This window comes from Gorilla gorilla, chromosome 4 (genome assembly GCF_029281585.2).
Source record: "Gorilla gorilla gorilla isolate KB3781 chromosome 4, NHGRI_mGorGor1-v2.1_pri, whole genome shotgun sequence".
Classification (NCBI taxonomy): Eukaryota; Metazoa; Chordata; class Mammalia; order Primates; family Hominidae; genus Gorilla; species Gorilla gorilla.
In genome coordinates this window covers 44241180-44308312 of record NC_073228.2, presented here as the reverse complement: position 1 = coordinate 44308312, position 67133 = coordinate 44241180, and the positions used below count along the sequence as shown (strand labels likewise).

The following is a 67133-nucleotide window of genomic DNA, read 5'->3' as shown; positions in this document are numbered from 1 at the left end:
TTGAGGTCAGGAGTTTGAGACCACCCTGGCCAACATGGTGAAACCCCATCTCTGTCAAAAATATTTTAAAAAATAGCTGGGTGTGGTGGCGCATGCCTGTAATCCCAGCTACTCGGGAGGCTGAGACAGGAGAATCGCTTGAACCCAGGAGGCGGAAATTGCAGTGAGCCAAGATCATGCCACTGCATTCCAGCCTGGGCAATAGAGCGAGAGTCTATCTCAAAAAAAAAAAGAGAGAGAGACAGAGTCTTGCTAAGATGCCAAGGCTGGCCTCTAACTCCTGGGCTCAAGCAATTGGCCCTCTTCAGCCTCCTGGAGTAGCTGGGACTACAGATGTGTGCCACCATGCCCAGTGTCTATATTAATGAGATGTAAGGTCAGAGAAAGATCTGCGCATAAACAAGAGATACCTTTCCTTCTCTGTAGGTCCATCTTACACCACCAATTTGCATCTGTCACTGAAAACAGATGAGCTATGGCATTAGAAAGTGGTTCCAGAGTGCTCGTAACTCTTCAAAAGCCAATTTCATCAGCATCAGCCTTACCAGCAAGTAGCTGATAGTGAAGATAAACCAGAATTTCCTCTTTCTAATTCCTATATATTGTGACATTTTCTTGGTAAAGGTGTGTGTGAGTGTGTGTGTGTCTTGTATAAAGCAGGGAGGTTGATTTTGCCACACACCACAGTCTGATGTGAATTCGACCCATGAGGAGCTCCTCTCTGGTTGTGTATGATTTGTGGGCGTCACCCTCCATCATTTCAGTACTGAGACATATTTTCATTTGTTTTTATTTTTAGTTTTGATCACTTTAGGAATACAAGGGTTTAGACATCCCTGTATTATGCTAGCAGCTTTCCTAGAATTCCTACCTTTCGGCCAGTGGATCACTAATCAGAGCAGACTACAGATGTCCCTTAAACTGTGCTAGGTTTATAAAGACCCTTATAAGGCATAGCTCACACCCCATCAGGAAAGTCATGACTGGTAGAGGAACCATGTGACCTAATTGTCTGGAAGAGGGTAGAAGAAATGAGACAGAGGCTTCTCTCATCTTTGCTGTTGCAGAAGACCAGGCCCAGAACAGAGAAGTGGAGCATCAACACCCTGTCCCAGATGTCCAACAACACCGTTCTATTCCCATATCCCATGGAGGCTCCATGGGACTGAGAATCTGTTTTGGAGAATAAACGCTGAGTCAAGACCTCTTTGAAGACAGTCAGCTCCAGGAGAGGCAATATAGTCCTGGCCATAATTGAAACTTTTACTGAAACTTTCTCTAGGAAGTTCCAAGTTCAAAGGCAAAGATTTTAGATGGGGTCCTAGGAAGTACAACAGTTAGGAATCCAAAGCACTGTAGACCCCAGGTCAGCGCTTTCCGCTGTCCATGGTGCTGGAGGCTGCAAGAGTCTTGGAGCAGAGGAGACTGATAGGGAGCTAATTATGACATATGGCCTAGTGGTCAATAATTTGAGAAGGTTCCCCATTAGGATCATGTGAAATCACTCCATGAGGAGGTCTCCCATCTTGACCTCAGCTAGACTGCTGCACTAGCCTTTCGAATCTCCCACTGGGATGTAGGGTCCTGCGAATCATATTTTAGAGTAAGCTTGAAAAAACAAAAAACAAACAAACAAACAAAAAAGTGAGATTGATAGGCAGTGACCTAATTGTACATTGGGGAAAAAGTGAAAGTTACAACAAACTTCAAAGAACAGGAATTATATACATTTTACTTTCTGACCATAATGCAATTATGTTAAAATTTAATATTTGAAAATGAAAACAGATCTAAATAATTCACAGGGCCATGCATGGTGGCTCACGCCTGTAATCCCAACACTTTGGGAGGCCAAGGTGGGAGGATGGCTTGAGGCCAGGAGCTCAAGAACAGCCTGGGCAACAAAGTGGGACCCTGTCTCTACAAAAAAATTTAAAAATTGGCTGGGTGTGGTGTCATAATGCTGTAGTCCCAGCTACTGGGGAGGCTGAGGTGGGAGGATCCCTTGAGCCTAGGAGTTTGAGATTGCAGTGAACTGTGATCATGTCATTGCACTCCAGTCTAGGTGACAGAGCGAGACACTAAATAATAATAATAATAATAATAATAATAATAATTCATAGGTCAAAGAAGAAAGCACAGTGAAAATTTTAAAGTACTTAGAACTTAATTAAATGATACAATGGTATAAAAGTTACTCATCCTTTTAACAGATTAACAGAGAAAAACCATATGATCAACTCAATAGATGCAGAAAGAAATTTTTAAGTTCAATGTTAATTTGTGATTTAAAAAACGAGCCTTAGAAGATTAAGAATAAAAGAGAACTTTCTTAACTTGAGAAAATATGTCTACAAAAATCCTATAATAAACGCCATCCTACATGGGGAAATGTAAGCATTCCCTTTAGAATCCAAGGTTGATGAAGTTGTGGAAGGAGCTAGTGAAGCTAATTTGACATTTTGGCAGGAACCAGAAACCTAATCTCTATTTTAAAGCATATAATCCTGAATTTATCAATTTTGGAATGGAACAGTATGTTAAAACACCCTCAGAAATTTGTGCTATCTTTATGAAATATGTTACAGAAAAATGAAGGTATTAGCAAAGGGATCTTGCTTTGTTTTTGTTAAAATGTTTCTTTTTTGTTTTTTGTTTTTGTTTTTGTTTTAAGACGGAGTTTCACTCTTGTTGCCCAGGCTGAAGTGCAATGGTGGGATTTCAGCTAACCGCAACCTTACCTCCCAAGTTCAGGCGATTCTCCTGCCTCAGCCTCCAGAGTAGCTGGGATTACAGGTGCTCATCACCATGCCAAGCTAATTTTTTGTATTTTTAGTAGAGATGGGGTTTCATCATTGTTGGCCAGGCTGGTCTCGAACTCCTGACCTCAGGTGATCCACCCACCTTGGCTTCCCAAAGTGGTGGGATTACAGGTGTGCGCTATTACTCCTGGCTAATTTTTGTATTTTTAGTAGAGACTGGGTTTCGCCATGTTGGGCAGGCTGGTCTCAAACTTCTGGCCTCATGTGATCTGCCTGCCTCGGCTTCCCAAAGTGCTGGGATTACAGGTGTGAGCCACCGCACCCAGCCCCAAAATTAAGTGTATTTCTATAGACCAGCAATGAATTATCAGAAATTGAAAATTCTGGCTGGTCACAGTGGCTCACACCTGTAATCCTAGAAATTTGGTAGGCCGAGGCAGCCCGATTGCTTGAGTCCAGGGGTTTGAGACCAGTCTGGACAACATGGCGAAACCCTGTCTACAAAAAATACAAAAAACTAGCTGGGCACGGCACACACCTGTGGGAGGCTGAGGTGTGAGGATAACCTGAGTGAGGGAAGTCAAGGCTGCCATAAGGCTGCAGTGAGCCAAGAGCACACCACTGTACTTCAGCCTAAATGACAAGAGTGAGACCCTATGAAAGAAAGAAAGAAGAAAGGAAGGGATAGAGAGAGGGAGGGAGGGAGGGAGGGAGGAAGGAAGGAAGGAAGAAGGAAGGAAGGAAGGAAGGAAGGAAAGAAGGAAGGAAGGAAGTTGAAAAATTTTAAAACACCATCTTTGTGCAGTGGCTCATGCCTGTAATCCCAGCACTTTGGGAGGCCAAGGCAGGCAGATCACCTGAAGCCCGGAGTTCAAGACCAGCCTGGCCAACATGGTGAAACCCCATCTCTACTAAAAATACAAAAATTAGCCAGATGTGGTAGCAGGTGCCTGTAGTCCCAGCTACTCTGGAGGCTGAGGCAGGAGAATTGCTTGAACCTGGGAGACGGAGGTTGCGGTAAGCCAAGGTCGCGCCACTGCACTCCAGCCTGGGCGAAAGAGCAAGAGTCTGTCTCAAAATAAATAAATAAATACATAAATAATAAAACAATAAAAACACCATCCCATCTTCAATGGCATTAAAAATATGAAATACTTGGGGAAATGGAACAAAAGATGTGCTTGATCTACACACCACTGAAACCTATAAAACTTCCTGAAAAAAATTAAAGACCTAAATAAACACAGAAATATGCCATGCATATGGATCAGAAGACTCAATATTGTTACCGCACTAATTCTCTTCAAATTGAACTATAAATTCAACGTGATCCTAGCCAAAATCCCAGCAGGCATATTTTTTTGGTAGAAAAAATCACATGCCAATTCTAAAATTTATATAGAAATTCAAAGTACTCGAAACTAGCCAAAACAATTTTGAAAAAGAAACATGAAGTTGGAGGAATTACACTACTTGATTAGACATTATACATAAAATTGCAATAATCAAGACTGTGTGATAGTGTCATAATATAAACAAATAAATCAGTGGAACAGATTGGAGAATCCAGACATAGATCAACTCCCCACAGGCATAAAGGCAATTCTGAGGGGGTAAAGGATAGTTTTTCAATCAAAAATGCTAGAAAGTGTGGGTATCTGCGTGCAAGAAACAAAAGAAAGAAAAGAAAAACCACATTCAAAAATTTCCTCAAATGGATCGTAGACATACATGTAAAACTACAAACCTGGAAGAAAATCTTTGTGGTCTTAGGCTAGCCAAAGATTTATTAGACACAACACCAAAATCTTGATTTGTAAAATTTAAAAATGAATAAATTGGGCTTCATCAAAATGGACAGAAGACTTGAACAAATACTTCGCCAAAAAAGACATACTATTCAGATGGCAGTTAGCACATGAAAAGATGCTCGACAATATTTGTCTATTCTATCTTATTAAATCTCATTTTACTCATTATCTTCTGTATCCTAACTCCTTCTATAAACGGAGATGCTACTTACTGTCTTTGTACTACGACGGGTGAGTTTTATTTTCTTATTTTTGTATTTGAAAACTTTTCTACAACGAACATGCATTAATTTTATCAGTAGCAAAAAGATTTTTTGTTAAACAAAAAAAAATGTAAAGAGAAATTGACGACCTGTATCACAACCTCCATCACTCATCCAGCGGGATAGGGGTCCTGCATTACTTGTACTTTCAACCACGTCCCCCACTCCAAAATTCTGCGCCTCCCTCAAGCCAGTTTCTCCTCTGCTTCCTCCTCGCAGCAGCCGGCGCGTCCTTGTTCCGTCCAGGCATCTTCAACGCGTCCCTCCCTCTGGACGCTGCCGAGGAAATACTGAAGTGGTAGAGGATGTGGGGAGGCCGTCCAAGAGTGGAGGTGTCCCGGGCCTGCTCTCCCCAGGAGGAGGAGTGCAGGCTGGGGTCCATCTCCCCGGTCCAGCAGTGCTGGGGAGGGGACCCCGCACGTGTGCCCGGAGCGCGGACACGGTGATGCGGCTGCCCCTCGCCCCGGCCCCAGGCTCGCTGCGCTCTCCCTCCCCGGTCGCCTCTGCGTTTCTCCCGCCAGCAGGAGACCGAGTCTGAGCGCAGCCGCCGACCCTGCGCCTTCCCTGTGCACTCAAAGACCGCCAGATCTGGGGGAGCCCGGGGACCCACGCCGCTCTGGGCACAGGCGACCGAGGCCAAGGCGCTCCGGGTCTCTCCAGTTCTCTCCAGTTCCGGCGTCTTCTGGTCCTCGGGCTCCGCTCCGCGGCCACTGGGCCCGCTGCACGCGAGCGCCCCGAGCTCTGCTCCCGCTGCTCCTGCGAAGCTGGTGTCCACGCCCGCCGGCCTGCAGGCACCTCGGGGCCCACGTGTCCCCCGGCCACATCCCACCTTGGGGCCACCTGTGTCCATCCCAGAGCGTGCGCGCAAGGTGAGGCCTGGGGGCAGGTGCCTATTTTTGCCCCCTCAACCTGCATCTTTGCTATCCTGGGACTTACTGCTCTTCAGAACTTTCTGGCCCCTGGTAGAAGGAGATGTCTCTCCTGTGTCTGAGATGGGTGGGGCAGGAACTCCCCACAGCCCCGGGCTTCTTAAGCGGAGAAGGGGTGGGAAAGTCAGGAGTTGGACTTTCTGGATTGGTCCTGTAATTTTCTTGTCTTTTCTCTCCCATTTCCATTCCATTTGTTTCATTTGCTTTCTGAGAGATTTAATTTTATCTTCCAACTCCTATTGAAATTTTAATTTCTGCTATCCTGTTTTCAATTTCCAAGAGAATATTTTTATTCTCTGAAGATTCTTTTTTAAAAATAACATTCTATCTTGTTTCTTGAATGCCATATTTGACCTAATCTCTTTGATCTAATCTCAGCGTTAGTGAGATTTTCTTTTCCCTGGATGTCTCTGTTTCCTCCAAGTTGCTCTTTTCACTGTGTTTATTTTGGGTCCCATTTTTCACATTATAAGGTTTCTTTAGATGTTTCAGGTTTTCAGTCAATTTTACCTTCTCTGAAGAAATCTCTTCTGAAGTCTTCTAGCCTGCTCCCATTTGAAATGTCACAAGCCACATTGGTGATCTGCTGTCATTCTGGGAATGCCTTGTCTGCCCCTGTTTGAGAACAAGGCACTAAACACAAGGCTGGCTGAGTTCATGGCTGGGCTTACCCACAATGGGGTCACTGTAGTGATCTGACTGGAACTTTTAGGGGGAACCCTTCAGAGTTTTTTCCTCATGAGCTGGTCTGATTCTGTAAGAAAGACTCTTAAGCCCCTCCCCTATGGGGTTTAATAATGTGGGCAGGGTCTGGGTGCTGAGTGGAAGAAGAGGTTTGGGAAGGGTGGTCTCGAATTTTAACTTGTAAAGATTCCCTGTCCCCCTGTTTCCTGAATGGTAGCCCCAACCCTCGGCTGCATCTGGCATCTCGCAGCCTAGAGACTGTTTATTTTAACCTCTCCGCAATAAACCTTCATCTTTTGGGAACTGGAAGGGGAAGTTGTCCAGCTGTGTTGAGTGTGGAAGAGAATCTGAGAATGTACCTGTTTCTTAAATAGGCTTTTAAACAATCTTTTTTTTTTCTTTTAACCCTACCTTCTTCTCCACTTCCAGAAGTACCTGGTACCTCACATACCAGGGTCTTTAGGGAGTTATGTGCAAAGCAGAGTTCTGACTGTGCCTTCTCCATTGCTCGTGTCAGAGTCAGTTATTTTAGGTTTGTTATCACTCACTGTTTGTTTCCAGCTTCCACAACAGCCTCCTATTTCAATCACTGTGTTTGCCGTTGTCTTTTTTTTTTTTTTTTTTTTTTGACAGAGTCTCTCTCTGTCACCCAGGCTAGAGTGCAGTGGTGTGATCTCGGCTCACTGCAACCTCTGCCTCCTGGATTCAAGCAGTTCTCCTGTCTCAGCCTCCCAAGTAGCTGGGCCTACGGGTGACACCACCACGCCTGGCTAATTTTTGTATTTTTAGTAGAGATGGGGTTTCACCATGTTTGCCAGGCTGCTCTTGAACTCCTGACCTCAAGTGATCCACCTGCCTCAGCCTCCCAAAGTGCTGGGATTACAGGTGCGAGCCACCACACCTGGCCTCCTTTTCCTTTTAAGGTCTACAAAGATCTTGTTAAAAGGACCGTTTGAATGGGATAACCAGACAGAACCTTGGCTCTACCCAAAGAAATGAAGAGTGGTAAAAATGGCTGATATTAAAGATAAAATTTATATCTTTTACATTTTGTATTTATCTAAAGGATAATTTACTATAAAAATTAACTCCAAATGGATCATTGACTTAAATGTAAAACTATAGAACTTCTAGAAAAAAACGTATAACATATTTTTTACTTTCAGTTAGGCAAAAAACTTTTGAATACCACACCAAAGGCATGAGCCCTAAGAGAAACTATTGATAAAATTGGACTCCATCAAAATTAAAAATTTCTGCCCTTCAAATGACATTAAGAGAATAAAAAGACAAAACACAAGCTGGGAGGAAGTATTTGCAAAACATGTATCTGATAAAGAACTTGGACCCAGAATATATAAAGAATGCTTAAAACTCAGTAATAAGAAACAAACAATCCAATAATAAATGGACAAAAGATTTGAACAGGTGGTTCAGCAAAGATACATTAATGATAAGCACATGAAAAGATGCGAAGATCATTACTCTTTAGAGAAATGCATATGAAAACCACAATGAGATACTACTATACATCTATTAGAATGAGTAAAAACAAACACACAAACACTCTAAAGCCCTGACAATAACAAGTAATGATGAAGATGTGGAGCAATTGGAGCTCTCATATGTTCTTAGTGGGAATGCAAAATGGTACAGCCACTTTAGGAAACTGCTTGGCAGTCTCTAATAAAATTAAACATACACTTAACAACTTTTATAGAGTCAAATATACACCTAACATAAGACCCAGCAATTTCACTCCTTGATATTTATCCAAGTAAAAGAAAACAGGTTCACTCAAAAATTGGTACATGGGACCTGGCTTGGTGGCTCACACCTGTAATCCCAGCACTTTAGGAGGCTGAGGCAGGCGGATCACTTGAGCTCAGGAGCTCGAGACCAGCCTGGGCAACGTGGCAAAACCCCGACTCTACAAAAAATACAAAAATTAACTAGTCATGGTGGCTCACGCCTGTGGTCCCAGCTACTTGGGAGGCTGAGGTGGGAGGATTGCTTGGGCCTGCGAGGTAGAGATTGCAGTAAGCTGAGATTTGCAGCACTGCACTCCAGCTTGGATGACAGAGGGAGAAAAAAAAATTGGCACATGGATGTCTATAGTGGCTTTTTTCATAATTGCCAAGAACTGGAAATAATCCAAATGTCCCTCAACTGGTGAAGGGATACACAAACTATGATACAACCATACAATGGAAAACTATTCCACAATAAAAAGAAATGAACCATTGATACACACGACGATATAGATCTCAAATGCAGTATGATAACTGACCAAAGCCACACTCAAAAGGCTATATATTGTGTTATTCAATTTATGTAACATTCTGGAATAGTGAAAACTTTAGAGACATAAAACAGATCAGTGGGTGTCAGCAACTGGAGGTGGGGAAGGGAGCTGACAACAAAAGGGCACAAGAGAATTTGGGGGTGATTGTGGATTATAACTGTGTGCATTTGTCAAAAATAATAGAATTGTCCTCTAAAAAGGAAGAATTTTGCTGTATGATCATTGTACTCTAAATAATGCTAAAGTTAATCCATTTGATCTTATTTAGTTGTGTTTGGCCAGGAGACAAAAGTACATGCATGTGTTCCATCTGTAGTTTTTATATGAACACCATTCTGTATGCATATTTAATGTAGCTTTAGAATTTCCATTGTGTTGTTTATTTATTCGCTTATTCCCATATGGGATATTAAGGTTTTTGCTATTAAAATCAATGCTAGGCCGGGTGTGGTGACTCATGCCTGTAATCCCACCACTTTGGGAGGCCGAGGCAGGCAGCTCACCTGAGGTCAAGAGTTCAAGACCAGCCTGGCCAAGATAGTGAAACCCCATCTCTACTAAAAATACAAAAATTAGCCGGGTGTGGTGGTGGGTGCCTGTAGTCCCAGCTACTTGGGAGGCTGAGGCAGAGAGAACCGCTTGAACCTGGGAGGAGGAGGTTGCAGTGAGCCGAGATTGCGCCATTGCACTCCAGCCTGGCGACAGAGCGAGACTCCATCTCAAAACAACAGCAACAACAACAACAAACAATGCTACAATAAATACCTCCTTCTCATTTGTGCATTTATTATATGAAATACAGTTCTAAAATTCGGATTCTGTGTCGAAGGGCCCCCATTCTCTCCATGAGCAGGTGAAAGCAGTGAGTGTGGCTTTAATCCCAAGGGACCGGCAGGAGTGAGTGGAGCTGCCCTGCTGCAGCAGAGCCCCCCATGCTTACCCACCCCTCCATCCGGGAGGAAATCGAGTCTCTTTCCTATTACCTGCCAACCTTACCTCAGGCTCAAAAGTTTTACTAATGGCTGACAGTCAGTACTTTGCTGCAATTAAACTGATGTTCATAAAGTTTTAATCATGCCTGAAAGAGCTTATGTGGTTTATAAAAATTTGCATCAGTATGACCACAGCAAGGAAAAAATTGAATGCACTAAATGGGAGGAAGCCATCAAAAGACAGCATTTATCATTGTCTTTGGTGGCAGGAATATGAGTGATTATTTTCTCCTCTCCGCATTTCTGCATTTTTCTATATATTAAGAGGGTTGGGGCCAGGTGCAGTGGTTCATGCCTGTAATCCCAGCACTTTGAGAGGTTCAGGCAGGTGGATCGCTTGAGCCTGGGAGTTTGAGACCAGCCTGGGCAACATGGCAAAACCTTGTCTCTACAAAAAATACAAAAATTAGCTGAGTGTGGTGGTGCATGCCTATAGTCCCAGCTACTTGGGAGGCTGAAGTGGGAGGATCTCTTGAGCCCAGGAGGTTGAGGCTGCAGTGAGCAGAGATTGTGCCACTGCACTCCAGCCTGGGCAACAGAAAGGTTGATGGGTAGCTTTATAATGGAGGCTTCAAGATGTTACCAACTGAAGCCACAGGTCACTCTTGGTATCACTAAGAATGGGACAACCTGACATTCAGTGCCTTCTGGTGGCATGATGTGAAGTCCTTTGTACTATCTCTGAAAGAAATGTTCTTATCCAAAAGAAAAGTTAAACTTGAATCGAATCAAGCCTTTAGATCTAACTTCCAGATCTCAGGAAATACAGAAGATAAAGGAAAAGTTGAATGCCATCACAAAGGCATAAACAGGCCAATCTAGACTATGGGACATTCCATAGGACAACCGGCCTGGTTTCTTCAACAAGACAATAGTTTGAAGGAGGATGAGGAGAGGATAGATAGTCTGGGTTCAAAGATATTTAAGAGACATCATCAAATACAATCTGCAGACCTTAACCAGATCTAGATTCAAACCAACTGACTCTAAAAAGATATGCTTGGAACGCTTGGGAAAATTTGAAAATGGTTTAGATGTTAGAGAAAGCCAAAGAATGTTATTTTCTTAAGGCATGATACTGGCACTGTGGTTCTGAAGAAAATGTCCACATATTAGAGATGAATAGTGAAATATGTAGGGCTGAAAAGATGTGAGGTCTGGAGTTTAAAACAACAAAACAGAATGAACAGATTAGGCAAGTGGGGCAAATGTTTGACGATTGCTCATTCTAGGAGATGGAAATATGAGGATTTATTATATGTTCCCTCTATAATGTTATTTTATAATGTTTTCATAAAAATTTAAAAGAAATACAGTAGGTGGTTATGTTGTAAAGATTACAGATAGCAAATGGGTGTCTTGGGATGAAATTTCCAGGGATACCACCATACATGATGTAAAAATTGCTTATTCTCAAATAGCTGAGATAGAAGAGCTTAAACAGCCCTAGCAGTGAAAATAAAAGGGATATGAAAGGAAAAATTTGGATCAAATAGTTTCATAAAATGAGAGTGACAAAGTTGTATTTCTAGATTAGTCTATAATGTCCTATATTATTTTACAAAATGTCACTTTCAATATGAACGTGTTACTAAAATTAACAATATAGGCCTGTCGCAGTGGCTTACGCCTGTAATCCCAGCACTTTGGGAGGCTGAGGCGGGCAGATCACCTGAGGTCGGGAGTTCGAGACCAGCCTGACCAACATGGAGAGACCGCATCTCTACTAAAAATACAAAATTAGCCGGGTGTGGTGGGACATGCCTGTAATCCCAGCTACTCGGGAGGCTGAGGCAGGAGAATTGCTTGAACCCGGGAGGCAGAGGTTGCAGTGAGCCAAGATCGCACCATTGCACTCCAGCCTGGGCAACAAGAGCAAAACTCTATCTCAAAAACAAAAACAAAAACAAAAACAAAAAACAAAAAGGGAAAACCAATCTAAATATTTTCAACAGTAACAAACCAAGGATGTGAGGATTAGAGAGCGATAGTTTTCATTTCTTTGGGTGGCCCAATTTTTCCAGTACCAGATAAACACATTTCTAGGTTTAATTCTTTTTGAGATTCCCTTGAGGTATATTCTATATATTTATTATCTTTTATTTTGCATTTTTGATGCATATAAAATAAGATTTGTGGCATATATTTGGGATATAAATTATAATATTAAAATAAATTCCTGTGAATCAAACACCCTAAGACCAAAACGGTACCAATAATTCTGCATCTATCTGTGTACTCCTTCCCTCTCCAAATCCCTTGGTCTCCCCTAGGTCTCCCCAAGAGTTTACTACTATCCTGTATTGTGAGTTTGTTATTTCTTTTTTCTTTCTTTCTTTTTTTTTTTTTGAGATGGAGTCTCGCTGTGTCGCCCAGGCTGCAGTGCAGTGGCACGATCTCAGCTCACTGCAAGCTCCGCCTCCAGGGTTCACACCATTCTCCTGCCTCAGCCTCCCGACTAGCTGGGACTACAGGTGCCTGGCTAATTTTTTGTATTTTTAGTAGAGATGGGGTTTCACTGTGTTAGCCAGGATGGTCTTGATCTCCTGACCTGGTGATCTGCCCACCTTGGCCTTCCAGAGTGCTGGGATTACAGGTGTGAGCCCCTGCGTCCGGCCTGAGTTTGTTATTTCTTTGTTAAGAAACTCTTAATCTGGCCAGGTGCAGTGGCTCACACCTGTAATCTCAGCACTCTGGGAGGCTGAAGCAGGCTGATCACTTGAAGTCAAGAGTTTCAGACCAGCCTGGCCAACAATGGTGAAACTCTGTCTCTACTAAAAATACAAAAATTAGCTGGGCATGGTGGTGGGCACCTGTAATCCCAGCTACTCAAGAGACCGAGGCACCAGAATCGCTTGAACCCAGGAAGCGGAAGTTGCAGTGAGCCGAGACTGCAGTGAGCCGAGATAGTGCCACTGCCCTCCAGTCTGGATGACAGAATGAGACCCTGTCTCAAAAAAAAAAAAAAATCTTAATCCAATATTCATATATCCTTCAACAAAGTATTATTTAGTTGTGCTTCTTTTTGAGTTTTGTAACTCTTTTCAAGTTTCCCTGGTGATATGGTTTGGCTGTGTCCCCACCCAAATCTCATCTTGAATTCCCACGCATTGTGGGAGGGACCAGGTGGGAGGTAATTGAATCATGGAGGCAAGTCTTCCCCGTGTTGTTCTCATGATAGTGAATAAGTCTCACAGATCTGATGGTTTTAAAACGGGGAGTTTCCCAGCACAAGCTCTCTTCTCTTTCCACTGCCATGTAAGAAGTGTCTTTTGCCTTCCACCATGATTGTGAGGCCTCCCTAGCCACGTGGAACTGTACATTAAACCTCTTTTTTTTTTTGTAAATTGCCCAGTCTCAGGTATGTCTTTATCAGCCGCATGAAAGTGGGCTAACACACATGGTCTACTGGGTTCCTGGTCTACTGGGTTCAAGACAGGCTGTCTTTGAGTTAATTGAATTGGAAGGAGAAGAATCTGGACCCTAAGTTCTCCTTGAGACCAGAAGTCAAGAGGCCATGGGAGCCAATTTCATAATCAGCCTTAAATGGGTCCAACCAATCAGCACCCTGGACAGATCACGGTCATTTCAAGTATTCTGTCACCTTCCCTTTCCCTGAGGTCAAAATCCTTCCTGGCCTCAGGATTCTGCAACACTGTTCCAGGCCCTTACCTGTTGGTTCTGCTGGTTCTGGATTTTTCCCAAGGTGAGAGTCAAGGAATTTGTACTAGGTCCGGGCTTGGGTGATTAGGCCTTCCTTCTCCACCCAATCCTGGACAAAGATCCCAGTTTTCATTGTTACCCCTTCACCACAAATGGCAGAGAGAAAATAGTGGGAAAAAAGTATTTCCAACAACATCCTCAGAAGAGTTATAGCCCAACCTGGCCTCTTTCAATTAAAAAAAAATCAATCAGGGGAATAAACAGAAACATTATCAAGGCCTGGATCTCTCCCTTGGAGTATTTCTCTGGATATCTCAAAGTCTCAGGAAGATTTCTGGGCTGCAGAAATTTTTTTTGAGCTCAAGCAGGAGGAATTTTATGACACTGGATTATGGATTATTCCCCTAAATTAACTCAGTCAGCGTTATCACCCAGGAATTACCCTTCCTGTTATAGGAAGCTGAGCCAGCTCCTAATTGGTTTAGGTGGCTGTCCTCACCAAATCTGACCTAAATCATTACCACAACCTTTGCCCTGCTCCTCCTTTTTTCAAGCTTTCCTGCCTTCCCCATCACCGTAGGCATGGGTGCCACCTCCAGCATATGGTGATAATTGTAAATGATAAGCTGGAAGTGACTTTCATACATAGTCACAGTAAGATAAACACCGAATGTTGTTGTTTTGTGTTTTTATTTTTTGTTTGTTTGTTTGTTTCTTGAGACACAGTCTCGCTCTGTCACCCAGGCTGGAGTGCAATGGTGTGTTCTCAGCTCATTGCAACCTCCATCTCTGGGCTTCAAGCAATTCTCCTGCCTCGGCCTCCTAAGTAGCTGGGATTACAGGTGCCTGCCACCACGCCCAGCTAATTTTTTGTATTTTTAGCAGAGACAGGGTTTCATCATGTTGGCCAGGCAGGCTTCAAACTCATGACCTCAGGTGATCCACCCACCTCGGCCTCCCAAAGTGCTGGGATTACAGGCGTGAGCCATTGCACCTGGCCCTGAGTTTTGTTTTAACCAAAAATTATCATATAATTATATGGAGAAGATAAATGGGGAGGAAGCGAGCATACGGCTAGTGTAAGAGTGCTAAATCCTCATCTACCTTAATAGATCAATTATTAATAATATTGCTTAAAACTGATAAATCAAGACATTAATATCAGGAGGAGTATGGTATTCCTATATAGGGAGGAAACACCAGAAAAAATAGCTAAAAGAGTTTGGGGTGAATGACAAAGGGGCTGAGAAAGAATGAAGCAAAGAACCATTGTTTTTTATAATAAGCAATTTATACACTTAATATTTTTTAAAAATTATTTTTAGTTAATCGATAGTAGTCTTCATAGGCCGGGCTCAGTGGCTCACACCTATAACCCCAGCACTTTGGGAGGCCGAGGCGGGCAGATCACGAGGTCAGGAGTTCGAGACTAGCCTGGCCCCGTCTCTACTAAAAATACAAAAATTAGCTGGGCTTGCTGGCGGCGCCTGTAATCCCAGCTACTTGGGAGGCTGAGGCAGAATCACTTGAACCCAGGAGGTGGAGGTTGCGGTGACCCGAGATTGTGCCACTGGACTCCAGCCTGAGTGACAGAGTGAGACTCTGTCTCAAAAAAAAAAAAACAAAAAAACAAAAAAACAACTACATTGAGAGTGGTCTTGCTATGTTGCCCAGGCTGGTCTCAAACTCCTGGCTTCAATCAATCCTGACACCTTGGCCTCCCAGAGTGTTAGGATTACAGGTATTAACCACTGTGCCCGGCCATATTTTATAAGTTTTAAAACACACACATATGTATGATAAATGTAAAAGTAAATTTAAAAATAGAAAACCCTTAAAAGAGTTTTGTCCTAGTTTTCTTTGACAGGAAGAGGATTTTACACTGTGCAAATGTTACTATGATTTAGATTATAAAACAAATCAATTCATTTCAGGTTAAGCGTGAGATTTTAAAAATCCCTGTTAATATCAAGAATGAAAAGGGATAATCACAAAAGATCCTACAGGCATTAAAAGAAGTTCAACTTAACAACAAATTTGACTATTTGAATTTGAATGGACACACTCTTCCAAATAAAAACCAAAAACTTACCAAAGCTGGCAGAAGAAAAGGTAAAAGCCTTGAATAGTTCAATATCTGTTAAACAAATTGTCTCTGTTATTCAAAGTGTTTCCTCAAATAAAGGCCCAGATTGATTTATCAGTGAATATTTTCTTTCTTTCTTTCCTTTTTTTATTGAGACAAGGTCTCACTATGTTGCCTAGGCTGGTCTCGAACTCCTGGTTTCAAGCCATCCTCCCGCCTCAGCCTCCAGACGTGCTGGGATTACAGGTGTGAATATTTTCACATTTAAGAATGAAATATCAGCAATATAATCAAAGTCTTCAAGAAAATAGAAAAAGAAGAGGGAACTCCTCTGAACTCTTTTGTGAGGCCAGGAAAACGTTTACAGAAAAATCTAATATTATAAGAAAGAAAAATTAGTGTCCAATTTCTTTCATAAGCATAGATGCAGAGTCCACGTAAATTATTAGAAAATTGATTCCAGTGATACATAAAAGCGATAATACCTCATGACTAGGTGGGTTTATTCAAGAAATGCAAAGATATTTGAAAATAAAATACGCTTGTGGGGACTTCGCCACTCCAGGCACAGGCAACCGAGGCTGCGGCATGGCATGTCCCTCCCGCTTGGGCATCTCTGGTCCTCAGGCTCCGCCCCACGGCCACTGGGCCTGCTGCACCTGAGCCAGTCTGGTTGGGTGGCCGGGCTCTGTCCCATCTGCTCCTGGGAGGCTGACTTTCACACCCGCCTGCCTGCAGGCACCTCGGGACACATGTGTCCCCCAGCCACATCCCATCCTGGGGCCACCCTATGTCGGTCCCAGGTGTGGTACTTGGGGGCAGGCGCCCATTTCTGCCCCCTCAACCTGCATTTTTGCCAGCCTGGGACTTCCTGCCCTTCCAGAACTTTCTGCTTCCTTGTAGCTGGAGATGTCTCTCCTGTGTGTGAGCTTCCCACAGCCTCAGCCTCCTTAACTGAGGAGGGGGATCAGTCACCTGACAGACACAGGATGCTCAGTTGTCTCAGGAATTGATGGTGAGAGCGACCACAGAGATAAGGGGTGCTGTCCCCTCCCCTTTGACCAATGCCAGAGCCCCCAGCCTTTCTGGGGAGACACTTTGCATCCTCCTATTTTTGGCAAAGTCTCAGGAGAGTTAAGGCACCAATTGGTGTCTGCAGGTTCACACGCTAAACTCTGCTTCTGTCTCTCTCAGGGGGAATTGCTGCTGCCTTGGGAAGGCCCCCAGGTGTGGGAGTGGCAGAGCTGGTGGTGACCCTGGCCCAGGTCATCTGAAGCCACCCTTGTCCTGTGCTCCACAGCTAAAACAACCCTCAGTCCTCTCTGTCCTAGGACAAACAAGACACCGGTGAAGGGGTAAGGCCAGCAGCATCATCCCCAAGCTACAAAGGAGGAGACTGAGGCTCAGGAGGTGAAAGGAATAAATGACAGAGCCAGGGCCAAAACTTAGGATTCCTAGCTCTTGGTCCAGGGCTCTTCCCCGCCCAGGCTGCATGGGAGGTGGTGGGAGGTGAATGTGCCAACCTGTGAGGGCTGCGGCCCACTAGGCCCAGCTTGGAGGAGAGTCTCTCTTGGGCCTGTAACATCTTGCTAAATGGAGGAGAAGGGAGGGAAGGCCAATGTGACCTGCCTTCCGCATCTCCCACCTTCGCCCTCCCTCCTCAGGGGTCCTAGGTGAGATGGCTTCCCACAGAAGCCAAGGCTTCTCTGCTAAACTGGCACTGGCTCAATAGCTCCCTTTCTTCTTGTCCTCATTCTCATCCCTCCCAGGAGGGCACCGTGGACACTCCCTCCTTCAAACCATGTGCGCGCGTGCACACACACACACACACACATACACACACACACACACACACACACTTCACCCAACGTTAGCCTACAGAACTAAATGCAGGGGTTCCCATCCCAGTGTGTGACGGGCTCTGGGGTGACAGAAGCAGGAGAGGTTTTAGTGGAAACTTAGGGAAAAGACCATCTTATGAGGGCTCTGGAGGAGGGGTGTCCTGGCCAGCTGTCCTTGGGAGGGATGACACCTGGACATGAAGAGGCACCAGCAAAGGGGGCCTGACCTCCTTCCCCCAGACCATCTGGGCAGCTTTTGGGAGTGGCTAGGGACACCTGGGTCTCCCAGAACAGGGGTTTCCTGACTTGTGCATTCTCTTTGAAGATGAAGATGGGCAGGCAGGGATGGCCGGCAGTCCATAGGAATGCGGCTGTAATAGTGTCTGCTGCTGCTGTTGATCACTGCTGGGCTGGGTCCAGCCAGGACCACATCCTTGGAGGCCTGATACTCCACGCAGATGGTGGTGCAGCCACCTGTCAGGTGGGGCTTGGGATGAGACTAAATTGGTTCTTTCAAGAGCCCGGGGTGCCCTCTTGAGGATACCTGGAGAATCTCACCACCTTCATCCTAGACAGACTGTGGCTGACTCTCAGGCTTTTCTCTCTTCTTCCTGCTCCTGCCCCGGCCCTTCCAATCTCTTCTTCACCCACACCCCTCCCAGAGCCCAGCCCACCCACCTACCCTCCTCCAGACAGATGCTTCATTTTGAGGGGCCTCTCATATTAGGGGTCAGCAAGGCCCAACATCCCCAGGGGCCTGGCATCCTGGGCATAGTGCCCACGGTTTGGACTTGCTCATCAAAGCCACCCCTCCACATACCTTAGGGCCTGGAGGCATCTTTCAGCAACCTGAAGACTTTGCACCACGTGATGACATGTGTTAATGAGACGTGGGCCCTGCAAGGTGGCTCACGCCTGTAATCCCAGCACTTTAGGAGGCCAACGCTGGAAAGTTACTTGATCCCGGGAGTTTGAGACCAGACTTGGCAACATAGTGAGACCCTATCTCTACTAAAAATTAAATAAACAAACAAAAAAAACTAGCCATATGTGGTAATGTGCGCCTGTAGTCCTAGCTAACTGGGAGGCTGAGGCGGAAAGATTGCTGAAGCCCAGGTATTCAAGGTTGCAGTGAGCTATGATCGTGCCACTGCACTCCAGCCTGGGTTAGACCCTGTCTCTAAAAGAAAAGAGAGAGAGAGACATGAGTAGTGCTCTAGAATCCCCAACCGTGGAGCCATGCTCTCCCAGCCCCTGGAACCACCTGCCTGAGTCCCATGCAGACCTGACTCTGGCCTGTCGGGATCTTGATAACTCTCAGTGCTCCCCTCTGATGGTAATGCCTCTTAAGGTACAGATGAGGAGAAGATGAGGGTATGTGTGGCAAGAATCAGGAAGACCAGTCCCTGGTCCACCACATAAGGCCAGGTGATCTGGTTAAGTGTCTGTACCAGAAATAGGTCATTGGATGAGCGAGACCTGGCCCAGGCCAGCCTGTGAATGTCTCTCTCAAGTCCTACACTGCCCTCCCTGACCACCTTAAGGGGAACAGAGATGGGTCCCAGGGGGAGAGTGCTAAGCCTCTCCTCCTTTTCTACCCCTGCTAGTACTAGAGGGTCTCTAAAAGGGGAAATCACTTATAAAATGTGTCCTTTGCAGTAAGGAGACACCATTAAACTAATGACCCAATGGCAAGGTCCCTTGAGCATTCCCTAAAGGGATTGGACATGGCCGGGCAATGTAATCCAGGATCTTTAAGGTGCCTGTGTCAGAACTGGGACTAGACCAGGGCAGCGTAGAATAGGAGAGCTGTGCACCATTCCAGGGGCAGACTGGAGCCGGTGGAATTGAGATCGGACGTAAGATCTCTGCATTCTCAGCAGGCGTTGGTCAGGGGCTGGGGGTTACCCCACCACTGTCCCCACTACCTTCATTCTCCCCGAAACACGGAGGGTGGGACTCCCCTGCACACATCCCCCTGGGCTGCACGCCATCCAGGTGAAGCTGGGAGGCACAGTTCTGGCCCAGCAGCCTCCTCCTGCCCTGAACACCCCTCCACTTTGACCTCATGGAGGGAATGTGAATGCCTGGGCCTCTCACCTGGTTCAGCACTCTTTCCCCTCTCTGTTTATTACACACACACACACACACACACACACACACACACACACACACTTTATTCAGAAGATGCAAGGAATTGGGGGTTTTATTTATATTTGACTTTTTTTTTTTTTTTTTGCTCCTTCCAACCTAGGTGTCCCTATCAGCTATTCAATAATGATTAATAAAATTTTTTAAAGTTGCTTAAATCCCTCTGGGTGGAGCAGTTTGGGGGTGGAGGGTCCAAAGAGGCAAAATGAGGACTGAGACACCTCCTGCCTACCTTCCTCTCCCTCTGCCAGCATTGCTTGGCCCGACCATTTCCCTTGCTGTCCAAGCTCCATCCTCCTTTGCTTATCCAGGGAAGCGGGTCCCTGGTTCTCCAAACTACTGCACTCCAAGCCTAGTCAGGGGCCATTAAGCCCCCAAATTCTCCCCTTTGTCCCAAGCCCACCATGTCCTCCAACCAAGGCAGGAGATCTGGGTCTGTGCTTGGCTCCCCACGACCTAGTGGTAATGAGTACTCCTGTGGGACATCTGGACTAGGCTGACAGGCTTGAGAAGGGGGCCCACCATTCCCTTCTCAGATCAGTGACTTGAGCACCCCACCCTGGGATTCTTGGCAGCCAGGAGCTGGCACCGCTCCCTGAACCCCTGGCTGGTGTGGGCCCCTCACACTCTGTCCGTGGAGCACAGACTGGGGCCAGAACCCCAGGCTCCCCTCAGCCTGGCCTGAGCTCCCATCAGCGGTGACCCACAAAGCCCTGGCCAGATGGGGGACGTTTCTAAGAGACCACAGTCCTTCAGATGGGACTGCCCCCTCATCTGCTGGGCCCCAGAAGAAGCAAAAACAACCTTACCCCCTGCTTCTAGCTGTTGAGGTGGTACCTGGGCTGTGCCTGGGAAAGGACTTGGGGGAGGATGCTGGTCTAGAGGGCACAGCCACAGAGGCAGAGGAGTTTTGAGGTTTTTTTTTTTTTTGTCTCCTCTGAAAAAATAACTTGGGAATTTGGTCTCTTTTAAACTCTGGTTCTCTTTTTTTTTTTTTTTTTTTCTAGATGGAGTTTCACTGTGTTGCCCAGGCTGGAATGCACTGGCACGATCTCGACTCACTGCGACCTCTGCCTCCTGGGTTCAAGCAATTCTCCTATCTCAGCCTCCCGAGTAGCTAGGATTACAGGTGTGCACCACCACACCTGGGTAATTTTTGTATTTTTAGTAGAGATGGGGTTTCACCATCTTGGCCAGGCTGTTCTTGAACTCCTGACCTCGTGATCCACCCGCCTCTGCCTCCCAAAGTGCTGGGATTACAGGTGTGAACCACCGTGCCCAGCCTAAACTCCGGTTCTTAAAATACGTGGCAGTTTGTTACGGGCTGGTCGGTCAGGTGCTGTGGTGCTCTGAGGGGAAAGGGCCCGGAGCAGGGCAGCACATGCTATTTAAAAATATCCTGAATGTGTGAGGGCCTTGGCTTTTTTTGGAATGGGTTGAGGTTATTTCTGGCATGTGGTGACAGGACAAGTGTGTTCATTTTAACTTTGACATTCTCTGTAAATAAACTGGAAATGTGGACCACTGCTCCTCCGCAGGGGATGAGGAGGAAGAAAAAGATGACAATGCGAAGGGCTGTCGCAGCTCAGGGGTCCCCTCTGTTCCTGCCACTCTGCCACCCCCCAAAGAAAGCATGACTTCCTCTTGGGACACTCATCGGACCAGAGCAGGACTGGGGTCGCTGTTGCTGCAGGTGGTGGGGTGGGAGTGGGGGGAGGGGCTAAGAGAGAACGAATGAAATGAGGAGCCTGGGTCACCTCACAGATGTTCTTCTTTAAGACACAAAAGGAGCCAAACGAGAGACTGAAGCCTCTAAACAGAAGGGGAAGGCAACCTGACCAAGATCACACAGCTTCAGAATCAGAGTTGGCCCCAGGGGCGAGGGCAGCGGGGAGGAAAGGCAGCTGGTCCTGTTCTTCCTCCCTCCCTTCCGCCCTTGAACACTCATTGATCCTGGGGGGTCAAAGTGGAGTACTAGCACAGACCTGACTTAGGGTGCTGAGTGTGGGGGCCAGCACTCTGTGCCAGACAGGGGGCCACAGGGGCCATGTGGTTTTCTACCAGTTGAAGAGTTTGGATTTTCCTCTAGGCACTGGGAAGCAGGGGATGTATTTTAAGCAGACATGAGGTGCCACATTTTCTCTTGAAATACTGCCCTGGAAGCCAGGCGCGGTGGCTCATGCCTGTAATCCCAGCCATTTGGGAGGCTTAGGCGGGCAGATCACCTGAGGTCGGGAGTTTGAGACCAGCCTGACCAACATGGAGAAACCTCGTCTCTACTAAAAATACAAAATTAGCCAAGCATGGTGGCATGCATGCCTGTAATCCCAGCTGCTCAGGAGCTGAGGCAGGAGGACTGCTTGGGCCCAGGAGGCATAGTTGCGGTGAGCTGAGATCACGCCATTGCACGCCAGCCTGGGCAACAAGAGTAAAACTCTGTCTCAAAAAAAAAAGAAGAAGAAGAAGAAATACCACCCTGGAGGCCACCACAATAGTCCAGACAAGCGTTGATGAGGGCCCAGCCTAGCCAGTGCAATGGAGAGAAGGGGCCTGTGCAGAGAGACACCTGGAGTAGAAGTGACAGGGCATCAAGCGGGAGGGCAGATGGCCTCTGGGCTTTTGGCTCAGGTTAGTGGTGGCTGTATTCAATTCCTGAGGTTGCTGTAACAATGCACCACATATTGGGTGACTTAAAACAACAGAAATGTATTCTCTCATAGCTGAGGCCAGGTGTGAGCAGGGTTGGCTCCTTCTTGAGGCTCAGTGGGAGAATCTCTCTCAGTCTCTCTCCAAGCTTCGGGCGGTTGCCAGCAGCCTTGGCACTTTTGGCTTTCAGATGCATCGCTCCCATCTCTGCCTACGTCTCCACGTGGCCGACTCCCGTGTGTCTGTTTCACACACTTGTCTTCCCTTGCGTACGTCTGTGTGCCCAAATTTCTCTCTACTTATAAGGAGACCAGTCACTGGAGTAGAGCCACCCAAATCCAATGCGACCTCATTTTAACTTGTCTCTGCAAAGACACTATTTGCAACTAAGGTCACATGCACATGCCTGGGGGCTAGAAACGTTTCTTGGGGACACAATTCATTTTACCCATGACAGTGGCAGAGGGCTTTCCACTGACCATGAGCCCACATGTTTTTCAATGAATGGTCACAGGCCAAAGTCTGGGACAGTCTTTATTGGAGCTTGGAATGTCATAGCAATTCGCCCTCATCAGAGGCAGACTGTGAGAAAGAGCAGCGATGTGGTGGACCCCCAGCAGGGGGAAGGCCGGGCTACATGAGGGAGCCCTGCTTGCCTGCAAGCAGGGCACAGGCGCACACACATACACTCTCCTACATGAACTTACACTCACACCTGCGCACTCGCTGCCGGTGGGTCGGAGGCCAGGTGCCTTGGGCTGCTCCCCTCCTCTTGGAGAGGCCTCCTCCACTCTGGGGGATCCGCTGAGCTGAGACGGGAGGGAACCGCCTGAGGATCAGGGACGAAGGAGCTGGAAGCTGCAGGCATTTTGCAGTTAGGGAGAAGGGATCCAGGACAGGAGGGATGGCCAGGGACCAACCAAAGGGAGCTGGAGAAGGCCCTGCAGGGCCAGGGAAGGGGAAGAAGATGCTGGAGATGGGCAGGAGAAGGGGGGGAGAACAGATCACCTCCTCTCCTTCACTCACTGCAACCTCACCGCTGGGGACAGAGCCCTGGGCACAGAAAGCCTGGGGAGCGTCAAGGGGTCCCCTGTGTCCTAGGAAGGCACTGAAATGGGGAACAGATCCTGGGAGCCAGAGTCTCCCCCAAGTACCCCAAAGGGGACAGGAATCGGAATGGTGAAGCGGGAAGGGTCTTACATGCTGGTTGTCTGGGGCAAGGAGACTGGGCAAGCACAGATTCTGCTTCTCACCCCAAACGGTGGGGTTGGGGGTGGGCTGAGATGCAGACCCTCTGGCCAGCAGAGGGGAGGGAGGGCCAGGGCTGCCCCTTTGGTCTCAAGGGCAGTGAGGCGGGGAGCCTGGCCTCACCCATGTGTCCGTGGTAGGGGGTGGAGGCAGGAGGAGTGAGGAACCGGAGCCTCCTGCCCCCGGGGCCAGGGCTACCAGAGCACAGCCCCATCCATGTTCCCGTAGCCTGGCTCGGCCCGCAGCCTCCAGTAGGTATTGTTGGTCACCCACCACTCTTTCCCGCTGCTATCTGTCTGCCGCCTGGTGGGAGAAGGCGGTGGCAGTGAGGGGTGAACATCTAGAAGGCAGGCTAGGGTCCTAAGGTGCTGCCTCCCACACCTGCCCTGCTCCAAGCAGGGCTCATGGGGAGACCCAGGGCAGAGGGTGAGGCCGAGGCACCTGAAGAAGCGAGCCTGGTGTACGATGTTGTTTTCCTCCATGACTTTGCGCCTGTCTCGCTGCAGCTGCTCGATCCTTCTCTTCTGGGCCTCAGCGGCCTGTATGTTCCCCTCCTCCAGGTACCTGAGGATCCAGATCAAACTCAGGGGAACTGCCCATCTGCAGGGGCCCCCAAACCCAAGGCCTCTGTCTCTGCCCAACTCTGTCCTCTAGACAAGCCCCATTTCTCTGAGGCCACTCAGTGAAGGAAGGACAAAGCCCCAGCTCTGTACTCTGTGGAGGGAGTGAACTAGATGGTTCTAGGCCGGCACCCATCTGGCACTGACCTCTGGTCTGGCCGGAGTCTCGTGTCGGTGGAAGGCAGCGACCGTTTCAGCTCTGCTGTCAGCTCATTCAGCTCCAAGGCAAACTGGGTGAAGCCGAAGTTTCGCTCATGGTCGGGGGGCATTGAGTCTGGGGGAAGGCAAGGGGCTGGGGCAGGTGCACCATGCCTGAGCTGCTCCAGCCTCACCCATGACCCCTCCACTTACTGGGTTTCCAGATGCACTGGCCACCTGACGTGGGTCCCCGGTACAGCCCCTCGTGCCACTTCCCAAAGAGTCGGTGGAGGACACGGCCACTCCGACTGAGCACAGCGCCCTGCACCTCGTGGACATTGGAACTCCAGTACTTGGCCTGGGGTGGGGAAGGCAGGGTTTAGGGAGGTGTCCCCTCCCCCTTAGCCAGGGTGACCTCCAGAGACTGAGGCTGCCGGGAATGGATGGGCAGGGTCAGGGTGGCACACACACCTTGCAGAAGGTGATCTTGCAGTGGCAGGAGCTGTCCTGTGTGTTTCGGATGAGCACCTCCCCATAGTGCTCGATCCAGCGCTGACCGCTCAGGACATTGTGAATGCAGGATGTCACCTTGTTCCACTCAAAGTGGTCCCCAAACCTGAGAAAGACAAGGTATGGAAAGGCAGCTGGCTGGCCCCAGGGAACAAGTGAGTCAGGCGCCTCCTGTCTTGCTGAAGCAGGTCACATGGGTCTGTGACAGGAACCCTGGGGTCCCAACTCCAGTTCTGCAGTGAAGGATGACTTATATTCACAAGGAAGAGTGGCCTTCACAGAACGTATTCAGCGAAAACATCTCCACTCATCTACAAAGCCCCTGAGTGCCTGAGCAACAGGGATGAAAATACACAAAGTGTCCTGCCCCTAGGCACCAGGAACCGTGTGTACGTTCACATCCATTATCCTGCTTAATCCTCACCTCCCTTGGGTATTACTTCTTACTGTCATGTCACAGGCAAGCAGGCTCAAGGCTCCGAAGTGTCAAGTCTTTTTGCTGCTTGCATCACTATTTTCTTTTCTTTTCTTTCTTTTTTTTTTTTTTTTTGAGACAGAGTCTTGCTCTGTTGCCCAGGCAGGCTGGAGTGCAGTGCAGTGGTGCAGTCTCAGCTCACCGCTACCTCCGCCTCCCAGGTTGAAGCAATTCTCCTGCCTCAGCCTCCCCAGTAGCTGGGACTACAGGCTGGTGCTAATTTGCATCACTATTGAGTGGCAGAACTCATGGCTTCTGACTCCAAAATCCAGGATCTCTACCACAACACCCAGACCACTCTCAATACCCTTTTTCTTTCTGGCTTCAGACCTCTGCCTGTAAAATTAGCTAGATGAGAGTTTTTCAAATTTTGTCTGTGACCCCTGAGTCCTGAGATCAATTTAGGTTTCTGTGTGTGTGTGTGTGTATGTGTACACGTTGGCTTGAAGTCTCAAAGGCATTTCTGACTGTGAGACTGTGAGTCATGGTCAAAAAAGTGTGAAAACCGCTGAGTCAGATGACCTCGATGGGCCCTTCCAGCTCTACTACGTTCCAAGGCTTTTCATCTTTCTCTATTGGCAACTGCTGTAAATATAGGTGTAAAACCTACAGACACTGACGCCACTGAAAGCAGCTTCAGGCCAGACCTTCCTATCCCGTCCTTATCCTGTCCCTAAGGCCACGCCCCCTCCAGCCTGAAGGATTGCCTGTGGCTTGGCCTGGCTGCTGAGAGTCTAAGAATCCCACCTGGGCAGGCTGACGTTGACTGTTCCCACAGGCACAATCTCCAGAGATTTGCCCCAGAACTTGTTCTTCCACTTCATATCTGGAATTGGATTAGGGGAGGGAGAGTGAACAACAGAGATAAGGCCAGAGGGTGTTCCCTTTGCCCAGGGCCACCCCGGCCCTGCCCTCTACTCCTCACCTTGCCAGAAGGCGAAGTTCTCAGACTCTGCATGGCAGGCCGAGATAGGGGGGTGGTGGGAGACCTTGGTGAGCAAAGAAGTTATCTTGAGGCTGTCCCCGAGCACCATTAGGGTACCCCAAAGTCCCTTATTCCCACCCCTAGTTCCCCTAAGTACCACAAGACCAGTTGGTTCCAGGTTTCTTGTCCCTATCACCCTTGGCCACCTCCTAAACCCATCATCCTCTCTTCTTCCCATGAGGCCCCTATGTTCTCCCTTCTCACTCGCTCTTCCTCAGAAGCTCCCCTGGCTGGCCCTGTCTATGGCGTCCTCCAGAACCCCTGCTCAAGCCTGAAAAGTTCCCCGCAACAGTGATGGGTGGGGCCTCCACCCCATGCCCTGCCTGAAACCCAGCCCTTGCTGATGACCCTCTTCCCCACCATCTCCCCCCACCCCACCCCAAAGCTGATCATCGCCCTGCAACCTCCACCCCACACTCTTGGAAACACTTGGCCTTGTTCCCACTTGGAATGGCTCCACATGTGGAGCCTTCAATTCCAACATCCCACAGCCTGCCTGCCTTGCCTCTCTCTCCGTTCCCTGTCGCCCACAGCTCCAGCCAAGATGTCCAGGTCCCTGACTGCACTGCCCTCCCATGGTCTGCCAGCCCCATCCTGCCCTTCACAGCACTCTCAGCTAATACCCTCAGCCACCTCCCCCACTTGCCAGAAATACCAGCACCGGCCTCCTCTGTGCATCCCTGGCTCTGACTCTGTTGCCAAAACACAGACACGACCCACTCACTGCTAAATCTACAATGTCCTGTATCTGGGGCCTTGACATCCCTCACCAATCCTCCTCTGAGGACCCAGGCACAAGCCAGGCCCTTCGAACGTCATTTGCCTCCCACAGTCTGTGGCAGAACAGAAGTGGGTCAGGGGGGCGATTCCTTCTGTCTGGCCGCAGTCAGCCTGCTCCCACTGATGCCCCCCAGGCTGCCCACTCCTCCTCCTTCTGCACCTTCAATCTTTCCCTCTTTATTTCTCTTTCTCTCTGAATATAAAGATTGTCTGTTTCTTCCACCTTAAAAAATAGTAAATCTTTCTCTTCTAGACACACACATCGTTGTTCACATATGCGTAAAACATTTCTGGGAGGAATCCCAAAAGCTGGTAGCAGTAGTCCCTTCGGAGTGTTGGGATGAGAGGGAGGCTTATTTTCTGTTGTACGCACGAGTGTACTGTGTCAATCTTCACCACGTTTCCAAAAACACTTCAAATCCAAACAAACAAACAAACACACAAACTGCCTCGACCTTTATCCCCCACTAACTGCCACTTCTGTCTCCTCTGTCCCTCATGGTAAAATTTTTGGAAAATAGTCTGCTTTTTTCTCTATTTTTTATAAAACCTACACTCTACACCCTCTGTAATCCAGTCTCTGTCCCCATCCCGTCTCGGAAACCTTCCTCACGCAGGAAGCCGATGACACCCCTCAGGTCCCAGGGACCCGCAACCCCTCCCCTTCGGGGCCCCCAGCGCTCCTGCCTGCCCTCCTCCCTAGACACTGCGAGCAGTCCTCCCGAGGGCAGTCCTCCCTTGATGTCCTCCTCCCTCTAAGCTGGCCACTCTTTGACCTGTTAGTGCCACCTGGTGCTCTTGGAGGAGCTCCAGGCCAGCGACTCCAGAGCCTCCTGGCCATCTCCTGTGGAAGTCGAGCCCACATAGTGTGTTCCCACACACATTGTCCACCTCACTAACTGGCACCGCCATGCACCCACTGAATTCCCCAGACCAGGCCGCCCAGACTTCTCCCTCTCAACAAAAACCTCCCCATTCCCTACACGGGAGAGTACCCTGCTGAGCACCAGCCCCTGTCAGGGGCAGCACATAAACAGCTCTTGAACCAAACACACCACAGCCTAAGTGCAGGGACTCATTAGCTCTACAGAGATGACAGGATGGACCCTGTCGGCCTCCGCCAACCAGGCACACACCACCCGGGTGTGCTTTGCACACTGCGATTCTCAGCAGCCACTCCACTGCCTCAAATCCTCCATGGTGCCAATGCCTTCAGGTTTTAAAAACACACATACAAAAGCCCAAGGCCTCTTTCCCTTCACTGGCAGGGCTCCTCAGCATCTGGCCCACCTTGTCTTCCAGCCCCATCTCTAACCTTCCCAAGCCTGCTCCATGCATTCCTCTACACCATCTAGAAGGAACATCCCATTCTCCACAGCCCCTGTACTCCCAGCTCTCTCCAATTCATCCTTCAGTTCATCCTAGCCCAAGATTGCCCCCTAAAGCATGAGCCCCCAGGTGGAACTCCTGGGATCCAATGGCTGGACCTCAGAACGTGGGCCAGGAGCACCGCAGAGCCCGGCACAGAGCCAACTGCCCACGCTCCTCTCCCAGGCCCTGGTCCCTCTGCCCCAGTTCTGGTCCCAAAGCCCAGGTCCCTCCTTGCCCCAGACACCCAAGGCCAGCCCTCTTCTCCCAAGGCCATACCTGCTCACTGATGAAGCGGAAGCCTCGGTCAGGCCGCTCACACTCGTAGGTCTCCCCCAGGACAGGGTTGAAGGGCTTGCAGCCGGCTCGGTGGTATGTGGAGGAGTAGGCCGAGACAGCAAAGGCTGCGATGTACACCTGTGGGGGGCAAGGAAGGTGCAGGGTACTGAGGACGGGGCCGCCACCCCAAGCAAGCAAAGTATGGGATCTTGGGGTGGAACTTCAGCAGTAAGGAACAGCCCAGCCAGGATTTTCTGGGAGAAAAGGTTCCAGGGAGAAGGAAGCAGCCTTGGTCTGGGCGTGAGGACAGGAAGCAGGTACCATGCGCTCGCAGGGGTCAGCGATGCGGCTGGCCTGGTCCAGGAGGCTGCTGTACTCCAGCTCCTCGCAGAGCCGCTGCAGAGTGTTGAGCGGCTCGTTGAGCTGCACAGGCATTGACACCTTGGACAGGTCTTTGCCGATGTTGTTGCGCAGAATGTTCCACAGGCTCACGTCAGCCCCAGGCCCGCTGGCCGCCGGCAGGCAGCGACGGCGGGGTGGCCCCATGGGTCTCCCTGGAACACACCCCCCTGGGGCCGCCCTGCCATGTCACTCTCCGTCTGGGCACCAGGCATCCCAGACATGGCAAGCCCACAGCCCAGTCCAGGGCCCAGCTGCCTCCCAAGCCCCTGGGACATTCGCCCCTGAGCCCTTGTCTCGACTCACAGCAGGGCAGGGTGACTGGGGCTCTAACTGCTGACAAGTTCCCAGGGACTCAGTTGGCTGGCAGGGGTGGGAGCCATGCAAAGGGGCAGACAGTTCCCACTGCCAGAAACCCTGCAGCCCAGGAGCCCCTCCCGAGTCCTCACCCTTGCCTTTTGTTCCCTTTATAAACACAGAAACAGAGGTCAGAGTGCAGATTATCCAGCCCATTTTATGGATGAGGAAATAGGCTCTCAGAAGTAAAATGAGAGGTCCAGAGCCACACTGCTAACAAGCAGCAAAGTGGGATCTCTTGCCTCCCTCCAAGGCCCTAGGCAAGCCTGCTGCAACAGAGGCCAGCCCCAAGGCCTGAGCCTGGCCCATCCCAGCAGAGCTGCTCCTGGAACATTTCCCAGTTCATGACCTGGCCTTCCTTAGCTCCTGGGGTCAGCATCCAAAGCCACTAGCCCATCAGTCACCACAAGGGATGGCCTTTGCATGGGCCTGGGCCACGGACAAACCCTGTTTTTCCACCCGCCTCCCACCCCTCCCTGCCTGCCCACCCAGCTGGCACCTTTCTGACAGCGCTCAGCTCCCCTGAGGTCCAGCATCTCCTCAGACAGGCTGGTGGTGATTTCACTGGTACATGACTCCTCCTCCTCTGAGCCCTGGGCCAGGACAGATGACAGGCCGGGCAGACTGGGCCTCCCCCGGGCAGCTGGGCAGTGCCCAGGGCCTGGCAAGAATCTGCCCAACTAGCCCTTTGGTGGGAAGGGGAAGAGAATGTATTGGGGGCACTCTGAGCCCTAAGACATTGCCCCGGGATGCCTGGCATCATGGAGTGTGCCCAGCCACCTTGGGAAGGGGAGGGCCGGACCCTGCGGCTGGTGGGAAAAAGCTCAGGGACTTGATGGGACACAGAGGGAAGGGAAGTTGGGGATTACTGAGGGTCAGGGTTTTAGAAGAGGGAATCAAGGGAGTGCTGAAGCTGAGACAGGGTCATAGGAAGATGACTGGGGTTGCAACTATGGCAGTAGTTTCAGGAGAACCCAATGGGGATAAAAATGTCACACTCCTCTAGGAGAAGAGTCCCTAGCAGAGATTTCTGAGCCGGGCCACACAAACTCAGCTGATCTGGACATAGTCCCAGAGATAGCAGCTGAGGTGGTGAGAAGGGGCTGAGGAATCTATGGTCTCTGCGGACCCCACCCTTCTGTTCCCAAGGTCCCCCCCGCCCCTCCTCACTGCCAGCTTCTCTCCTCCCTCACCTCATTCTCAGAAGAGCTGGCGGAGAGGAGAACCTCGCAGGCATCGAAGAACTCCGTGTGGGAATCAGCAAGGGACAGGATGCTGGTCTGCGATAGCTGGGGTGTGAGCTCACGCCCCTTCATGTACAGAGCTTCTTGCTGTGGGAGCAGCCAGATGGATGTCAGGCTCCGGGGCCAAGCCGGGGGGATCAAGCAGGGCACCCGCTTGCCTGACAGTTCCCTTGAGAGGGAGGCATAACCGGGCACTTTTGCTGAGTCAGACACCTTCTGAGCAGAAGAGGCAGAGAGGAGTGAGAGCGGGACAAAGGCATAGTAAAATGAGCCCTGGCCTGGGAGTGAGGGGACACAGGCTCCATTATAACTGTTTACACTTCCTGGCACTGACCCTGAGCCCCACTCCAAGGCCTCTGTGTGCACTAACCCATTCAATCCTGACACCTACCCTGTGAGGTAGGTGCAATTATCACCCCGACTTTGCAGATTGGAATGCTGAGGCTCAGGATCACAAAGCCGGCAGGCAGGAGAGCCAGATTTGAACCCGTGGAACGCAGCCCCAGCGTCTGTGCTCAGAGCCCGAGTCTCAGTTCAGCCGTCTATAATTGCAGGAGCCTGAGCCCACCCATTAGATCCTTTGAGCCTCAGTTTTGTTATGCTGAGGGTGAGAATCACTGCATCAGAGGACCCCGAATTAAAAGTAAAAGTACCCTGCACGTTGTTACACAATGATCGAGATGGGGCTGCCGCTTACCTTATGGGAAAGACAACGGAGCCAGGATTTTTGGGCTGTCTTTGGGACTAAAAACCAACTTTTCCCACTGCCCTGGGCCTTGGCTTTCGCTGGGAGAGAAGGCACAGGAGAATCGGCCCCCACAACCCACCCTGGCTCCTCACCTCCTCAGGGTTGAGGGAGCTGAAAGAGTCCGCCGTGGTGTCGGAGGAGGTGGACAGTGAGTGGAGGCGCCTCTGGCCAGTGGAGGCCTCAGAGACCTGCAGGGAGAGGGTGAGGGACACGGTGCCAGGAGGATGAGGTCCTCCCCACCTTGCCGCATCTCTGCAGAGACTGCCTCTGCCAACCCCCCACCCTGACCCAGATCTGCTATCGGACCCCAGGCTGGCAGTCCTTAGCTTGAAGCCCTCTCCCCGCACCAGCCACCCTGTCCCCCAGGCCTCACCCCCATCCTTGACAACTCTGAGCCCTGGTGCATGTCCCTCAGTCGGTCCCGTTCCATGGTGAGGGCGGCCAGGACGCTGCTGAGGGAGCTGTGCACTACAGGGAGTGGGGCAGACCATCAGAGTCCTCGCTCGCTCCTGTCCGCTCCCCACCAGCCCCTCCCAACATGCACTTACCCTTCTGGGCCAGGGCCCAGAAGCTGCGCTGCAGGTGGGCATAGTCTGTGGGTGGCAGCCCACGGGTGCCCGAGGAGTCCCGAGACTCCAGGTAGCGAGACAGGTTGGGAACAGAGCCATGGAGACGACCAACCTGTAGATGAAGGGGAAGGGCTGAAGGGGCCGGCCTCCTTAGAGCATCCTGCCCCAGCTACGTGAGGTGCATGCCCGACCTCACCCGTCCAATGGTGTCATCCTTGGCAAAGCTCTGGGTGCACCACATGCGGCTGGTCCGTTTCCCCTTCTTGGGTCTTTCGGTTGTCACTGAGGCCTGGCAAGTCAAGGTGGGGGCAATTTTACTCACAGGGTGGGGAAAAGGGGCAGAAACCATCACAGCCTGGGAGAGGTAGACGGCCTCCTGCGCCATGGAGGAGGGCGCAGATTACCCAGCACAGAGGATGTGGCCGCTCAGGCAGGGCGACAGAGACAACTGACATCCCAGTGGAAGATGACAGCCACCCTGGCAGAGGCGTGGGCATGGAGGAACAGAGACAATCTTGATACAGTTTGGACATGGGGCAGGGGTGGGGAGGAAACCAGGCGATGCATGGCTCTCCAGGAAACCGCAGCGATGTAGGAGGAATAGGACCCATCCTGGGGAAGTGATGGGATCGGGGGCCTGAGCAGGACCCTGTGTGTACCCCTGGATCTTACCTGGTGTGTGGGGATAACAGGGGCTGAGGGGATTCGGTGCAGGGACTCCAGGCTCTGGAGGAGCCTGTGTAGTTCCTGGAGCTTCCCCTGACACTCAGAGAGCTCTGCGGGGAGAAAGAACAAGAATAAGAACATCACTCTTTTTTTTTTTTTTTTTGAGACGGAGTTTTGCTCTTGTTGCCCAGGCTAGAGTGGAATGGCGTGATCTCGGCTCACTGCAACCTCTGCCTCCCAGGTTCAAGTGATTCTCCTGCCTCAGCCTCCCGAGTAGCTAGGATTACAGGCGCGCACCACCATGCCTGGCTAATTTGTTGTATTTTTAGTAGAGATGGGGTTCCACTATGTTGGTCAGGCTGGCCTCGAACTCCTGACCTCAGGTGATCTGCCCACCTTGGTTTCCAAAAGTGCTGGGATTACAGGCATGAGCCACCGAACCCCGCCTCAAGGACATGACTCTCCCAACACTGACTTCATGGAGATCCCGATACTGCTCCCTGTTCCCTGTTCAAGAGCTCAGGTCGCTACCTCTGTTGGTGTGGTGCCCCCTGGTTTCCTGGGAGGGTCTGAAGCCTACTTTCTGCTCTGTCTCTAGACCATGCCTCACCTCTGCTGCCTTTGAGCAGACTGGGGATGTGCTCACCCTCTCTCTCTCTCTACTTGGTTTACCCTTCTCCCTCCAGGCCAACTTCACAGACCCTACTGCAGGAACCCTTTCCTAGAGCACACCCCTTCCCTGGCGCTACTCCTCAGGCCCCTGCCCTGTGTGGGCATTCAGTATCTGCTTTGTCACAACTCCTGTCCCTGCATCCACGTCTGTCTCTGTGCCCAGACAGACTCTTACTCCTCTGTAAGACTGGGACTCCCCTAGACAGGGCCCAAGTAGACTGGATCTCCTTGGAGGCAGAGGCTGTCTCATTAAATTGGGGCTCCCTGAGGCGGGGATGGAGGTAACATTTTCCCCTCCTAGACCTGCCAGCTTGAGCCCTACCCTTGGAGGTGCTGTGCCTAGGGCCCCTCACCATGAGAGCAGCGGTCCAGCCCATCACTGTCCCTCAGCCAGGAAGACACTTTCTCCCGCGGTCCAAGCCCAGGTAGGGCTGAGGCAGTAGCTGCTGTTGGAAGCTGAGCACCAGGAACCTGTGGGGTGAGCCCAGGGTCAGGAAGGATGATGCCCACCTCCCTGGGTCTCACAGTTCTCCATAGCCCCCGCCCCTGAATTGCCACATTACCTGCCCCCACCCCAGGGTCCACCTTACCTTCCGGTGAGCAGTACTGGGCAGTGAGCCACGGGGCATGTCCAGGCGGTGGGCTAGGCGGTGGGCACGCAGCTGCGCCACCCAGCTCTGGAATAGGTCCTGGGATTTGATCTGCAGAAGTGATGGAGAGGGGGAGGGCTATCTGAAGAGAGGGACCACTTTCCAAGAGCAAGAAGTCAGGGCTCTGGTCCCCAGACGAGCAGGGTCTCTTCTTACAGAGCCTGGTTTCTGCAAGGCTCACTTGCAGGGAGACAGAGCACAAGGCGCCCAGGTGTCTGAGCCCTTAGCTCTGTGCCTGTCCATACAACAACCAAGAAGTGCAGGTTTGCCCTTGGCTGTTTTTACAGGATGGAAACTTACTTCTTGTCAAACTCAGAGACAGACCCTGAGTTCCACAGACCCTCAGCCCCTGCCCCTGTGTGTTCCAATGCCTCTGTCAGGCTGGGGGCCAACACACGTCCTGCCTCCCAGGGATGTCACCTTGAGGTGGTAGATGTTGTCTTCAGTGTCAAGGTCAATGCGCTGGGCCTTTTTGTTGATGGACATGACTGACAGCCGGACATCGATGGAGCCATGGAGCTTCCCCTTGGTGATCTGGGGGTGAAGCGTTGGTAGGGGGACAGGGGACCTGTTTTAGGCTCTCAGAGCCATAGAGCCACCATCTCCCTGATGCCATTCTAGGCTCAAGGGCCAGGTGGCAGGTTCACCCTCATGTCCAAGTCACACTATCAGTAGAGACTTGTCAATCATCCTCCCATGTGCAGAATGCTCCCCTACGTCAAGTCACATCTTGGTCTCTAAGAAGTCACAGATCAAGAAAAACTATTCCCACCCTCAGGGGTCTGCAGGGTTGTGGAAGGCAACACCCTCCCAGAGAGATCCTGGGTACCCAGGCCTTCAGTTCCTTGTTCCCAGCCTGAGAATGGGACCAGGATGAGGGTGGTAAAGCCCCCATTTCTTGGGCACTTATTCTGCCCTGTCCAGAGAGCCTTGTGCGTATGACCTCCCTTACCATGACAGCTCTGCACCTGGGGGATGGTGCTCTCCCATTAGAGGTGAGGAAGCTATGGCCCAGGGATGTAACTTGCCCGAGATCACACATTCAGCAAGTGGTGGACCTGGGATTCAGACCCTGCTCTGGTCGATTCCAGATACCCCATGCCTGCCCAGGGCATACTGGGGCCAGACTCCTCCCACAACCCCAAGCCACTGCCCGGACTCACGTCTTGCCGGGTTGTTGCATAATGAAGGATCCCGTCCTCGAGCACAAAGTATCTCTGTGATGTTGCCCAGGAGTGACAGGACCCGGGAGGCCGAGAGGAAGGGCATGAGGGAGAAGGCAACCACACAAATTAGCTTTTCTTTTCCTTCTCATCATGCAAACACCATTGGACTGCCCAGCAGCTGCCCCCCATTCCCACCCCGTCCCCCATGTCTGGACCCTCCCTTTGCCTGCCCACCCTACCTTGTGCCAGCCCTTCAGAGGCCACTTCCTCTTCTTGAGCAGGTGACCTTCCTGCCTCTCAGGCATGACACCCTCTGTCCCCAGCCTGCCCCGAGGCTCCTCCACCACCTCCCACAGCTCAGAGGCCTGCAGTCCAGGACAGAGGGAGGGGAGCACTGGTGAGACATCCGCCTTGGCCCCTCCCTGTCTGGTTCAAGCTTGGCCCACCCACCACCGCTTTCCCACTCTCTGACCTGCTGAGCACTGCTGGGCTTTGAGGACTGAGCGCTCTCAGGCAGGAAGGGCGGGTCCCTCTCTTGGAAGTCCATGGAGAAGGGAGAGGCCACTCCCTGCTGGGTATGTAGAGCAGGGAGCAGGGTGGAAGGGGAAGGATGTCACCTGCTCCTGACGGGGTCCTTGAAGCAAGAGAAAGACCCCCTTAACGCAAACTCTGCTATCACCTTCCCCACCTCCAGCCCCTCCCACAACCTCTGAGATAAGGGCTCCCCAACATACCCTCTGCTCACCTGCCATGCCTCTCCCAAGTCTGACCCTCTGTCCCGACCCCACCCATTTTCACCTAATATGGACACTGCCCTGAGAGTGAACTAGCACACAGCAGACGGGCAGGTGCCCAGGGAAAACCACGAGACATATGCCCAGCCCCACCTTGCGCACATACTCTGGGGCTCCAAGAAACATTCAGTGCTTTCTTTAGAGGCTTCACTGGGAGTGCTCAGAGGTGAAGCAAGGGAGTGACAGAAGAGGCTCCAAGAAGAGACAGAGGGGTTCAGAGACTGGACAAGTGAGACCTCCTCAATCCAGCTGCCTCTGCCTTCAGGACCCCTCCACCCTGCCACCATAGCTCAGAGACTTCTCTGCCATGATCTTGCAGAAAACTCCCCAGCCTCCCACCAATTAATCTCCGTATTATCTAGTGCTTGGAGAAACTGAGGCCTGAGATAGCCCCCATTTTCCCATGTCTCCTCCCACCAAACATGCCCCTAGGATGCCCTCTTTGGACCCTCAGTGCCCCCTAAACCCTCACCATCCCCTGTCTACCCTCGCAGTCCTTGGGGCTCTGAGAAGTGCCACCCACCCAGAGAGGGCAGGACATTGGGCTAACGGAGATACTTCATGAGAGAAGAGGGGGCCCAGGACATGCCCAGGTCTGCACAGGTCCTGCAGCAGTGCCCACAGGCACCCTTGGCACTGGCCCTGGCCATCCTGGCTCCACCGGGAGATCAATAATGCATGAGGCTCTGCATGTGTGAGACGGGGGAGGGGACTGGAGGGGCGAGGCTGGTTTGAGGTGGGGGAAGCAGCCCAGATCTTCTAATGGAGCTAGCAAGCACCTGAGGAACTGAGGCCCGGAGGGGACAGGGATGTGGTAGGAACGGGTGCCCAGGAGGTTGGGGCAGAGGGACCCTTGCTACAAGAGGCTGACCTGGGAGGAAACTCCTGCATTCAGCCATTGAAAGTTCTCAGACTCTTCCGGTGTTCAGGTATCTCTGGGCCCTTCTCCCGGCCCTGTGGGGATCCTGGCCCCTCACTGCTTGTGGGTAGAGGGGGAGGCTCTATCGGTAGGCAGGTGAAGGGTCTAGGTGAGCCAGGTGGGTGCCCCCTCTCCACCTCCATTCAGGAGCAGACCCACCAGCTTCAGGTGGGAGGAAGTTCTTCTCAGGAATGTCAGCTGCTGCCACGCAGCCCCCTTACCCCAGGGTCCATGGACGCCAGTACTCCTTGGCCCTCGCGCCGTTCTGCCTCTGAGTCACCGTCTCCGAGTCACCGGCTCCCTCCTCACCGCGCTGAGCAGTGGCAGCAGCTGCTGCAGGAACCAGGAAGGAAGGAGACGTCGGAGCCTCCCCTCTAGCCGGATCTCCCCACCTCCCTCTCCCCTGTCCCCTCCTCCCGCCAAGCTCCGGGCAGCCGCTCAGCTCTGCCCCCCTGCTCCCCGGAGGACTCAGGGCTGAGCAGACTGTCCTAGCATCGATGTGGCTTGGGAGTGGGGTCACAGTCCCCGCTGGGCATGGTTCCAGATAGATCAGAGGACTGGGGAACTGTTGGCTGTACGCCAGTGGTGATAAAGGATTTATTCAGACTAGCATGGCAGTGACCCTGTTAGTACCCAAGGCCAATTCCTAATTAACCCCCGCCCCCCGCCTCTCATTTTACATCTGAAAATAGACTGCAAAATTTGGAGCCAGCAAAAGTATCAGGTTGATGGTGGAGGGACAGATGCCCCCTCTGGGACCATAAGAGAGTGCCAAGAGCACAGTCAGCAGGGGCAGTCAAGCCAGGAAAGGGACAGCCAGCAGTCCCCACACTGAGGCCCTTCATTGGGGTGATGCCCCACTAGGTCAGGCCCCATGGAGATCTGAAAGTGCTTGTGTGTACGAAGACACCCCACAGCCTGCAGTCTCTGATCAGGAGCAGGCCTGGGGCAGTCACAGCTGCTGTTAAAAGGGCTGCAATGCTGGTCCCCTCCCTTCCCTTTACCCTTCTGCTGGAGTACTGTGCCCAGCTGCTCAATTCTAATGAAAAATCGGCTCTTAACAAAGATCTAAAATTCATTCAAATGAATGTGGCATAGACCTACAGTTTCAAGCACAGCTAAGTTTTCTGGAAAGAAGTAGGTGGGGCCTCAGGTGAAGGATGTGATTCAAGTTTCTTCTCTGACCCCAAAAGTGACATAGGCCACTTATCCCTTCCACTTCATCCTCACCGAGCTTGGTTTACGTTTCAGGGTCTCACATATCTCTCGGGAACACCCACTGTCTTGCCTTTATTCAGAGCCTCAGCGCTGCTCCAGCTACCCCAGGAGGAGGGTGTTGTTAGCACCTGGCAGGGTTCTGGGAGGGACAGGAGCACTGGGCGGCACTGACCAGACAAGCTCTGGCATCCAGGACCCTCAAGGGCCTTTTAAGCCACTTCCCAGTGATTGAACATCCCTGGGCATACAGCACAGGGCGAGGCACTGGGGGAAGCTGGTCCTGGCCCAGGCCACAAAAGAGCTGCTGCAGGTCATCCCTGCCAGACAGCGCCTGTCCAAGACTAAGGAAGCGGTGGCATTGCTTCAAGTCCGAGAAGGAATGTTGAACAGCCACCTTCCCCGGGTCACCCCTGCATCCACCCAGAATGTGCTCCAATCAAGGATGATGGTGGACTCCGAGTTAAGCATCCCGTCTCCTTTATTAGGAATTTCTGGTTCATGAAGACTTGCATGAGGCCTCCTACCCTAGAGCTCTCAGAATTCCCCATTAATAGAGAATCCTAGTTTTCCCACAGGCCTTTTGTCCAGAACCACCAGAGGCACGTTAGCTAGTGGGTACAGCTGTCAGCTGCCTTTAATAGGGCAAGCATGCGTGGGATGCCATTTGTGGGAACAGGTATAGGGGAAGAGGATTTTCCTAGGAAGGGAAGCGAGAGTGAGGAAAGTCAGATGACAGAGAAGCCCCTGAGAGTAAGTTTATAGGGAGGACAACCGTGTAAACCACAAAATAAAGGAAGTAGAATATATTTCATTTTATTATAAAGCAGTGCTCCCAAACTTTTCACAGCGTACACCTCGAGGGTGGAGAACTAACACCCAAGCACACCTGGATGGTGGATGGGACCCACTTCTGGGTAACCTGATGAGGAAGCTCTAGTGTAGAAATTCAGGACGCGGTCTTCAGAGCAGAGGGCTTGGTTCAAGTCCCTGTTCTGCCACTTACTAACTGCATGACCTTGAGCAAGCCACTTAATTTCTCTGCTCCTTCTCTGTGAAATGGGTACAATGTGGTAATGAGTAAAGGAACTAATACATGTACAGCACTCAGCACAAAGCCTGGCACACAGCAGGCTCTCACCAGGTGCCATTCTCAGCACAACTGCTTGGTTGAGCTACTGTGGCAGTGGCAGGTTGTGCCCCAAGGGGGTGGGCTCAGGAGCCCATGCAGCAAGAGGCAGTGACCAAGGAGGCAGGGGACAATAGCCCTATCTTTTCAGGATCTCTGCCTTGGACCTGGAGAATGGAGAGACTTTGCTCCTATCAGGTCCCAAGTTGGGAAAACTAAGGACGAAGCCGGTGACTGACATCTGAAATGGAATCCTCTGCATCTCCAAGTGGCCCTATACCTGACAATATCATTACTAGTGAAAACCAAGTGACAAACGCACTCCCCGACCCCAAGTTCTTCCACATCTCCCATGGAGGAGAGCACAGCCAATAGCGCAGAGTGTATTTATGCGCAGGGCTGGCTAAACAGGCTGGCTACGAGTCCGGAACAGGGTCAGGATCTGGCTTCCCATTGGCCGACATGACAGAATCCTTCTCGCGTTGCTCTCTGATGTACTGGTCCAACAGGGTGGTCAGCTGGAGGGGCTGGTGCTGGAGCAGGGAGTGGGTCTGGGCTGTGAGGCAGGTGAGGCCTCCTACAAGCTCCCCCTGCACCAGGGGCAGGCTGGGGAGCTTGGAGTAGTTGATAAAGCCCTGCCTGCTGAGGATGGTGTCATCAATGCAGCCACCTGGAAGAACACAGGGTCAGTTAGGCTCCTTGCAGATGCCTTTATTCTCTGAAAACAATATTCTGACCCTAGGAACTTGCTCTCCATTGCCCTTCTCAAAATCCTGCCTTCCCCAGGACCTGGGTTCCACTGTGCCCCACACCACACCCACTCTGCTTGGGATGGATCCCTACTTCTTCACTCTTCCCTCAGAAAACTCTTAATATATCCACCTGGCCCTGACCCCTATTAAGTCAGTGTTTCCTAAACTTCCTTGTAAATAAGAATCAGGTGGCCAGATGTGGTGGCTCATGCCTGTAATCCCAGCACTTTGGGAGGCTGAGGCAGGCAGATCACCTGAGGTCAGGAGTTCAAGACCAGCCTGGCCAACATGGAGAAACCCCGTCTCTACTAAAAATACAAAAATTAGCCAGGCGTGGTGGCGAGCGCCTGTAATCCAAGCCACTCGGGAGGCTGAGGCAGGAGAATCGTTTGAACCTGGGAGGCAGAGGTTACAGTAAGCTGAGATCGTGCCATTGCACTCCAGCCTGGGTGACAAGAGCGAAACTTCGTCTCAAAAAAAAAAAGAATCAGGATGAGGTCAGGTACGGTGGCTCAAGCCTGTAATCCCAGCACTTTGGGAGACCAAGGTCGGTGGATCACCTGAGGTCAGGAGTTTGAGATCAACCTGGCCAACATGGTGAAACCCCGTTTCTACTAAAAATACAAAAATTAGCCAGGCATGGTGGCAAGCACCTGTAATCCCAGCTACTTGGGAGGCTGAGGCAAGAGAATCACTTAAACCCAGGAGGCGGAGGTTGCAGTGAGCTGAGATCGCGCCATTGCACTCCAGCCTGGGCAACAACAGCGAAACTCCGTCTCAAAAAAACAAAGAATCAGGCTGGGTGCAGTGGCTAACGCCTGTAATCCCAACACTTCAGGAGGCCAAGGTGGCATAATTGCTTGAGCCTAGCAGTTCAAGACCAGCCTGGGCAACATGGCGAATACAAATACAAAAAATACAAAAATTAGCTGGACATGGTGGCATGCGCCTATAGTCCCAGCTACTTAGGAAGTTAAGGTGGGAGGATGGATTAAGCCAAGGAGGTCCAGGCTGCTGTGAGCCATGACCGGACCACTGCACTCCAGCCTGGGCAATGGGAGTGAGACCCTGAATCATGGAATGGAGGGAAGTAACGGGGAACTATTGTTTAATGGGTGTAGAGTTTCATTGTTAGAAGACAAAACGTTCTGGAGACGGGTGGTGGTAATGTTGCAGAGCATTATGAATGTACTTAACACTGAACTGTACATTTAAAATGGTGAAGATGGTAAATTTTGTGTGTATTTTACAATTAAAAAATTGAATAAATATCGTGGAGTGTTGAGGGGGTATTAAAATCACAGATTCGCCGGGAGCGGTGGCTCATGCCTGTAACCCCAGCACTTTGGGAGGCTGAGGTGGCGGATCACCTGAAGTCAGGAGTTCAAGACCAGCCTGGCCAACACGGTGAAACCCCATCTCTACTAAAAATACGAAAAAAAAAAAAATTAGCTGGGTGTGGTGGCAGGTGCCTGTAATCCCAGCTACTCGGGAGGCTGAGGCAGGAGAATTGCTTGAACCCAGGAGACAGAGGTTGCGGTGAGGTGAGACTGTGCCACTGCACTCCAGCCTAGGTGATACAGTGAGACTCCATCTCAAAAAAAAAAAAAAAAAATCAGATTCCTGTCCCGCCCCCTCCCTACAGAGACCTGTGAAATCTGGATTTCCAAGGACATGTGCAGTATTCTCTGCCCCTTAAGTGAGTCAGCATCAGGGGAGTCTGGGAAACACTGGTCACTGGCCCTCGGCACCCTTTACTTGGGCTACTTGTTTTAAATATCTTCATCTGTGAGGGTTTCAGCACCTACTACCCCACTGTTAGACTCAAGGTATCTAAATTTTCTCTCCCTGCTCCATGTCTGCCTTTCCTAGTCTTCCCTCCAGTGCAGAAGTGACCCGGGGTAGTGAGACAACACAGGTGTGGGAGTGACAGTCGGCCCTCAATAAATGTGCTGTTTACTCAGGCTCCATCCGTGAAAGGATGCTCTCTCCAAGAACGTTCACGGTTTTACCAAGACAAGCCTAGCAGATGGCAGCAGGCCCCTCTTCACCCCACCCCTAACTGGCAGGGGTGCTTGCTCACCTAGCAGCGGCAGGAATGGAACAGTCCTTAAGATCCGTACCATCTCCTTGACCTTGGGCTCTTCACTAACCAGCAGCATGTTGTGCCCCACAAAAAGGGGCAGCAGATTTTGGTACTTGGAATCCTCCAGGAAGGGCTTCAGGACCTGGGACAGCAGGAAAAAATGGCTTATCAGGGACAAGTGGGAGGAAGAGCTACCTCGTGGGTCATGGGCCACATTAGGCTGAGGGTGCAACCCAAGGGTCTTCTCAGCCCCTAATCACAGGTTAGACACCAGATTAGAGGGTGACTCATGGAGAGGAGGAGTAAGAAGTATCATCACTGGGGAGCAGATGGCGAGGTCTGAGTCTGGTGGGGGTGGGGGGAAGATGGGCAACCCATGCCAAGGGACCTGCTCCCTACCTGGTTGGGGAAGACCTTCATCAGGATCTTGTGTTTCCGCAGCTGGTGTCGCATAAGAAGCTTGTCCTCTGCACTCAGAGCCACATTCTGGCAGACGGCTATCATTCGGTTGTCCTGGAAAACTGCTGCTATCTCCCGGCGGAGAAGCCTGATGAGGCCTATCTCCTGAAGTTGGAAAGCAATGACCAAGGGTACATCAGCTGCCACTTCTCCTGGCAACCTTGCTCCCTCTGTGGTAGGTTCTAGGGCTTCCAGTGATGTCCAGATGTGCAAAAGATCGGGGAACAAGTAGGATAACTGGGCCTCTGACTCTCAGACACATGTAACATCTCCCACTACTCTAACCTTTTCACTTTGATTAGATAATTGCAGTCTTTAGCAGTGTTTTTCAAACCTGAGGATGCTCAGTTCCACTCCCCCGAAAACAGGCCTGCAGTCTGCCCTAGTCAACAGTGCTTGACAATAATATTGCTAAAATTACTTCAATTATCAATCTGACACTGTACTCATGTTGAATTATTTTGCCAATCATAAATATAACTCTTTTGCAGTGTTAGTTTAAAATTGAGAAATTTGGCTGGGCGCGGTGGCTCATGCCTATAATCCCAGCACTTCGGGAGGCCAAGGCAGGCGGATTGCTTGAGGTCAGGAGTTTGAGACCAGCCTGACCAACACAGCGAAACCCCATCTCTACTAAAAATACAAAAAATTAGCTGAGCATGGTGGCATGTGCCTATAATCCCAGTTACTCAGGAGGCTGAGGCAGAGAATCGCTTGAACCCAGGAGGCAGAGGTTGCGATGAGCCAAGAGTGTCCCACTGCACTCCAACCTGGGTGACAGAGACTCTGTCTCACAAAAAAAAAAAAAAAAAAAAAAAGGCCAGGCAGGGTGGCTCATGCCTGTAATCCCAGCACTTTGGGAGGCCGAGGCAGGCAGATCACGAGGTCAGGAGATCAAGACCATCCTGGCTAACATGGTGACACCCTGTCTCTACTAAAGATGCAAAAATTAGTCAGGCATGGTGGCGCATGCCTGTAATCCCAGCTACTCAGGAGGCTGAGGCAGGAGAATCACTTGAACCCGGGAGGCAGAGGCTGCAGTGAGCCAAGATCGCGCCATTGTACTCCAGCTTGGGCAACAAGAGCGATACTCCATCTCAAAAAAAAAAAAAAGATTGGAGAGATACTCTCCCCAGCCCCACCTGCTAGGGTAGCTCTCACACACACATTTTTGGAGACAAGAAGGAAATTCAGGAGGCCCACCCAATCCAGAGCCCAAAAGCCAATATAGAATCAAGTGCGGATTTCATCTTAAAATATCTGGATCAGGCAGTCAAACTGAAATAATGACGTGCATGACAATGGCTGAGTGTCCTACTTCACTATGGCCAGAGACAAGATTACTTTAATCCACCATCCCACCACCAAGTGACATGTATCCAAATTCCTCCTTACCTCCTGTGGGGGGCTGGGAGGAGATGGCAGGCATGATGGGTGGATGGCTGGTTTTGGGGGGATATATTCAGTCACAGCCATCAGCTTCTGTCGCTGAAAGTGCATCACACGACGGTGGCGGGTAACAGCCTTGGAGCCATAGCGGACAGTCTGGAGGGTAGGCAGCCGGCCTGGGAGGGGATATAGCAACATGGTTAGAGGCAACCTCTTGGAGGCCCTAGTTTATCCCAAATGGAGAAAAAACACACCCTCTAGCAGAGAAAAGTACAGCTCACAGAGCTAGACTCAGCACAAGAGTGGGACAAGGAATTGTCTGACAAAAGTCCTGAATTTCCAAAGCTTCTCTTCTCTTTCAGTAAGTGACCCACGGTCAATTACTTAATCTCTTGAGGCTCCCATTTCTCCAGCTCTTCTCAATGTGCAGAAATGTGAGAAAAAAATGAGAACAATGGAGAAAATATTTTGAACACATTAAGAAAAGGGGGGGCTGGGTGTGGTGGCTGACACCTGTAATCCCAGCACTTTGGTAGGCCGAAGCAGGCGAGATCACTTGAGGTCAGGAGTTTGAGACCAGCCTGGCCAACACAGTGAAACCCCATCTCTACTAAAAATACAAAAATTAGCCAGGTGTGGTGGTGTATACCTGTAATCCCAGCTACTTGAGAGGCTGAGGCAGGAGAATCGCTTGAACCCGGGAGGTGGAGGTTGCAGTGAGCCGAGATCATGCCACTGCACTCCAGCCTGGGCACAGAGTAAGACTCCGTCTCAGAAAAAAAAAGAAGGAAGGAAGGAAGGAAAGAGAGAGAGAGAGAAAGAAAGAAAGAAAGAAAAAGAAAAAGGGGATAAGGTTAAATAAACTTTTTCTTAAAATGGTCAAACAGTAAATATTTTAAGTTTGGGGCCCATGTAATCTGTCTCTAACGCTCAACTCTGCCAAAAGCAGCCACAGACAATATGTAAAGAGACAGCAGAAGCTAGTAGCAATAGAATTTTATAAAACACAGTGACTGGCCCTGCCATAATACGCCAACCCCTGGTCTAATCTAGTGGCTCTCAAGGTATGCCCCACCTCCACCCCAACCAGCAACATCAGCATCATTTGAGAGCTTGTTAGAAATTCTGCTGGGTGTGGTGGCTCACGCCTGTAATCCCAACACTTTGGGAGGCCAAGGTGGGCAGCTCACTTGAGGTCAGGAATTCAAGACCAACCTGGCCAACATGGTGAAACCCCGTCTCTAACTAAACTACAAAAATTAGCCAGGTGTGGTGGCACACACCTGTAGTCCCAGCTACTCGGGTGGCTGAGCCATGAGAATTGCTTGAACCCAAGAGGCAGAGGTTGCAGTGAGCCGAGATTGTGCCATTGCACTCCGGCACTCCGGCCTGGGTGACAGAGCAAGACTGTCTCAAAAAAAAAAAAAAAAAAAAGAAAGAAAGAAAGAAAAATAAACATAAATTCTCAGGCCCTGCCTAGACCTACTGAATCAGCAACTCTGGGGTGGAGCCTAGCAAATAGTGTTTTTTGTTTGTTTTGTTTTGTAGAGACCAGGTTTCACTATGTTACCAAGACGGGTCACAAATAGTGTTCTAACAAGCCCTCCTGGTGATGCTGACGCATGCTAAAGTTTGAAAACCACCGCTCTAACCACTGCTCTGACACCCTGTCCTATGATTTGAAGAGGAGAAAAAAATGTTACACCCTTCTCACAGCTCTCAGACAAGTTTCTCTTTCCTCCTCTCTTCCTGTTTACAGGTAATGCTACAGAAGAGCACCCCACAGAAAACAAGGGAGGCACTCAAATGCCCTGAGACAAAGTGACCACTTAATCCTCAACACAAGGGCCAAGACTAGAACTTCCCACTTTCAGTCATTTCCAAGACTGGGATGTGACCTCAGAAAAAGGTCCAGATAGAAGGCGGCTCTAACAGTCAGAGAGTATGGATATTTGCTGGGGTAAGAGGTCTTATTGCCAGCAGCCACAAAACCTAACTGTTAAGACTGCAGGCAGGCTTTGGAATCAAATTAAACTGGATTTTTTTTTTTTTTTGAGATGGAGTCTCGCTCTGTTGCCCAGGCTGGAGTGCAGCAACGCGATCTCGGCCCACTGCAACCTCTGCCTCCTGGGTGTAAGCGATTCTCACGCCTCAGCCTCCTGAGTAGCGGGGACTACAGGCACGCGCCACCACACCCGGCTCATTTTTGTATTTTTAGTAGAGTTGGGGTTTCGCCATGTTGGCCAGGCTGGTCTCAAATTCCTGACCTCAGGTGTTCCCTCCGCCTCAGCCTCCCAAAGTGCTGGGATTACAAGCGTGAGCCACCGCGCCCAGCCGAAACTGGATTTTAATCTCTCTTCCGCCAATTACTAGCTGTGACCTTGGCCACCCAACTGGTCTGAACTTCAGTTGCTGCGTCTGTAAAGAGGAGATGCGAGTGTCTTTCTCACAGGGTGCTTTAGATTTAAATGATTTAAAAGATTTAAATGAGCTAACACATATAAAAATAGTTATCACAGTGCCTGGCCTATATTAAGTGCTCAAATCCATTCACTAAACAAATATCTACTGCACGCTTACTAACATCCAGCACCATGCCACCTGCTGGCTATGCTGAATGAACATGGTTCTGCCCTTGCGGAGTTTAATAGAGGAAACAAGCAACTAAACAAACGCAAAATTACAGATTGCGACGGGGCTAAGGAGTCAAGGGAAGACCTGAGGTGACATTTAGACTGACACATTAAGATGGAGACATAATGCAAAGGTCTGGGCGAGGAGTGGTCCAGGCAAAAGAAACGCTGGAGACAGACAACATCTGGACGTTGTTGCTGTGATTACCAGTCGAGTCACAAGGAACTGGACGGGGTAAGGAGGCCAGCGATCTAGCTGGGGTCAGAGATTATGGGAAGAATCAGTAGTAGAGAAGGGCAGATGAGGACTAGAGAGCGGCCGCAAGACACGCCGTGAGGACCTGGGCCACTCCTTACCCGCCTGGGGCAGGAGACCCCCTCGCAGCATCCCCGCCACAGCCGCAGCCATCTCCACGGCCGCAGCCATCTCCACCGGAAGAATGGACGGAAGCCGAGTGGAGACGGAAAGAGCTAAGGATTGTGGGGTAGCGAACCCGGGGGCCGGAAGCAGTGGGCGTACCCGCCGGCTGTAGCTGTAACACGCATGCGCTAGGCCTGGCCAACGGAGCCCGCCTTTACCTCCCCACTCGGCGTCCAGTCTCTTAGCAACGACTCCGGCTTCCTAGGAACTGCTCCTTTCTCAACCATTCCTGCCCACAACACCCCAGCTTGCTGCCAGCAAAGCCCCTCCACACCCCTCAAACTCCAGACCCTTCACATCAATTTACTGTTGTCTTCGACCTCACCCCAGCAATTTTCTCTGAATCAACCCCCTTTCCTCCTCTCCTAAGTCTCTGAGTTTCTCTCTCCTCCTTCCATCCTGAGTTCTGCCATCCTTAGGGGCCGCCCAGACCTCTCTTTTCGTTCCTCTCCCGCCTCAGACCAGCAGCCTTTTATTTTAGATCATGTCTGGAGGTGAGTAGGGAGGTGGGACGGTGGGTAGAGCAGTTGGAAAACAGCGGGGTAAGGCCTCCAAGAGTGAGGAAGTGTCACAGTTGGACTCATCTTTTCACAGGGAAGTCAGCCCAGGGTCCAGAGGAAGGGGGCGTCTGCATCACTGAAGCCCTTATCACTAAGCGGAACTTGACTTTCCCTGAAGATGGGGAACTGTCAGAGAAGATGTGAGTGCATGGGGGAGAAAAGGGGTGCTAGAAGGCTGAAACACTCAGGATGACCAGGTCCCTGACGTGTACTGATTTGTCAACTGAACTTTGTCTCTCTCCTTACTTACTCCACACATCCAATCAGTGGTAATGCCCAGTTGATTTTCCCTTCTTCAAAATAATTCCATTTCTTTTTCACCATCCTCACTCAACTGTCTTAGATAAGGCCGTGTTCACCTCTCTTCTACACACCCACCACTTTGGGAGGCTGAGGCAGGAGGATCACTTGAGCCCAGGAGTTTGAGACCAGCCTGGGCAATAGAGACAGAATCCTATCTCTAAAAATAAAAATAAACTAGCTGAGCATGGTGGTGCACACCTGTAGTCCTAGGTGGCTGAGACAGGAGGATCACTTGAACCCAGGTACCTGTGGCTGCAGTAAGCTATGATCATGCCATTGCATGCCAGCCTGGGCAACCGGGTGAGACCCTATTTCTAAAACAAACAAAAAGTAAAGTATTTTTAATTACTTTTTTAGAGACGGGGTCTTGCTCTGTTGGCCAGACTGGTCTTGAACTCCTCAAACAATCCTCCCACTTCAGCCTCCTGAGTAGCCAAAGTGATCCTTTTAAATAACAAATCTAATCAGGCATTCACTGATAGAAACTTCCTCCCAAATAAATCCCAATGCCTAAGCATGAGTTGACTTCTGCTTTTCAGCCTTATTTCTGGCCACTCTCCACAAGTGAACAATTTCCCACACTGTGTACTCACACCTTAGTACCTTACTACTCAGAGTATGTGTGGACGGGAGGGGGCGCAGGGGTAGGGCAGCAGCATTGGCATCACAGGGGGCTTGTTAGAAGTGGAGCATCTCAGCCCCTCCACCCGATCTACTGAATTAGAATCTGCATGGGCATATTGGAGTTTCGGAAGGGCTGTATTAGCATATACTATTCCTTCTGCTTGAAATGCCTTCTGCCCATATCCCCGTACCTTCATGGCTAATGCCTACTCATCTGTCACCTCCTCTAGGAAGCATTCCCTGATTCCTCCTACTGTGAACTTAGTGCACAGCCTATGTACTCCCTTTGTACCCTGTACTTGCTTCTGTTATCCACTTGTCAGAGATGTTTGGCCTTATTCTTCCTCTTTCTTTCTTCTTCCTCTTCTTTATTCTTTCTCCTTCTTTCCCTTCTTCCTCCTCCTTCTTCCTTTCCCCTGTACTTGCCTCTGTTATCCACTTGTCATAGATGTTTGGCCTTCTTCCTATTTTTTTTTTTTTTTTGAGACGGAGTCTCACTCTGTTGCGCAGGCTGGAGTGCAATGGTGTGATCTCGGCTCACTGCAACGTCCGCCTCCCGAGTTGAAGCGATTCTCCAGCCTCAGCCTCCCGAGTAGCTGGGACTACAGGTGTGCGCCACCACACCTGGCTAATTTTTTTTGTATTTTTAGTAGAGATGGGTTTTCACCATGTTAGCCAGGCTGGTCTTGAACTCCTGACCTCAGGCAATCCACCCGCCTCAACCTCCCAAAGTGCTGGGATTACAGTGAGCCACCTCGCCCAGCCTCTTTTTTTTTTTTTTTTATGACATAGGGTCTTGCTCTGTCACCCAGGCTGAAGTGCAGTGGCATAATCATGGCACAATGCAGCCTTGACCTCCTGGGCTCGAGCGATCCTCCTGCCTCGGCCTCCCAAAGTGCTGGGAGTACAGGGTAAGCCACCATGGCCAGCCTGCCCTGCTTCTTTATTAGTGGTGGGCATAGACTCTGTCATTTGTCTCTAGTAGGCACTCAGCAATGTTGTGGAATGAATGAATGGGTGGATGGAACAAGTGCTTTTTTCTCCATGAACCACTCAAAAGGAAGGTGAGGAAGGATCTTTCTGCAGTGTCTCACCTCTGTCCCACCCCTGCCTCCACCATCCAAGCTGGCCAGAGGAAGGTTTCTCTTGCCTCTGAATCTCCCCAGGAACCATAAGCTGCCATCCCCCAATTTCCCAGAGGTCCCTTACTCCTCTCTCTCACCCTTCCCCGTGCTAACAACAGAGATACAAGTCTGCAAGTCAAGCCAGTTTCATGATCTAGACACCACCTCAAGATGTCAAGATGTTTCTCACATCTGATTAAAATCACTCAGCCAACTACCCCTCCTTGAAAGCCCTTCCCTCCTCTGTCTCCCATCCTCCCTGCTAAGAGACCACATGAGTGGTGCTCTAACACCACCCTTACTGACTCTTTTCCCAGGTTTCACACTCTTGATGAACTGCAGACTGTCCGCCTGGACCGGGAGGGGATTACTACTATCAGGAACTTAGAAGGCCTCCAGAATCTTCACAGTCTCTATCTGCAAGGGGTAACTTCTTTCTCTACCCTTCCCCTCCCCTTGACCCCTGTGGACCTAATCTGTCTCATCTGAAAGGAGCCAACCAGGTCATCTTGCCCATTCCCTGGTGTTCAGGCAGGCAGACCTTCATTTAAACCATTCCCAGATGAATGACATAGGGTCCTGAATTGAAAAACTAATTCCCTCAAAATAGATCCTGAACATGACCTGTGCTCCTTCCACTGTTCTTTAGGCACTTCTCTTGATCTAGAAGTTCTTCTTGGCATCTACTCTAAATCTTTCACGTTAAATAGCTCCAGCCCATTTCCTGTTTTGAAGAAGAGGAAACTATGAAGATTCCTGTACATCATTCAGATCCTACTTGAAGGCTGTTTGGTGGTGGTGGTGGTGGTTGGTTGATCTCCAGCCTTCCCCTGGTTGAGTATTCCCAGCTCGCTTCAACTTTCCCCATAGAAACTTTAACCATCAGGTTCCTGTATGCTCATTGTTCTCTCTGTGTATGCAAGCCACCACCAAGGCCCTTTCCATTTTCCTGGTGGCTTCTTAGTTTCCTTTTCTGATTCCCAGGTCACTCTTTGGTTGTGGAATCAGAAGAGTATACTTAGTCAGGTTTAGATACCCCAGGTTTACACCCTTAACCATCCACATGGGGAAAGAAAATCATCTTTCTTAAGGTAGTGGCAACCTGTTCAAGGAGTGGGGTGATCATTCCCAAAGTGCCAGATCTCCAGCTGCAGAGTAGACATGGTCTTGGGGCTTTGTCCCCGTAAAGGGCCCCCGACGCATCTGATCTCAGCTTGGTTTCCCCACTTCGGTTTCTTCTTGCAGAATAAGATCCAGCAAATTGAGAACCTGGCTTGCATCCCCTCCTTGCGGTATGTGGTGCCAGGGCTCAAGCAGGGGAAGAGGGGTTGGGGGAACCTAGCCATATCCCAAAGAACTGGTTCAGATTTCTCCAAGCCTGGGTCCTTGTCAGTCAAGGACCAGCAAGCCTAGATCTACTCCCTCACCCCAGAAGGCCATGTGTCCCCACTGGTCATCAGCTGCCTAGCCCAGGGGCCCCGGTGTCAGGTGCCCTCCTCTTTTCTTCCAGCTGTTCCATGATTCAGCTCTGCCTCTGTACCCCTTCCTTCCCCTACAGCTTCCTGTCTCTGGCAGGAAACCAAATCAGGCAGGTGGAAAACCTCCTCGACCTCCCATGCCTCCAGTTTCTGGACCTTTCTGAGAACCTGATAGAAACGTTGAAGCTGGGTAGGAACCCACTTGCCCTGGCTCACCAAACACATCCCCTGTGGGGCCTGCCCTCCCCTCTGCACCCATCTGCCCGTGCTTCTATTAGCCATGCCCCTGCAGGTCCACATTTCATCCTCAGGGAGTTCAAGGGGTTGTGCCTAGAGGTACTGGCTTTGGACTAGAAAGTGGGTATGAGAACCCCATTCCCATCGCTTCATGGTCTTTTGGCTAAGATCAAGTGAGAACCCCATTTCCTCTCTCTTTGCTGTGTGCAGATGAGTTCCCCCAGAGCCTTCTCATTCTCAACCTGTCTGGAAACAGCTGCACCAACCAGGATGGCTACCGGTAAGGAGTGGAGGGTGGGAAGAAAGGTCATGGCTGAGCTCCACCTGCTAACTCAGCCCAGGCCCCTCTCAGCCTGCAAACCTGGGGTCACTGTCCATGACACCTTCTCCCCCACCTCCTACCTAGCTCATGAGCCACCACCCCTCCGGGTGTGAGTGCTGTGGTGCGTGTCTTTGCATCCTCCACGCCAGGGTGCCCTCCTGGGTGACCTCTGCTCCTTCTGCTCTGCAGCGAGCTGGTGACAGAAGCCCTGCCACTTCTCCTGGACCTGGACGGACAGCCTGTGGTGGAGCGCTGGATTTCGGATGAGGAGGATGAAGCCTCAAGCGATGAGGAGTTCCCAGAGCTGAGTGGCCCATTCTGCTCAGAACGAGGTGACCCTGCTTTCCAAGGTTTTCAGCCTCCCCAGAGCCCACCTCTGCCCTGTGGGACATGAGGGAAGCTAAGGTGGCAGTGGCGTCTGGGCAGGGGAGCCCCAAGTTCAGATCAACATCTGGGCCAGAGCCAGGTGTCAGTCCTGGGCCCCAGCCTCAGGCTCCTTCCCACAAGGGACAAGGGGCCAGCCAGAGACTTCCCTGAGCCCAGGGACCCTCCTGCTGAGCCCAGGGCTCCACCCACCCTGTACCCTCCACCCCCGGCCCCTCCCAGGCTTCCTCAAGGAGCTGGAGCAGGAGCTGAGCAGGCACAGGGAGCACCGGCAACAGATGGCCCTGACAGAGCACCTGCTGAGGATGGAGATGCAGCCCACCCTCACTGACCTGCCCCTGCTACCTGGGGTGCCCATGGCTGGGGACAGCAGCCCTTCTGCCACTCCTGCGCAAGGGGAGGAGACAGTCCCTGAGGCCGTCTCCTCACCCCAGGCCTCCTCTCCCACCAAGAAACCATGCAGTCTGATTCCCAGGGGCCACCAAAGCTCTCTCTGGGGAAGGAAGGGGGCACAAGCAGCCACAGCCCCCAAGGCCTCTGTGGCTGAGGCCCCCAGCACAACCAAAACTACGGCCAAGAGAAGCAAGAAATGATTCTCTGTCAACCTTTCTCTACTAGTGGAGAGGAGTGGGGCCTGCCCCCCTTCTCAGACCTCTGACCTGTGACAGAAGCCCATCCCCAGTAAAGTGTCTCTAGGCCCTGAGTATGCTTTTCATGTCACTTGGGGTATCTCAGGGGAAGCAACCAGTGAAAGCTCCAGGAAACAAAATACAGAGCTCAGTGAGCCACCTGATTCTAAAGAGCGAGTCTGGAATCTTTTGGGAGCTACCCACAGGGCAGGCATGCCTCAGGCCCCTGCTGGCTTCCTGGCTCCCACTTGGGCAGGAAGCGGGCACCACCTCATGGAAGATGCATGCCATCTCACTGCCACCCCTAGGGAGTGCCCTTCCCCGGTCCAAGCCAAGGACCAAGGAGCTGTGGTCCTAGTCATCCCCAACAGCAGCCAGCTCCTGTCCCCTCCCTGTCCTCCTGCCCAGTCCCCATCACTCACCCACTCATAGGAATGAGTACACAACCACAGGCCCCGCAGCCAGCCCACAGCTGCCTTTGGGCCTCACTTGGCTCTCCCACCCCCACTGGTCCTGGGATAAAGTTCACTGAAGAGAAAATAAAGCACATTTATTAAGGCAAAGGCCAAGCTGGCCGCTCAGAACATGGCCAAGGAGCGTGAAGGGATTGCTCCAACTTCACCACCACTCAGGGCACCCAGGCCCCAGGGGTCCTGGGTCCACCCCAGGCCAGCAGAAGCTATGAAGCTTACGCATAAGCCTGGCTCTCCCTCTTCACGAAGGCCTGGAAGAGGCTGCCCAGCTCCCAGAGGGGTGGGGCCCACTCGCCGGCCAGCAGCCCCTGTGTGGCCTCAAGGCCTTCCTGCTCCAGATCCCGCTGTTTCTGCTGGAGCTGCTGCCCCCGATCCTGCCCCAAGGGAAAGCTGAGATGAGTCTGTCTGGGACAGGCTTCCCGCCAGGTGAAGGGGGTACTGTGTACCACCTCACACAAGCAGGAGAAAGGAGAGACCCCCCGACATTCCCCAAAGGCAGTTGCTGGCTTTGAAGGGAGGAACTCCTCTCCCCAGCTCTGAAATCTCTTCCACTCCCAAGTTCCTTCATATTTCCAGAGTCCCACTGGGAGTGGGGGAGGTCTATCATCCCCTCAAGGTAGCCCCTACTCCCTGGGGGATACCTGATCTCTCTCCATCAGCCCCAGGGCTGCCTGGTGTCCACGGTAGAGGGTATGCCGACGATCTACCTGAGTCTGGAATCGGGGCAGGGTCCGAACAGGGTCTTGTGCTCCAAAAGTGGGGGACAGCACCTGGGGGGCCTGGGCCACCCCCACCCCGAAGATGAAAGGTTTGAACACAGACCTAGAGGGGCACAGATGGAAGGACGGAGATATATCAGATCCTCTCTTCTCCCCAGCCTTCCCCACCCTCATTCTTCCCACCTGGATGGGTCTGGCGTGGCGGTAAGAAAGTGCACGCAGGGCTGCGTGGGATCCTGGGGCAGGACAGACACCATGCTGGCCGTGGTGCGAAAGCCTCCCGAGTCCATACAGATACCACTCTCCTTGTCTCTGAGGATGCCCATCATCACCTCTGCCGTGATGCCCCCTGCCAAGGAGTAGAGGGGGAAGCTGTGGGAGGGGAGAGTGGCTGGCACTGCTGTGGCCCTCCTGGCCCCCAGCCCCCTCCACCGTTCACTAACCTTGCCGTTGCCGCAGCAGCTCCTGCCCTGCCTGGAAGCGGGCCTTGGCAGCCTCCATGCGCACAGGCTGCTGGGTCAGGGAGAAGATCTGAGCAAAGTCAAAGGCACCCTGCCCATCCCACCAGCCCTTGGCCTGGGCATGAGTCCGCAGCTCCGGGTGTTGGGCCGAGATGTCCGTGCCAATGCTCAGCTGGTTGGAGATGTTGCGGGCCCCCTCTGTGGAGGAGATGGGGGAGTGGTTCATTTACCATTGAGCATCTATTCTATGCCAGGCACTGGGCGAGGTGCTGAGAACATGGTGGAGAAGAGAACTACCTACCCTCATGGAGCCTACGTTGTGGTGGGGGAGGCAGACAAAATAATCACAGAGATAAATGTAAGCATGCAACTGTGTTGAACGCGATGAAAAAGAAGTACCTGCTTGCATATAAGCAGGAAACCTGACCACCCAGGGAAGTCCAGGAAGGCTTCCCAGAGGAAGCAACAGGCTGTAGCACATGGAAGACTTAATCAAGTGAAGGGGAGGAGAATTCCCAAGTGGGCTCATCTCCCATCTCCCTGGATGTCCCGACAGGCTTGCACCTGGATGGGGCCCATCCCTGCCCCTACCATCTCTCCCACTTCCCAAAGCTGGGAGAAAGGGAACACCTCACCCTGGATCCTCTGTGCAGCCCAGAGCCTCCCAGCTGTCTCCAGCACCCACGCCTCAGTGCGGTCAGCCAGCAGGAAGGTGCTATGGTAGGAGAATGGCGCAGCATCCTCCAGGCAGCTGCCCCCCTGCCCATAGCGCTCCAGTAACCCTGTGATCACATGCAAGGCCTCCTGGGCAGAGCTGCTCCGTTCCAAAGCCAGCCTGGCAAGAGAGAGGGCCAAGGGACAGAAGGGTGACAGAGGGATCAATGGCTGGTAGCAGAAGCTCCAGGGGACAGAAGAGGCCCGGAGAGGTTTGGTGATAGGCCCAAGTCACACAGCAAATCTGCTGGCACTGATCGTATCAAATGCAATTATGCCAGTGGCTTTCAATGCTCTGGTTCCATGTGCTATGCTTTGAGGGTTCCATGAAAAGGCCTGAAACACAGTTTCAGAGAGAGAAGTGTCCTGAGCCCCTAACCTCTCTCCACCCAGAGCTGCTCCATCCACTATTACTGGTTTTATAAATTGGGACTCTATGTAAGATTTCAACTGAAAATAAATAAATAACCACTGCTCTATTTCTGGGCCAGGAGAGGCCCAAAGGTGGCTGCTGCTGCAGCCTTCTTCACGAAGGCACAAGGGCAAAGTCTGCAGAGAGGAGGAGGCCCCTGTGAACCAGGCTGGGGGAGGGATGGATGGGCCCAGGTCAAAAGTCAGCCCCTAGATTTCTGGTGTGTCAGGCAGATGAGGAAGGGCAGGGTCTGCACCTGAGTAGGTCCATGCCCAGCAGGGCTTCCCCCTCCCCAACTGGCTCCTTCGTCCACACAGCCTCGTTGCCAATGCAGACACCATGCTCGTTGGCGCCCATCTCAGCCCCCCATAGCCAAGAAGGACGGCTCAGAATCACAGCGTGCGTCTTCGACACCTGTTCCACTTCAATGTAGGTGCACTGGAGGTGAGGGAGCAGAAAGGAAGCGTCCACTCATAGAGGGGCGGCCCCTCGAGTGTGGCACTCTGCCAATTACCTTATAGATCCCTTTGAGGAAGGTCTCATTCCCATTTTACAGAAGAGGAAACTGAGGTAGACCGAGGCTACATAATGGGCTCAGGTCCAGGTTGGTAGACCTAAAGCTCATGCTCTTCCACTACTTCTGGCAGCCTCCCAGGTGTGGGGAGCAGGGAAGAAGGTCTTAAAAGAATGCAGAGATCTGCCACACCTCCCAGCACCCCATAAAGTCTAACCCACCTGGAGCCGGCTCCCAGGAGTGTGAGTGCCTGCGGGGACAAACACCACCTCCTGCACCTCGTCCCGGGGTCGGTCCGAGTTCTTGGCAAAGATCACAGCCGGGATGGCTGAGGCCGGGGGCACGGAGACAAAGCAGTCGCAGGAACATGGGGAGTCAGGGCTCGACGATGCCATCTGGGGAGAGGCGGGCCTCTCCATAACCCTGGCCACGGCTCAGCCCCGAGGAGCAGCCTACCCCCACACGTGTAAAAGACGCGCAGGGAAGACACCGCCGTGGCTCCTGGACGCTCGGCGCACACACCATGCACGGGTGTGCGGGAACGGAGGTGCCCACCCTCTCCCCAGGCTCCAGGCTTGGGAGTCCGCAGGCGGGCACTCCGGGGGTCCCGCCCCCACTAGGAGTCCCGGCCCTTCGGAGCAGTCGTGGGACCGTCCCCCTCGCTACCCCACCAAGAGTCCTGCGGCCCTGCGCATGCCCAGATACCCGACCCTCTTCTGTCCAACCCTTCTCTCACCCCCAATACTGTATTTCCCTCACTCTCTCTCCTTCCAAGACCCCAGCTCGGTCCCGGGTGCCACCTCCTCCGCTTCTGGCCAGGGCCGCCCCATTGGGCGGAGACTCTCAGGTGACCTGGAAGGCCTTCGGCCTCGGGGTCGGAGCCGGAACGGAGCCTGCAGCTCCGCCGTTTTCCACCAGGGCGCGCGCCTGCACCACTTCCCGGAGCGGAGCGGCCTTGCGAGTCCCACATGGCTCCCTGTCCTACCCAGGCGCCAATTTGAGGCCTGACAAAGGCTGCTAACCCCACGGAGTCACTGCGGGGAGCTGGAGCTGGGGGTGGAAAGGATCCCGCGTGAAAAGGGAGACTTTGTCAGAGAAAGGGGACTGCTGGGACATCTGGAGATTAAGGAAGAACCTCAGATACTTGAGTCCTGGTTTGAATCCCAGAGGCGCAATCCCAGGCTGGAGGCGCCCAGGGGAATAAGATACAGAATACGAGAGTGGTGGAGGCTGGGTGCGGGGGGCTCGCACCTGTAATCCCAGCACTCTGGGAGGCGGTGGTGGGAGGATCACTTGAACCCAGGAGTTCGACACCAACCTGGGTAACACAGCAAGACCTCGCCTCTACAGAAAGTATTTTAAAATTAGCTGGGCGTGGTGGTGCGTGCCTCTAGTCCCAGCTGCTCTGAAGGCTGAGGTGGGAGGATCTCTTGAGCCAGAGAGATTGAGGCTGCAGTGAGCCAAGATCACACCGCTGTACTCCAGCCGCGGTGACAGAGCAAGACCCTGTCTCTTAAAATAAATAAATAAGGGAAAGTGTGCACAAAACCCATCTGATCCCAGAGGACCTATCTGTCTGATAGTGCTCAAACCCATAGGAAGATCGCTTTAAAAGGAAATTTAGAACTTTCTAGTTCAAAGATTTGGTGCCTTTACCTGTAGTGAAACTGAAACCACAAAGAAGTCTTGGCCAAAGGTGACACACAGTCATGTGGAGGTACACTCTGATCCCAAATGTTTTGATTTTCAGTTCATTTTTCTCTACAAACCATCTCTCCATAGCCATCATTAAGACAAATGCATCTTACACCCTTTTGCTCTGTGGAGCCGTCCAGAATGGAGAGAGGGGAGATGCTGCAGGTTATCTGATTCCAGGGGTTGCACTGAATCTACAGAAGGCTTTGAGTAGTATGCACATTTTAGCAATAGTAATTCTTCCAATCCGTCAGCATGAAATATCTTTCCATGTCTTTGTGTCTTCTTCAGTTTCTTTCATCAATATCTTATTTTCAGAGTACAGATCTTTCACCTCTTTGGTTAAATTTATTCCTAAATATTTTATTATTTTGGTAGCTATTGTAAATGGGACTATTTTCTTGATTTCTTTTTTGTATAGTTTGTTATTAGTGTATAGGAACACTATTGACTTTTGTACATTAACCTTGTATCCTCTGACTTTACTATATTTGCTTAACAATTCTAACAGTGGGCTGGGTGTGGTGGCTCATGCCTGTAATCCTAGCACTTTGGGAGGCTGAGATGGGCGGATCCCCTGAGGTCGGGAGTTCGAGACCAGCCTGGCTCACATGGAGAAACCCCATCTCTACTAAAAATACAAAATTAGCCAGGCGTGGTGGCACATGCCTGCAATCCCAGCTACTTGGGAAGACTGAGGCAGGAGAATCGATTGAACCTGGGAGGCAGAGGTTGCGGTGAGCTGAGATCGCGCCATTGCACAACAAGAGCAAGAGCAAGAGCCTGGGCAACAAGAGCAAAACTCCGTCTCAAAAAAAAAAGAAAGAAAGAAAGAAAGAAAACAATTCTAACAGTGTTTTAGTGGAGTTTGGCCTTCTTTCAAGCCTACTCTGCTAGGGTGCTGGCGGTCAGTCACACTAGGATTAATGGGAAGGTGAAGGCTGTTTCTGATACAGTGTCGGGGAGGGGTTGTGAGGTTGCCAATTAATGTCATTCCAGAAGCAAACATCGAAGCTGTGTGCTGAGAAATCTGGGCACCTGAAGCAGCTTGCAGGAAGGCGGGTTCATCTCCTGCAGTTCCCCGGCTTCCCACTGTGGGGCGGAAACAGGCAGGAGGAGAGGCAGAGAGAGGCCACAGCGCACCCCCAGGTTGCAGTTCCCAGGCTGTCTTCTTCTCTGTCACTTTCTCATTTCTTATTTCATTCACCCACCCTAGAGGTTAGAAGTAGATTCTACTTCCACTTCCCAGGAGAGGAACCCAGAGAGCCAGCCCAGATGTTCTGATTTCCCTAACCCCTTCCTGGGCCCTCCATGATCCTCCTGCCAGGCACCCCATCTGAGGGGGGTCAGAGGTGGCTTTGGGTTCCGTCGTGGGGGGGATGGGGGGCAGGCCAGCCAGGCAGCATTTCCAGCAAGGAAGCAAGTGTCAGAGCCCCACCAAAGGCCCCTGCTAAGAATGCAGGTCAGCGGGAGGAGCTGCATGGGGAGGAGGGGTGGCCCCAGCCCTGCCCAGACAGGCCCAGCCGGCCGCACAGCTGCCCTCCTGTCCCTGGGGGCAGCGATGGGGGTAAAGGAGGAGGGGACTCACCAAATTCCTGGGGTCTAACTCCCCTAGAACCAGGAAGACAAAAGAGGCACCTGGAGGAGTGGGGCTGGCATAAGGTCTTGGGAAAACACACCTGTCCTTCCTCCTCCCAGCCTTCTAAATCTAGCAGCAGGTGGAAACAAAACAATTGGCCCCAAACCAGTCTGGTTTCCTCTACAACCCCTAAATCATTCATTCTGATGCCCCTATCCTAAGGTAGCCATAAATGTTGTGACCCCAGGATCCCAAATTAAGTTATGGGATGGGCCAGCCTGAGTACCAGATTTGGCTTCGAGAAATTGGGTTAGGGTTAGAGTGGTGGATCTAGAAATGCCACTAGGGGAAAATAATACTTTTGGCAAAAAGGTAGAATGAGAAGGTGAAAGAACACAGTAACCCCTGCTCCCCAGCCCCCTTGGAGCCCAAAACCTATCTTCTGTCAACCTTCCTGGCTTTGGGGCTCTGGAATCATGAGGCTTTCTACTCATTTGATGTGAATTAGGCACCAACTTTGTATCAAGCACTGGGAGGCCTGGGAAGATGTGTACAGATAGATATTTCTGCATATCTCTGGGGGCGGGTGCACGTGGGTCCAGTGCGGGTATGTTTGTGTGCCTTGTGGTTGTGTAACCATGGTGGGTCTCTAGCTGTGAGCTACAGTAGGAGCCTTTCCCTCATACTTTCCAGCTGGGCGGGAGCCCATCAGATAGCTCGGCTGCCTTTCATCGCCTTGTCCCTGATAAGGATCATCCTGGGTGAAGTAATCACTGCCAGTCACCCCCAGCTCAGTCACAGGCAGGGGATGGACTGACATGCACCCTCCATGGGGATGGAGTGAGGGAGCCAGTGCCTGGGAAAGAGGGAACCAGTGTTCTTAGCAGGGGAAGGGAAAGAAGGGGCTTGTATGTGGAAGAGGAAAGAGATATCTAGAAACTTCTCATAACCACAGGTATGAGACCAGGGAGGGACAGCCCGGGTATCAACCCAGAGGAAGAACCTCCCTCCTTCTGTACCAGCCACCTCTGGGGCAGGATCAGACCCCAGCTCCAACCCAACTCAATAGACATGAGGCTTTCCAAGGGGCTGCAGGATCACTGGGAAGCATCCACCCCACTCTGTGGCCCAGACCTGGTCCTCACTGCTGAGGGACACCGAGTCAAAAAGGAAACAGAGCTGGAACACAAAGGAAGCATGATGTAGTTGATGACTTTATTGCATAAAAAACACAGGCTGTTTCTCCCTCCTCCTACCCCCTCAAAGTGAGTTCACAGCAGTTAAAGAAAAAATAAATTCCTAGATTTTTCCTCTAGGGGGACTGCCTAGAAAGACAGGCAGCCAAGCAGCCTAGATCTATAAAAGAGGGGAGCAGAAGAAAACCTATCCAAAGCCTCTACCCGCATACCTCAGAGCTTGGGGCTTCCATTGGGGGGAGCATCTGTGTCCACCACCAACACCCATTTGGGAGTTCCCCTTAGGATGGCCACTGGAAAAGGCTGTCTTGGTGGCACAGGGAGGGGGTGGCTGGTTTCGATGGGTGGAGGAGAAAGGCATCTTACACCCACGGTGCCCTTCCTCTCTCCCCCTCTCCACCTGGCCAGGCAACTTGCAGGCACTGCCAACTCTCCTCCTGCCCCCAACCCTCTCAGCAAGGAAGGGGATCTCTGGTTGGGTTAGCAGGAGGTAGGGAAAAGTGAAAGAAAGAAAGAACATTACTTCTTAAACTACCCCAGGCCAATGAGTTCCTCGGGAAGGTCATCCTGTCCCTTTTAAGGAGGGCCCCTTTGTATACAAACACATATTCCCACCCAGATCCCAGCCCCCACTTCCCATATAGCTCCCAGACCTTGGCTGGGCTCCAGCATCTACAAGGGAGGAAGAGATGCTGGGCCCAGATCCCAGGATCTTGGACATGGTGAATAAGATGGGGTCTCCCTGGCTAGAGACCCCAGGCTCAGTAGAGAAACACACATACATGCACACAGGTACACACAACATGCACACACATAACCTAATATTAAATAAAATACCCTTTGCTTATAACTTAAAAATCAATACACAGCTAATCTCTGCAGAGGGCTCCAGGTGAAGAAAGGGAGCAAGGGGAAGGGGGAGGGGTGTCAGAGGGACTGTAAGGCCCCTCTCTCGAGTGTGGGAAAGCCCTCCGGCTGCAAGGGCTGTGGCCTGTCAGACCCTTCCTCATACCAGCTTCTTTCCCCTCTGCCTGGCTCAGCTTCTGCTGGGCTTCTCCCCTCCCTCCCTTCCTCTCTCCCCCACCCCATGATCAGAATCAAAATGTGTTTCTAGCATCTAAAGGAGAAGGGAATGGGGACAGCTTCCTGGATGTCACCTCAGAAGGCAGAACCCCTTCCAGTGGGAGAACAACTCTTTCCTCTCCCTTCCCCTGTGAGATGAGGGGGAGGAAGGAATCCCCTAATGAACATGCTATGGCAGGGGCAAGGGAAAAACAAGGGCCAAGCTAGAGAGACAGTGGGGTTTATTTTCTTGGTGACAGCTAAAGAGATGGTCAGGTAGGCTGCAGGCCTCCACTCTGAGTGGGAACCAGTGGAGGTCCCTCTGTTGAGACACCCCCAATCTGCCCTCAACCAGCCCAAGAAACTCTCTTCCTTCCATCCCTGAGGGGAAGGCAACTGGTGGGAACTACATGGATTCTACCGCTGGCTGCCTTGAAAACACACCTAGGGTAATAGATGGGGAATGTGAGACTACTGAACTTTATTTATCATAGACCAAGAATTAAGGGCTGAATTAGAGGTGGAGAGGGAAGGGGTTAGTTCCTTCCATACCCCACCAAATCCCTATCTCTCATTTTAGAAGGGGACTTCCCTGCTCGCCCCCTACATCTAACTCTGTCCTTTATCGCCAGCCCTGGCTGGGAGGCTGTCAGGAATGGCAGCCCTCTTTCCCTCTTCCTTCATGGCTCCATCAGACTGGGTCTGAAAGTGTTAATAAGGAAGCTCATCAAAGGAGTTATTTTTACAGCAACAACCCTCCAAACCAGAGAGAGACACCCCTGCCAAGGGGGACCCCCAGGCTCCCCCATCCCATCTCGGCTCTCCCTCCGGAAACCCTAGGGGCAGAAGCACTTTAAGTGGGATGAAAGGGACCCCGCCGCAGGGCGGCTCCGGAGGCGCTTTTATGTCCTGGTTCCCAGGCGCTAAGGACGTGTCCAGACAGCCACCACCAGCGCCCCGGGCCGGCCCCACTTCTCTCTGCTCCGGGGACTGGACTTGCTGTCTCCTCTAGCCTGTCCCCGCCAGCCAGCCGCGGTACGGGTGTCCCACCCCAACCCCCTAGCCCAGGGGCGAGGGAAACTGTGAGGCAGGGGAGAACAGAGGGGCATTGCGCAGCTCCTACCGGCCCAGTCAAATTCATCCTGCCTAGTAGCCCCAGAGACTAAGAACCCCTAGCGCCCCATCTCCCTGTCCCTGCACCACTTTTCCTCCTCCCTGAATAAATATGCACCTTCCCCTCTTCCTCAAGCCACCCCCAAGGACGTCAGACCTGGGGGCTCGCATCCAGTGCCCCCCGGGAGACCCGCAGGGAGGCGGCACCGAGGAGCTCAGTTGGAGGGAGCCACGCTGCCCTCGGCCTCGCGTTTGCCTTTGCCCCCGGGGGGCTCCACTGCGCCGCCGGCCTTGCCCTCTCCCGAGGCCGCCCCAGCCGCCTCCTCCTTGGCGCCCTCGTGGGTTTTCATGTGCTTGGCCAGGTGGTCGCTGCGCATGAAGACGCGGCTGCAGACTGCACAGGGGAACTTCTTGGTGCCGGTGTGGGTCTGGAGGTGGCGCTGCAGCTCGTCCGAGCGCGTGAAGCGCTTGCCGCAGAAGAGCCAGTTGCACACGAAGGGACGGTCGCCGCTGTGCCAGCGCAGGTGCGCCTTCAGGTGCGACGTCTTGGCGTAGGCTTTCCCGCAGCCCGGGATGTGGCAGTTGTGCAAATGCTTCTTCTTGCCCCCATCGGGCCCACACGGAGCCCCCAGTCGCTCCGCCTCCAGACAGTTGGGGCAGCGACAGACGGTCTGGCCTGAGCTGCGGGGCACCGACCGCCGGGAGCCTTTGGGACGCGCCGCCCCGTCCAGGCTGGAATCCAGCCCTTGAGACTCCGGGGCGGCTACTTCCAAGGCCTTAGCCCCGTCGGGCGGCCCTAGGAGATGCTGCCCTCCGGCAGCTGGAAGGAGGTGGTGCGCATGCGGGTGGGGTGGCGGGGCACAAAGCTGGTGGTCTCCGACGTAGCCCCCCAAGCCCGCCTGAAGCGCCCCCGGGTGGCCAGGTGAGGTCAGCGCGCCCTGAGTGTGGGGGAGGTCCATCCAGCTGGTGCCCGGATGAAGGTCCCACCACGAGCCATCCTCCGCGCCTGGGTGAGTCGGCCTGAACCACGATTCATAATGGTGTGACATGTCCGGCTGCAGGAGCTTGGAAAAGGGGCCCGGGGCCAAGGGACTGTCGCTTTCCAGGTCCTCGCAGGTTACCCGCGAGGAGGCCCCTGGCAGCTCATAGCCCTGCGAGAAGTCCACCTCCGGGCCCAGCGGGAGGCTCTGCAGCTCTCCAGGCTGCAGCGGGGAGGGGTAGTCCCCGGCCTCAGGGCTCGTGTGGCCCTGGTAAGTTTGGAGAGGCTGCAGGTCGAGGCGCGGCGGGGAGGCGTGCGGCGCTTCCGTGTGCTGGCTGCCCAGAGAGCCGCAGACAGCGGTTAGCATTGCCGGGATCCGGGGTGGGGTGAGGGCAGGGACGGTCAGGGGCACCTCAGACGGGACCTAAAGGAGGCGAAGAAGCAGAAAAGTAAGGGAAATAACCAGCTCACTTTCCCTCCTAACCCAGGTCCTCCTCTCTGGCCCCAGGTGTAAAAGAAGGATGCACCTCTGAACGAGGACTAGAGATGAGTTTAGAGAATTCGGCAGTGCGAGGAAGGGTCCAAGATGTGAGGTTCTCATCCAAGCACAGAGGATGATGGAGGTCTACCTTCCTCTGGGTGATCCCTGCCGTATGACCCAGCTCATCCCTAGAGTTGGGCCACTCCCAGGATGGTAGGTCAGATACACCTACAGCACAGTGCTAGAACCATCCCCACCCCAGCTGCGCAGGCCAGCACAAGGGGCAGTGGCATTTTCCCCCTGCAGACCTGCTGTCAGCCCAAATGGAGGATCTAGACCCATCTCAGCTTCCCCAGTTTAACTCAGGATACAGATGGGAGAGGGGATGGTCTATTTCTGAAACCCAAAGCTTCAGGTGACCTGCCCCTCATAAAGCCCCAAACGGGTCCTGAGTCTTTGAAAGAGTTCTCATGCCATTCCCAAAGCATGTTCAGTAATGAAAAGCATTTCACCGTCTACACTGCTCCCCGCCTGGCCTGGTCACACCGGGCCCACTAAACCGACTCACATGCCCCCACCCCCTTCCCTCAAGCAGGGACTTCACCTCCCTGGGGAGCAGCTCTCTGGCCACCAGATACCCCCGGAATCTGGGAGATACCCCCACCAGAGAAAACCAAATTTCCATCCCTCTCTTGACTCATACCAGTGCCAGGCAACTCTCTGACTGCTACCCATCTTCCTCTCCATGCTAGGGGAGGCCCAGATATAAAGTTGGGAGGGAATGGCTTCCCCAGAGAAGAGCTTGACAGCAAGCTCTGGAAGATACAATTGCACCCCTTTAAGTGATACAAGGTCAGAGTGCAGGAAGAGGAGGGCAACAAGAGAAGTCATAACCACAGAACTTAAGAGCAAGAATTGCCCAAAAAGATGACATAAGCGAGTGCATCCTAGGCATGGATCATTTTTCAGAAGCTCCCCACCACCACCAGAAGATTCTTACATGCAGCAAATGTTGAGAACCACTGCTTCAGGCCAATCTTCTTATTTTGAAGAGAAGGAAGCAGACTGAATGACTTGGCACAGTGACTTGGACAAGGATGTTCATTTATTCATTCAATAAACCAGGTCTCCTAACTCCTGGACTCTCAGTCTGTTACTTTCTGTAAACCAGTCTTTCTGTAGACCCTTAGAACGCTAAAGACCCCCACCGCTTTCTCAACCACATATCTGTGGCTTGAAGTTCACGCTTTTCTCACCACCTCTCCCTAAGGCCTGGAAGCCCTGGTGCCTCAGCTGGGCAGGTTTGTGTGCCTGGGTCTTCTCTACTGGTGGGGGAGGAGACCAGTGACTTAGGGCAGGAGTGTTTCCTTCCTACAGCAGGGCTTAGCTGACCCTACCATCTTCTGCCTCTGGGACCAGGGAGGTGGCACTGATAGCCTGGGAGAGGGAGGGAGAGGAGGACGGGGGCACCTACTCAGGCTCCGGCTGCCTCACCACAAGACAAAAACAGGGTGAAGTTGCAGGAACGGAGCCCCAGGCCGGGGTGGGGCAGCACAGAAGGGGCTGAGCGGGAGCTGTGAAGCCAGGGACCCTAACAGCTTTTGGTGCCTGGGAACTGCCCCAGGGGCTGGAGGATGGGAAGGCAAGGATAATCTGGGCTCCAGAGTGGCTTCTCCTGGCAGAGAGCTGGAGAGCCCAGGCCTGGGATGCAATGGCCTGCTACCAAGATTTCAGAAATCCAAAGCGGGGTGATTCTCAGGTTCTAAGACCCGTCCCACTGGGTGGAAAACTGCCCTGGAGCTGGCTCAGTCTAGCAGAAGATGCAAGACTAAGACCCAGGAGAATAGAGGAGGGGGCAGGTCTTGGGGGTGATATGGAGCCACCCTTAGGTGGCAACCCTTAGGTTGCCTCTATGGTCCTTGACCCACCTGCCCCAGACGGGCAGCGCTGTCCTGCCCCAGAGCTGAGAGGAAAGAAGGGAACAGGATTGAGTGCCAAGTATGTGTCCGGTTCACTTCCAGGCCTAGAAAGATTTCAGGAAAGGAGAGAGCACAGCGTACATCGCAGGCTTCTCGCTCCCCGAAGTGGGAAGGCAAGTCGGTGCACCCTTATGCCCCATTCGGCTCTGCCTCTCTGGATCACCGGCTAGTACTCCCAGTTCTCAATGTCCCGGTCCTCTGGTTGTCCCAGTCGCTCCAGTTGCCCCGGTTTCCAGCCTCCTCGGTCCCTCCAGTCTCTCCCGTCCGCCCAGTTTTCCCCCCATCGTGGTTCTAACCTCTCAGATCCTTTAGGACCACCCCGCTCCCAAGGCCATAGGAGGCTGGGGCGCGTTCGGAGTGCGTTTTTTCGAGACAATCTCCGTAGCGCTCACCCCTGGCCACCCCGACCCGCGCTCCTACCTCGAGGCTGCGGCGGGCTCCGGGCACGGCTGGCTGGTGCGCTACAGACGGTCGCTCATGGGCCCTGTGCGCCGGCGAGCTCTCCAGCGGTGAGGGGCAGGAGCCCAGGGCGAGCCAGACCCGGCGGCTGGCGGCAGTCGGCAGGCGGCGGAGGTGAGCGCTGGCGAGAGGGCGGAGGACGGAGGGCGGGCAGGAGCCAGCGAGCGAACAAGGCCAGCTCCGCCCGTGACTCACCCGCGCTCTCTGCCTTCATCCTCTCCCCGGCGCTGCTTTTTCCCCCGGACTCGCGGCCCCGCCCACCTCACCTGCGGCCGCCTTTAACCCTTGAGGGCTCGGCTGGACCGGAGGCCCAGCCAGGGCCGCGAGGAGGGGGCGGGCGGGAGTGGGGGAGGAAAGATAACTAGGGCGTGCGCCGCCCGCTCCCTCGCTCCTCCCTGGTCCCCTCCACTCCCAGGGAGAGGGGCCCGGGTGGGGTGATTCCCAGGTTCTAAGACCCGCCCCGCCGGGTGGAAAACTGCCCTGGAGCTGGCTCGGTCTAGCAGAGGACGCAGGACTAAGACCCAGGGCGAATGGATAAGGGGGCAGGTCCTGGGGGTGAGACAGAGCCACCCTTAGGCAGCAACCCTTAGGTTGCCTCGATGGCCCTTGACCCTCTCTGAACGGGCAGCCCTGCCCCGGAACTGGGAGGAAAGAAGGAAACAAGATTGAGCGCCAAGTATGTTTCCAGTTCGCCTCTAGGCCTAGGCCGTGTGAAATTTGTCTTGGCTGCCCTCCTTCGCCATTCCCCCGACCCCCGACCCCCGTCCCCTGCCCTGCCTCACCCCCCGCACCCCGCGCCGCTTCTCTCCACCACCACCCTTCCCCGTCCTTT

At 52.1% G+C, this 67133-nt stretch overlaps 5 protein-coding genes across 21 annotated transcripts; 1 reads left to right on the top strand and 4 right to left on the bottom strand.

Annotated features, from left to right (window-relative positions):
- Positions 1 to 22654: 22654 nt before the first annotated feature.
- Positions 22655 to 37119, bottom strand: OSBPL7 (oxysterol binding protein like 7). 10 transcript variants are annotated; one of them, XR_010133794.1, is made up of 25 exons: positions 36942 to 37105; positions 35895 to 35993; positions 35480 to 35641; positions 35247 to 35372; positions 35005 to 35058; positions 34262 to 34375; positions 33782 to 33892; positions 33545 to 33662; positions 32526 to 32629; positions 32050 to 32142; positions 31833 to 31965; positions 31658 to 31752; positions 31377 to 31472; positions 30486 to 30623; positions 29792 to 29885; positions 28858 to 29105; positions 28537 to 28674; positions 26050 to 26113; positions 25872 to 25950; positions 24611 to 24755; positions 24353 to 24497; positions 24149 to 24275; positions 23823 to 23945; positions 23505 to 23684; positions 22655 to 22991 (listed from the first exon to the last, which is right to left on the bottom strand). XR_010133794.1 is itself a non-coding variant. In XM_055387751.2 (24 exons), the coding sequence occupies exons 3-24, from the start codon at positions 35552 to 35554 to the stop codon at positions 23576 to 23578; spliced, it is 2529 nt and encodes an 842-aa protein (XP_055243726.1). In that variant the 5' UTR covers positions 35555 to 35641; positions 35895 to 35993; positions 36942 to 37105; the 3' UTR covers positions 22655 to 23575. The 10 variants fall into 10 exon arrangements, 5 of the variants coding, with proteins under 5 accessions (XP_055243726.1, XP_004041506.1, XP_063562379.1 ...); XR_008680071.2 differs by having other exon boundaries at positions 35895 to 37119; XR_008680072.2 differs by lacking the exon at positions 35895 to 35993 and having other exon boundaries at positions 36673 to 37105.
- A 1616-nt stretch (positions 37120 to 38735) lies between these two features.
- Positions 38736 to 46890, bottom strand: MRPL10 (mitochondrial ribosomal protein L10). 3 transcript variants are annotated; one of them, XM_004041461.5, is made up of 5 exons: positions 46741 to 46890; positions 43757 to 43926; positions 42302 to 42466; positions 41900 to 42044; positions 38736 to 39734 (listed from the first exon to the last, which is right to left on the bottom strand). In XM_004041461.5, exons 1-5 carry the CDS (start codon positions 46808 to 46810, stop codon positions 39481 to 39483), a joined length of 804 nt encoding a protein of 267 aa, XP_004041509.2. In that variant the 5' UTR covers positions 46811 to 46890; the 3' UTR covers positions 38736 to 39480. The 3 variants fall into 3 exon arrangements, with proteins under 3 accessions (XP_004041509.2, XP_030866914.1, XP_018883291.2); XM_031011054.3 differs by lacking the exon at positions 46741 to 46890 and adding an exon at positions 46592 to 46695; XM_019027746.4 differs by lacking the exon at positions 46741 to 46890 and adding an exon at positions 44400 to 44498.
- Positions 46345 to 52629, top strand: LRRC46 (leucine rich repeat containing 46). Of its 2 annotated transcripts, none has more exons than XM_055387749.2 (8): positions 46345 to 46618; positions 47399 to 47504; positions 49733 to 49841; positions 50661 to 50707; positions 50974 to 51083; positions 51341 to 51410; positions 51642 to 51784; positions 52059 to 52629. In XM_055387749.2, coding segments are annotated over exons 2-8 (852 nt in total). In that variant the 5' UTR covers positions 46345 to 46618; positions 47399 to 47502; the 3' UTR covers positions 52430 to 52629. The 2 variants fall into 2 exon arrangements, with proteins under 2 accessions (XP_055243724.1, XP_004041508.1); XM_004041460.5 differs by lacking the exon at positions 46345 to 46618 and adding an exon at positions 46885 to 47298.
- A 371-nt stretch (positions 52630 to 53000) lies between these two features.
- On the bottom strand, positions 53001 to 56619 carry SCRN2 (secernin 2). Of its 5 annotated transcripts, none has more exons than XM_004041459.4 (8): positions 56518 to 56619; positions 55980 to 56153; positions 55501 to 55682; positions 54754 to 54953; positions 54101 to 54316; positions 53841 to 54006; positions 53580 to 53760; positions 53001 to 53312 (listed from the first exon to the last, which is right to left on the bottom strand). In XM_004041459.4, the coding sequence occupies exons 2-8, from the start codon at positions 56151 to 56153 to the stop codon at positions 53154 to 53156; spliced, it is 1278 nt and encodes a 425-aa protein (XP_004041507.3). In that variant the 5' UTR covers positions 56518 to 56619; the 3' UTR covers positions 53001 to 53153. The 5 variants fall into 5 exon arrangements, with proteins under 5 accessions (XP_004041507.3, XP_018883289.2, XP_063562377.1 ...); XM_019027744.3 differs by having other exon boundaries at positions 56495 to 56607; XM_063706307.1 differs by having other exon boundaries at positions 55501 to 55688; positions 55986 to 56153; positions 56518 to 56599.
- A 3614-nt stretch (positions 56620 to 60233) lies between these two features.
- SP6 (Sp6 transcription factor) lies at positions 60234 to 66736 on the bottom strand. The gene is made up of 2 exons (XM_004041464.5): positions 66263 to 66736; positions 60234 to 63806 (listed from the first exon to the last, which is right to left on the bottom strand). The coding sequence occupies exon 2, from the start codon at positions 63747 to 63749 to the stop codon at positions 62619 to 62621; it is 1131 nt and encodes a 376-aa protein (XP_004041512.1). The 5' UTR covers positions 63750 to 63806; positions 66263 to 66736; the 3' UTR covers positions 60234 to 62618.
- Positions 66737 to 67133: the final 397 nt, after the last annotated feature.

What these genes read in the sequence shown, in the direction of transcription:
- OSBPL7 (XM_063706308.1), bottom strand. Translation starts at nt 35,554, where the DNA reads ATGGACTTCCAAGAGAGGGACCCGCCCTTCCTGCCTGAGAGCGCTCAG. An exon ending in AGCTGAGCGCTGTCAGAAAG is followed by an intron (nt 29,106 to 29,791) that starts GTGCCAGCTGGG and finishes GGGCGGCCCCAG; the next exon opens with GGGGGTGTGTTCCAGGGAGA. An exon ending in GAACTTCGCCTTCTGGCAAG is followed by an intron (nt 25,951 to 26,049) that starts GTGAGGAGTAGA and finishes ATCCAATTCCAG; the next exon opens with ATATGAAGTGGAAGAACAAG.
- MRPL10 (XM_019027746.4), bottom strand. Translation starts at nt 44,481, where the DNA reads ATGATCTCGGCTCACTGCAACCTCCACCTCCCGGGTTCAAGCGATTCT. An exon ending in TCAAGTAGCTGGGATTACAG is followed by an intron (nt 43,927 to 44,399) that starts GTATACACCACC and finishes ATCCCCTCCCAG; the next exon opens with GCCGGCTGCCTACCCTCCAG. An exon ending in TCCATTCCTGCCGCTGCTAG is followed by an intron (nt 39,735 to 41,899) that starts GTGAGCAAGCAC and finishes GTGTTCTTCCAG; the next exon opens with GTGGCTGCATTGATGACACC.
- LRRC46 (XM_004041460.5), top strand. An exon ending in ACAGTCTCTATCTGCAAGGG is followed by an intron (nt 49,842 to 50,660) that starts GTAACTTCTTTC and finishes TTCTTCTTGCAG; the next exon opens with AATAAGATCCAGCAAATTGA. An exon ending in GCTTGCATCCCCTCCTTGCG is followed by an intron (nt 50,708 to 50,973) that starts GTATGTGGTGCC and finishes CTTCCCCTACAG; the next exon opens with CTTCCTGTCTCTGGCAGGAA.
- SCRN2 (XM_019027742.3), bottom strand. Translation starts at nt 56,177, where the DNA reads ATGGAGAGGCCCGCCTCTCCCCAGATGGCATCGTCGAGCCCTGACTCC. An exon ending in GGCTGCACAGAGGATCCAGG is followed by an intron (nt 54,317 to 54,753) that starts GTGAGGTGTTCC and finishes TCTCCTCCACAG; the next exon opens with AGGGGGCCCGCAACATCTCC. An exon ending in GCCACGCCAGACCCATCCAG is followed by an intron (nt 53,761 to 53,840) that starts GTGGGAAGAATG and finishes GTGCCCCTCTAG; the next exon opens with GTCTGTGTTCAAACCTTTCA.
- SP6 (XM_004041464.5), bottom strand. Translation starts at nt 63,749, where the DNA reads ATGCTAACCGCTGTCTGCGGCTCTCTGGGCAGCCAGCACACGGAAGCG.